This window comes from Bufo bufo, chromosome 1 (genome assembly GCF_905171765.1).
Source record: "Bufo bufo chromosome 1, aBufBuf1.1, whole genome shotgun sequence".
NCBI lineage: Eukaryota > Metazoa > Chordata > Amphibia > Anura > Bufonidae > Bufo > Bufo bufo.
This window is the reverse complement of record NC_053389.1, coordinates 814,869,517-814,941,605: the sequence shown is the minus strand read 5'-3', so window position 1 is coordinate 814,941,605 and position 72,089 is coordinate 814,869,517. Positions and strand designations below refer to the sequence as shown.

Below are 72,089 nucleotides of genomic sequence, written 5' to 3'. Positions count from 1 at the left end.
TTGACTAAAGGAGTAATTCACAGAGCAGAGGTGCCATTATCACCACCTTGTGACAAACCTTTCCTGCCCAGGCCAAGTTGAGTAGCCATCAATCTAGTTTTCTTATGACAGAACCTCATAAACCTGGTCTTTCTGCAGCCATAGTGTCTCCAATACCAGCAGGGGTCTCACACCTTTAGCCTGGGCAGCGAGCTTCAGAAGAAAAAGGACAGATCCTTATCACACAGCTGGTTGGTACAGGAAGGAAGATGACCTGAAAGTCCCCTTCAATCCATAAGCTTCATATTTTTCCCATATTTTCCCAATATTTCATGGGTTATGGAAATGTGAAAGGAACCATCTTTTCAGAGATGGTTTTGGTTCTTCTAACCCACCTTCTAGGAAATCCGCAGGCAAATCAGAGATTCCCGCTCTGAGATATAAAAGGTTCTCAGGCACCCTGTATTATCTCTTAGTCGTATTTGTTATCAGATGATGCGTAAAATTGTACTGATTATCAATATCAACTATATTTCTTGATTGGACTTACAGGATATGGAGAAATGGGCAAAGCAAAGATTCTGCCAGATTTTCTCCCTATGGGGCAAAGGACTGCCCCTGTTCCAATTACACAAGGCTGGACCTGAACGTGTCATAACCACTCCCCGCTTCAGAGTGGGTAAAAACAGTGACACTTAGGTCCTGCGTCTTTCTACCATCTGACGTCGACTAACATCACGACCGCCCGCTGGACACGGGCACACCCCACCATCTTGGATTATTCTACAAAGACTTTGCCTTTTACTGGACTTTACCTCGGTAATTCTGAACTTAGACATTCTATTCCCTTCCACCTCTTACCTATTTCTATCCAAACCAATCTGTCCAACTGGCAGGTATATTTAAATCGGTCAGCTTTAATATATATAAATATATATCTGTGTGTAAAGTTTTAGAATAAAACTAACGATTTCATCGTTCCAGTTTTGCCCTTGTTACTTGATGACCTGATCTATGCTAAGAACTCTGTCCTCAGAAGACATACTACCAAATGGTTTTATTTTTATAAATTGTTAATTTACTAGCTAGGTTGCAAATAACCGTTTTGTTCCTTTAGGATTAGCTAGCCGGGGTCTCTTCGCCCCGATTCAATACGAAGAGTGGTGGCAGCAAATTAAGTTGATTTCCAGCGTGAAATCAGTAATTTTATTTTTACCGATTGTACATACAATCGTGATTGTATCATGTCTGGGCCCAGCAACCAATCTTAAACGTCTTCTGTGCTCACCGTGGATTCGCCTCCAGAAGTCTGTAGTGGAGACCTGTATGGCAACTGTGGCATAGTACGACGGGATTGGCGGGTGGTTGTCACATTATCGATCTCACAACCCCAGGTCGAAATGAAATAAAACAGACGACCAGGCTAGCCAGAACACGTAAGGCTCGATCGACTTCTTTGATGTTGTCTGTTTTAAACATTATCTATATTTCTAATACACTTTTTTAAAACATAGCGCTGGAAAGAAAAGTGTATACAATTGATGACATCGCGACACTCTCTGATGATATCCTACAAAAGCGTCGCAAGCGGGGCAAAGAGTGTAAGGACCAAAACGCATTGCTGCTGTAATATTTTAAACAATGGCTATAAGTCTAATACTTTTTTTTAAATGCAGCGCTGAAAAGAAATGGCCACGACCGGTGTCTCCAAAGCGGTATCAAAGAAATCTAACACAACGGGTAAGGCTCCCTCTACAGACGTTCAAAAACAATGTCTAACTTTTAAACGTGTATAAACAATGGTGTTTAATCAAACCTTGTAATTTAAAGTTTTTCAGATGCCTGGTAGTAGCGCAAGTGTCAACAGAACTGTTTCATTCCCAGAACCACCAGAGTCGGTCACCAACGCCCGCGACAGTTGGCTGACTGAGAATCCCGCAATGCTGATTATCCGCTGTCCTGACGCCCGTAAGTTAATATTACACAGCGCTCTGTTTTAATTAGACCCGCTTGATGTTCTTAATACTTTCAGCAGGCTGCTTGTCTTTAAATTTTTAATAAAAGTCATAATGACATATCTATCAATTTATCTACCTATCTATCCAGCTATCTATCGATCTATGTATCCATACAGCCAAATACCCTAACTATCTAAATTCTATCAATTTATCCATCTATCCTTCCATCTGTTAGATAAATGGGTAGATAGCTATCTATGTCTATACATCCAAATAACACAACTATATAAAAATTCTAGCAATTTATCTATATATTTATAATAGCTGTTTTAATTAGCGAGCTTGAAAATTCTTAATCCTTATATCTTAATGTTGGTCTTTAAATTTCAGCCAAAAGAAGAAAGCAACAAATCCCGAATCGTTAGAGAGACGACGATCGACCACAAAACAGCATCAAGAACAGTTTACACCGATAGCTGGAGTAATAACGCCGCGGCCGGTTCTGCAGAGTGGTGAGCCAACTAGCGTGAGAAATGATATTACAGCTTTATGCGACATAACACCAGTACCCAATACACAAAATGTAATACCTTGTATAAAGCGCATCACATTTGATACGCCAGACACATGCAGCAACGTACAACAGATAAGCGAACCCCAACAGCGATACACGCCTCTTGTCCATTCCTGTTATTGTCGGGGTGGAGAGACGTACGACGCGTTGAGGGATATCACGAAATGTAATGACAAAATGGCACGCGTGGTGTTGCATTTAAAATGTTACGTTAAAGACTCTACGTCTCTAGCGTTTAACAGTCCCAACAAAAATACTGAGGGACAAATACACGCTACGCGTAACAAATGCATACGACTGATTACCCATCTTGACGCTCTTGAAAAAGAGCTGCTATGCAGAGACTGACTAGTGATGACTGGTGGAGGTGGACAACCTTTTAAAAGTGCAAAAACAACTAAGTGCTAGGGTTAGAAAGTTAAAAAAGCGGCTATAAAAAGCAGTTTCAGTTAAACGTTCTAAAATGGCTAGAGAAATAAGGCGTCGCCGGCGTAACAATGGGCCGCCAGCGCGTCCGAACAAAATAGTTAGCAAAAAAAGACAGGAATGTCGTAACAAGACTGGTGCGTCGGCTCGTCTGAATGCCGGGCAAACACATCAGCAACCGCAGACCGCGCAAGCGGTGCAGTCGTCCAAACAGCTCGCACACTAATAGACCTTCAAATACGCAATCAAAGCGTATTCATTCAGGTGACCCACAAAATGACGACAGGCCCTATAACACGGCTATTACAGATGAACACCCTGAACCACAAAATGTTAGATCCGTTTATCTAAAACGTGTATATCAACAGCGTGACTTAGTGAATTTTAATAGTACCATGTACACGCAACACTTCAGATTCGCTAACCCCGAAGCCATTCGCTCATTTGTTTATGCTCTTGATGCAATACACGCTGCTATACAGACATTGTTAGATAGGGTTTTACGGGACGGTGATCCGGGTGATTTCATACAATTGCGTTTAGACTGCGGCGAAACGTTTGATTCGATTTTTTCTAATAGGTATTCTAGAGATGGATTTAGAGCCGAAACATTTTTTAACAATATCGCTAACGCTTTACAGAGTAACGCGGAGTGCATAGCCGGTAATACACTTAAACTAGTTGTCATCATTGTTAGGTGCTGCCGTGGTGGGGCCAGAAGACATTTGGGTGGTGTTGCGTATAGTCGGATTATTGATCGTAAAAAACAACATTTATACGATTTTAATAATTACAATAACGTCTGTCTGGCCGCTAGTGCTTACGCTATTTTGGAGGGTGCTGCTTTGAGCGACGTCGCCTTGTTAGAGAAAGCTCAATAACTGCATAGAGACTTACAAATACCCTAGGTTATTTGACGTTGCTGAATTTGAAAAAAAAATTAAACATCACAATTAAAATTGTGTACCACAATAGGGGACAGTGGCGCTATGATCACACAGCCCGCACAGCTAAAGAAAAGACAGACAGACAGTCTATGTTGCACCATGAAAAGCATTATTATGGCATAAAAAAATCTAAAAGCCTTTAATCGGTTTCGATTATTTTTGTGACGTTTGTTGCACTGTATACAAACAAATACCGACACGGGTGTATGCAGTTTTGTAAAGTGTGCCAGAGCCCGAATTGTGTTGAGCAGTCTAATACACGGTGCCCGATATGTAGGACGTATTGCCGTTCAGCGTCATGTTTTGAAACACATAGAAACCTGTCACTTAGTGATAAAGCTCTTTGTAAGAAAAAAACTGTGGATTTTGTTACAAATGTAGACTGCGGCGATGAGCACAAATGTAACGGTTTAAAATGCACCATCTGCGGCGGGCAGGTTGACAAATTTGACGACCATGTTTGTTACATGCAGCCATACAACCCCAAAAAAAATGACTGACACGTATATCTTTTACGATTTTGAATGCATGCAAGAAACAGGCTTGCATATACCCAATTTCATTTACGCAACCACACTATACGGCCCCAACTCCTGGCATTTTAGCGGAAAATCCTGTATGCTTGACTTTGTGCGATTTTTTGCCGACGGTAAGTTTTCAGGTTACACGTTTATAGCTCACAATGCCGGACGCTACGGCGCTTATTTTGTTTTACAGGATGATTAATGAAAAATATTAAATTGATATTATAAATCAAGGCGGTCAGTTAATGTGCGTTACCCTGAAGGACTTAAAAATTAGGTTCATAGACCCACTGAATTTCATGCCTATGAAGCCCAGCAAGATGCCCGAGGCTATGGGTTTTTCAGGCGCCAAGGGTCACTTCCCGCATTTTTTCAACACGGCAGAAAATCAAAACTACATAAGCGCCCTACCGGCCGCTATGTATTACGGCGTCAAATACATGATGCCTGGTGAGAAAAAAGAATTCAGATTGGTACGAGAAACAAAAATGACACCTTTAATTTTCAGAAAGAGTTAAAAGCTTACTGTAAGCAGGATGTTGAGGTTTTGAGAAGGGCTTGTGAGTGTTACAGGGACACAATTATGGCCATGACGGAACAAAAAGAGTTGCAATACATTAAACGTGAAAAGAAATACAGAACGGTCACTAAATGTATTGATCCACTCCAACTTATCACATTGGCATCCGTGTGCATGGCCATGTATCGGTTTAAATTTCTACCCAAACATACCATAGCGATTGTACCTGCAGATAATTACCACAAGACCCAGAAACGCTTTTCAACACCCGCTATACAGTGGCTCATGTACCTTGAACATGCTGAAGGCATTTCTCTACAACACGCGTTAAAGGGCGGTGAAAAAAAAGTCAGTAAATATTTTTTGGACGGTTATGCTTTTGTTAACGGTAAACACACCGCTTTTGAATTTCAGGGCTGTTTTTAGCACTGGTGTCCTGTGTGCTATAACGAGCAGGACAGCAACGAGCTTACTAAATCGTCCTACGGTCAGCTATACCAATCTTTCCTAGTCAGGAAAAGCCGACTACAGAGACAAGGCTTTACGGTCCGCGTCCTGTGGGAACACGAGTGGCGGGAAATGATTGCAAACGATTCGGGGGTCAAAGACTTTCTGATTAAAATGAAATTCGACTCCTTTGTATCCCCGTGACGCGCTTTACGGCGGGCGCACTAACGCCATTAAACTTTATCACATGGTGCAGGCCGATGAAACAGTGCATTTTTACGATTTCACCAGTCTGTACCCTTTTGTTAATGAAACTAAGACTTACCCTGTAGGACACCCAAAAATCATTTATGATCCTTTTGGCTACATCAAAAAATACTTTGGCATTGCCCGAGTTAAAGTGTACCTGCCCAGAGATTAATTTTTTCTGGTCCTGCCTGTAAAGCTAAATAAAAAACTAATGTTTCCGCTATGTTACACATGCACCTTGAGCTGTCAGAAAGACATTTGCAGCCACACAGATGAGCGGTCCCTAACCGGTACATGGTGCACCATAGAAATAGTTTTAGCTGTTGAAAAAGGTTACAGGATTGCCGAGATCTACGAGATCTGGCATTTTCCGAATACAACAGACGATTTGTTCGCCCCGTACATCAAATTACACCTCAGAGATAAACAGGAGGCTTCCTGTTATCCCAGTTGGTGTAAAACGGATTCTGAAAAAACGGCTTACATAGCGGCATTTAAAAAAAAAAAAAAAAAAAAAAAAAATGATGTCTGCTTGCGATCTGATAACATAGCTGTAAACCCAGCAAAAAGACAAATTTCAAAACTGTTCCTAAACTCTTTGTGGGGTAAGTTTGGCCAGCGTTCTAACTTGTCACGTACCAGCATAGTCACGGACCCTGACGAGCTTTTCAAATGAGCTTTTGTGCCGTACTACGACCTCAGAGGTTAATTTCATCGATGACGATACAGCAGTAGTCAATTGGCGCTATGTAAAAGAGCGCTACTCCCACAACAAAAACAAACATTTTTAGAGCCTGTTTTACAACCGCCTATGCCAGACTTTAATTATACAAGCTCCTAGACAGGCTACAGGAACGTTGCCTTTATCACGACACAGACTCAGTCATATTCGTGAGTAAGGGGTCTAAATGGACGCCACCCTTGGGTGATTTTCTCAGTGAACTAACTAGTGAAATACCCGACGATGCCCACATTACCGAGTTTGTATCCGCTGGCCCAAAGACTTACGGCTACAAACTTAACCTTCAATACGGTTTTCCCGTTAAGGGTATAACACTCAATGTCGCTAACACACGGCTTGTTAATTTTGACAGTTTAAAAGACCTTGTGTTGGACTACTCACACAACAACGACCCTGAGACGCAGAAAGCAATAGGTATCGAGCAAGACGGCATTTACAGAAATAGGAAGCGCTTGACCATAGAGACAAGACCATTACGTAAAACGCTAAAGTGCGTCTACACAAAGACGGCTGACTTTACAACGTTGCCTTTTGGCTATTAAACATGACTGCGCAATTTCAACACTTTTTCGTGTATTCTAGCAGGACCCTCAAATTCTGGAAAGAGTTTTGTTAAAAATGTATTAATGCACAAGAATGCGTTAATGTTGCACAAACCTGATAATGTCATTTGGTTTTACGCATGTTGGCAGAAATTGTATGATGAACTAACCTGTTTGTTTACAAATATCAGGTTTATCGAGGGGGTCCCGCAAAATTTTACAGACGCTGATCTATTTCCAACGGATAATGTAAATTTGGCGGTTGTTGATGATCTTATGGAGGCGGCTTGTGAAAATCGTGAAATACAAAAACGCATTCACCAAATACGTACACCACAGAAATTTGAGCATTATGTATCTCGTTCAAAACGTTTGTCAGGGTAAGAAAAGCCGAACCATAAATTTAAACACTAAATACATGGTCCTTTTTAAGAACCCTCGTGATAAATTACAGGTTATTACGTTGGCTCGGCAGATGTACCCCGGTAAAACACGTTTCTTTTTAGAAGATGCTACACACAAGCCTTACGGCTATTTACTTGTAGATTTAAGATCTGACACGCCTGAGGACCTACGACTCAGAACCGGTCTGTTCCCACCAGATCAGCCTGTGGCTTATGTGTGCAAAAAGAAGCTCTAAAATAAGGTATCACATCTTTACGGTTATTTTTGATAGCGGCGCTGGGGCTGTAAGGATGTCGAACAGGATCCGGTGTAATTGGGATCTTTTAAAAGCATTAGTCAAAACAAATCTGAAGGCCCGAAAATCAATATTACGTAACGCCAGTAATTATTTGATATCGGCTATTGGCGAGATAGCGCTCAATATCATTAAAGGAAAGATCCCTCTTAAAGAGCGGCAAAAAGATATATTGAAAAAAATGGCGTAGGGCTATAAAGAAATTAAGCGATAAAAAGTACTCCATTAAAGGAAAGAAGCGCATTGTGAACCAGAGCAGCGGTTTTATAGGAGCTTTGCAATACCTTTAATCACTAGCCTGATAGCTAATACAGCCGGTGGTTCATAGTGCAGTATGCAGAGAAAATGTTCCTGGTTTCCAAAAATAAAATGGACAGGCTTAAAAAAAAATCTGTAGATGCAGCAGATATACGCCAAACGTCGCTTAGATGATGATTAGAGAAATACTACACGGAAATGACCTTTCAGATGATGAAAAAAATTAAGAGATACACAGCCGTGTTACAGAGGTACTTAATGCTCAGCAAACAGTCCGGTAAAGAAATGTCGGGTATAACGCTGATTACACAGCCGCAAACCGAACAACAACAATTGTCAAATGCAACCTCAATCAGCTCAGATACTAACGAGATACTTGACAGTATTAATACACGTTATAGAAAAAATGCAGAACTATTGTTAAGTAAGCTGTACCGCTCGGGTAATAAGCCATACTGGAACGCTATGGGTGAATTCATTTACAAAGAACAAACTGTACCCAGTTCCAACATTATTGACCTGATTCGAACAGCTACCCAGAGTCATGGGTTGCCTAAGATTAAACCTCGCGGTTGGGACTATTTTATGGAGACTACTGCACAGCTGAACGGTTATCGGTAATACAAGAACAAGAGAACTTTTCGATAATTTGAAAAAGCGGGCGCTGAATGAGCCCTTTGACGAGGCTCGAACCCCTTTTACACCGCAAGTGTTATTAACATCTCCTACTGTGTCGACCCGTGGCTCATTACTACCTAAAAAGAGGCTCCCGCCTTTGTTGCAAGCTGCTTGGTTAACGTTGTAAATTTTCTTACTTTGGCGATTGTATATAAACTTTGTATTAAGCATCTTATGTTTTTATTTGTTTTACATACATTTTTACTTTGCATGTATATAAAATTTCTGTGTGTAACAGCTTATAATGTTTTATTTACTATACATAAACTGTTTTAAATAAATGGTCTTGTGTTTTTTCTTTTTACAATAAATAGCTTGATTATTTAAAATTGTATAAACAGTTAGGAGGCGTTGTTGAGTAGACGCTGTTTAAAACACTGCTAAAATGCCTGCAAATAGCAAAATTTTGCGAAAACAGTACTACACGCCAAAAGCTGTCGGCTCTTATGGGGGCGTCGAATCCTTATTCAGAAAAGTCCGGAAATTTGGAATAAGAAAAGACTTTGTAAAAAACTGGTTGAGCAACCAGGATACTTACACATTGTACAAACCTGTTAAAAACCTTTACAAGAAACGAAAGGTTATGGTGTCTGATACAGATGCTCAATGGCAGGCAGATCTTGTGTCGATGATGGATTTTTCTAAAGAAAATAATGGTGTAAAATACCTGCTGACGGCTGTTGATATATCTAAATATGCCTGGGTGTCGGGCCTTTCAAATAAGTCTGGCGCTACAGTGGCTTCCGCTTTTGAGCAGATATTTAAGTTAAGCGGTCGAACCCCCAGAAAGCTTCAGACTGATCGGGGCCGTGAGTTTATAAAAAAAAACCTATGAGGAGTCTTTGTGAAACCTATAAAATACATTATTTTTTAACTACAAATGCAGTTAAGGCAGCTTTGGTCGAACATTTTAATAGAACACTGAAAACTAAAATGTGGTGCTATCTTAGAGAACAAAACAGGTACATCGACAAGTTACAAGACCTGGTGTCTAGTTATAACTGCACAGAACTATAAGGCGGCGCCCCGTCGATGTGACAAAAGAGAACTCTTTAGCCGTTCGGAAAAATATCTACGGGTATTAAGATACTATTAAAAAAGTTAAACCGGTATTAAATATAGGTGATCACGTCAGAATTGTGCGCTATAAGGGGGTATGAACAAACCTATACGGATGAGATATTTAAAATTCACGCTGTAAACACTAGGGGCCTCAGACCCCTTTATAAGTTGAAAGACCTGTCCGATGAGTTCATTGAAGGCTCGTTCTACCCGGAGGAAGTCCAAAAAGTAACTCGACAAGTTACGATTTTACAGGATAGAAAAAAATACTGAAAAAGAAGAAAGTTCGGGGTAAAACGTTGTGTTTTGTAAAGTGGTTAGGCTACCCTAACTCTTGGGTGCCTGAAAAACAGTTGATGCGTCTGTAAACTATGGAGGACGGATCGTTTATCACGCTTCCCTGCAACGCATCCGCCAAATTTTACCCCGAAAACAGCATCGCCGATTACACCACTAAGTTAGCAAAAGCGGTCCATCTTCGCGGCCCTTACAAAGTGGCTTTAGTGGAGATTCAGTATCCACATACGTGGGAAACCTTTGGCCCCGGAGATGGTGTATTCGACGTCGCTCAGCGCGACGAGCCGATCAGCGAGCTTTGTTAAAATCGGGTTATTACTCCAATATGCACGACCTCATCAAATCCATTAATAGCAAACTTGAATCTATAAAAATACCTCCCGATCAACTGCGTCTAAGATAAGACTATATTGACAGAACAGTTTATGTAATGAATTCACCAGTATACAAGTTCATGCCTTGTGTGAAGTTGGGGAATATTTTGGGGCTGCCGGGGTATTCACAAGCTCCGTCGCTCAAGAATGTAGACACCGAGCACATCACTCCGCTACAAAGGACTCTGCTTACCCGTTTTAGAACATTATGCTGGTGGTTTAAAGGGGCTTGCTCTAGTTTCATCAAAAACAGAAAAAAATTAATCCCGATATTAAAGCCGGTTTTTATACAATGTTTGTTTGTACAGATATCGTCCAACATCAACTTGTTGGCGATAGTTACGTACAACTTTTAAGAACTGTCGAGTTAGGCGGTAAAAATGGTGAGATAGTCACGCAAAAGTATCACCGGCCGGACTATATACCTGTTTGTAAACATCATTTTGACACGGTTACAATATCGATACTCATGGATCAGTCTAAACCTGTTAAATTCAAATACGGCAAGACTATTGTGCGATTACACTTTAGACCGCGCACTGTGACGACGCACTAAAATGTTGTCCCAGAGTGTGTACGGTGACCCGGACGCATAACTACATAACGCAAGCCGGTCATGGTTTGGACGGATTTCACGGTACCGAAATCATGCATGGTTCTGGCCTGTCGTTCCCCTATTTAATAAAGATGTGGCGCTTGTAAAACTGCACGTGAAAACAGCCGCCCATAACATCGCTAAAAGCGTTGTCACTACGGCTTCGACCGCCTTTATGGATCATATAAATAGGTCGACGCAGGGCTAGGAGGGCTCTGGTGTCGTACAAATATGTAAAAAACGCGTGAAAGAAAACTTGAACGTGCTGCCGTTGTCTTACCAACTTTCATGAATAAAGTAGCACAACCTAAGAGACGTCGCCGCCAGAAAACAAGAAGTCGTTCACTGAGCGACATCTTCTAGTCAGACGCTATGGCTTTCGTGCATGATGCCTCCGCCGAGTTCGCCAAATCAGAGTTGGATATCTTTCAAATACCGCCTACACAAATAAGCATTGAAAAAAAATCGCTTTATGTAGAGGTGCAGCCAATCGCCGCAATCACTGACAATGCCCCTTTGGAATTCTACATCACGGGCAGCGGTGATTATTACGACCTTAACACATTGTTACACGTAGTTTGCAAAATAGTTAGTCCTGATAACACACCCATACCAGAAGGATCCCGCGTGGCACTTATTAACTACCCTATAGCGAGTCTTTTTAATCAACTGGATATAGCGCTCAGCGACACGTTGATTTCAAGAAGCGACAACCTTTATACGTATAGAGCGTATATAGAGTCCCTAATAAATAATTCACAAACTTTAGCGTCCCAATTTACAGCCGGTTTATTCTATAAAGACACAGCGGGACATCATGATGACAGGGTTCGACAGACGTAATGAAGGCTTCAGCAAGAGAGCAAAGTATTCCGCCCGATCTAGAAGTGTGGAATTAATGGGCCTCATTTACGCCAATATATTTAATCAACCGAAGTGAATACTGAATGGTTTAGATCTAAAGATAAAATTGACCAGAAACAGACACTTTCTGCCTTATGTCAGCCGAGGCGTCCCATTTTAAAGTCCAAATACAGCGAGCTTCCTTGTTTTTCAAAAGAGTACAAGTATCGCCCGCTGTAAGATTCGGTCAGTCGCGCTCTGTTAACAGCTAACGCAAAGTACTCGATCAATTGGGCGTCGCTTAAAGTGTATAGTGTACCAGCCGGTACGCGCATATCTAACCACGAGAATCTTTTCCTCGGAAACCTACCAAAAACAGTATTACTAGTGTTTGTGGATAACGAATAATTTTCCAGGAGTTACCAAAGAAATCCTTTGTGCTTCAACCACTATAATGTGAATTATGCAGCCTTATATTTGGATGGTCAACAGATCCCGGCAAAACCTTTTCAACCTAACTTCCAAGACGAATCAGCTGTTCGTGAATATATCTCCCTAGTACATATTTCGGGGAAACAAGGCCGACAACGCTTTATCCGTCGATCGGCACGAGTTTTTGAACGGTTACACTTTGTTCGCTTTTGATTTATCACCGATCAAGAGCCCGGCGGTCATTTCTCATTAGTAAAAACTGGCAATCTGCGAGCTGAAATTAGATTTGCTGAACCGATTGCGAACACAATATGATTGTATTTTCAGTTCATGAAAATATTATTGAAATAATCGGCGGTAGGTATTATGATTTTCAATAAACATGAATAATTATGAAATTGCCTGTGTTATTAAAGCTGATATTAACGCCAGGCGCATTCCCGGGGGATAAAATCAGACAGGCCCGCGGCATACATTGTAAATACAGATAATTCGTATCAGCGGGGGAAGCATTGGATTTTAATTATATTATACCCGAATGATATATCTATTTTTTTTTTATAGTTATGGTTTATCACCCGCAAATGAAATATTTCCTGGCGACTTTATGCAGTTTTTATATAAAAATTCTAAAACTATAAAAGGTATCAAAACAGACAAATACAAGATGCCGTTGGTACAGTCTGCAGCCATTACTGTATCTATATCTTACATTGTCTCGCTAAAGGAATATCTTTTGAAAATGTGTTAAAAATTTTCACTAATGATTTTAGAAAAAAATGACCGTATTGTGCAATCATTTGTAACAAAACGCATGAAACGCTTATGTATACGATGCTGTAATTACAATCAAACGTGTCTGTCCCTACGGGACTGTTGCAAATAAGGAAAATGAATATTGCTTTTTAAATGAATTATATTTGTCATAGTTTGATTTTTAATGCGATATTAAATTAATATCAGGCAATATAAATTTTAATATCAAATAGCACGCACTATAAATTTTATATTAAACTATATAAATTTTAATAGCCAGCGATATAAACCCAATATCAAGCGATATAAGCCCAATATCAAGCGATATAAGCCCAATATCAAGCGATATAAGCCCAATATCAAGCGATATAAGCCCAATATCAAGCGATATAAGCCCAATATCAAGCGATATAAACCCAATATCAAGCGATATAAACCAGATATCAAGTGATATAAAAGGGGCGTGTAAAAGGGACGTGGTACCTGTCACTTTGACGAAACATATACCCTCTTACTACTACTGTAGTGTGTTTTTCCACTTTAATTGTGTGACTCCAAATCCAGACCTCCATGGGTTGAAAAATTTGATTTCCATTTTTTTTATTTGTGTGATTTTGTCAGCACATTCAACTATATAAAGAACAAAGTATTTCAGAAGAATATTTAATTAATTCAGATCTAGGATGTGTTATTTTTGTGTTCCCTTAATTTTTTTGAGCAGTGTATATAATTTTAAATCCTGTATTACTTATACTAGCCAATAATCTATGTAAGGCATGTGTTCCATGTTTTGTCTAAAACTCCCTGGGGGGGGGGGGGGAGAATGGATGTTAGTTTGCAACATTTAAATGCACCAATAAACTCAGGGCTAGAGCCGCTCCCATCTTTGTCCCTTCGCCCAAGAAATACCCCTTTTGTCTACCTCATACCTGCTGTAAAATGAGAATGCATCTCGAATAAAATTGAAAAAAAAAAAAAAAAGCTGGTTTTGAGAGCTCCATTTATATAAGCAGGCATTTAACGTGTGTTTGTGCAAGTGTGCGACTTCAGATTCAGGGACTTGAGAAATTGATTTACCAATTACTGCAAGGTGCAAGGTAGGCTGGCCCTGATCTGTCACACTCCAACAAGTTTGCACGGTTGGCAGATGAGGGGGGGGGGTGGATGTCTGTTTGTTCAGGGACAGCACTGCTGCAGCCAGAGACTTCCTCTGCCAGTCAGGGGAATGTCAGCTCCAGTAAGCAGGGGACCAGGAGAGCAGGGCAGGCAGGTGCTGGTAGTGGGAGACTCCATTATTAGGGGTACAGAAACATCGCGGATCGGGTTGACCTATTACTGGGAGGGGCTGCAGAAGATCCAGCAGTCATGGTCCATATCGGAACCAATGACAAAGTTAGAGGTAGGTGGAGAGTTCTTAAATTATTTTAGGGATTTTGGTCAAAAGCTTAGGGCAAGGACCTCAAAAGGTAGTATTTTCCGAAATACTGCCTATACCACGAGCCACACAAGATAGGCAGCGGGAGATCAACAAGTGGCTCAAGAATTGGTGTAGGAAGGAGGGGTTTGGGCTCCCGGAGAACTCGGCCGACTCCAACTGGGCACCTCAATGGGGAAGGGGCAGCTGTGTTGTGGGGGGAAGATAGCTAGAAGGTTGGAGGAGTGTTTAAACTAGGGACTGGGGGTGGGGGAAGGTAATTATGTTATAAGATGGGATGATAGAGACCAGGGGCAAGGTAATTGGACTGGGGAGGAATGGAAGGAGGGACTAGAACAGTTCAGAAGGAAAGGTGTAGGCTAAAAAAAACAAACATACATAAACCTCTTAAATTGTATGTATACTAATGCCAGAAGCCGGACTAATAAAACTGGGCAACTGGAATTAGTGATGTGTGAGGAGGACTATGACAGTGGGAATAACAGACATGGCTGGATGATAGCTATGACTGGGCAGTTAATTTACAAGGTTACAGTCAGTTTATAAAAAAAATAAAAAATATCAAAACTGGAGAGGGGGAGGGGTCTGCCTTTATGTAAAGTCCTGTCTAAAGGCCACATTCCAAGAAGATATAAGTGAGGGACATGAACATGTGGAGTAACTGTGGGTAGAAATACATGGAGGCAAAAAATAAAAATAAATTACTAATAGGAGTTTATTATAAACAACCTACAGTCCACAGAAAATCTACTACTAAAGATAGACGAGGCAGCAAATCATAATGAGGTATTAATTCTGGGGGACGTCAACTACTCAAATATAGACTGGGAAACTGAAACCTGTACATCTCAAAAGGAAATTGGTTCTTGGCAATAACCACAGACAATTACCTTTCCCAACTGGTTCAGAACCCGTCTAGAGGGACGGCCATACTGGACTTAGTATAAACCAATAGACCTGACAGAACAGATGTGCAGGTTGGGGGGACACCTGGGAAATAGTGACCATAAAGTAATAACCTTCCAATAATCCTTCAAACAAGTGTTTCTACAGGGAGGAACAAAAATACCAAACATCAAAAAAGCTAAATTTAGCCAAGAGGCCATAGGCGTAACTAACTGGGACAAAGTCCTCAAAAATAAAAATACCGCCACAAAATGTGATATTTTTAAAAGCATCTTAAAATCTAATTGTGAGTGGTACATACCTTATAGGAATAAACGGTTAGGAACACGAAGAAACCAATGTGGATGAATAGAACTTTTAAGAAAAGCAAAAAAAATAAAAAATAAAACTTTAAAAAAGCATTAAAATCACTAAAAGCATGAGGGTAGTGAGGAAGCACAAAAAAATAAAATAAAAATGAATACGTAAAAAATAAAAATAAAAGCTGCTGAACTAGAGACCGATAGATTCGTTGCCAAAGAGCAAAACTAACCTTAAAATGTTTTTCAATTATATAAATGGTAAAAAGTATAAATCTGAAGGTGTCGGCCATCTACAGAGCAATGAGGGGGGAGTTGCAGAGAGCGAAAAGACAAAATCGCCAGGACCAGATGGCATACACCCCATATCCTAAGAGAATTAAGTAATGTCATAACCAGACACTTATTTCTGATATTTACAGACTCTATACTGACAGTGTTCCACAGGATTGGCGCATAGCAAATGTGGTGCCAATATTCAAAAAGGGTGCAAAAACAGCCTGGAAACTATAGGCCCTTAAGTTTAAGTTTAACATCTGTTGTGGGTAAACTGAAGGTTTTCTAAGAGATGCCATCTTTGATTAACTCAATCAAAATAAGCAAACACCATGTCAGTATGGCTTCATGAGGGATCGGTCATATCAAACTAATTTAATCAGTTTCTATGAGGAGGTAAGTTCTAGACTTGACAGCGGTGAATCACTGGATGTCGTATATCTGGACTTCTTCAAAGCATTTGACACTACCACATAAAAAAGGTTAATATATAAAATGAGAATGCTCAGACTGGGAGAAAACGTCTGTAAGTGGGTAAGTAACTGGCTCAATGATAGAAAACAGAGGATGGTTATTAACGGTACATACTCAGATTGGGTCACTGTCACTAGTGGGGTACCTCAGGGGTCAGTATTGGGCTCTATTCTCTTTAATATATTTATTAATGATCTTGTAGAAGGCTTGCACAGTAAAAGTTTAATTAGGGTTATTCACTTGAGGAAAAAAAACAAACTGAGGCGGAGATCTAATTACTATTTAAAAAGATGACGACAGGACATCATCTGCATCAGGAGGAAAGAAGGAAACAGACCTGGAGAAGTAAAGCCCAGCTCTTCACTGTTTAGGGTGTTTGGAAAGCACTTCCTCCTTTTTCCAGGCTACAGGCACAAGGTGAATTTGCAAGAGATGGTTTCTATATAACAATTATATAAATCATGTATTACTCATACTTGACCACTAGAGGGCAGCCAATAAGCTAAGGCACATGTTCTACGTTATTTGTCTCAAACTCACTGAGGGGGGGGGGGTTAAGAACGGCCTTTAATTTGCAACATTTTACATTGCACCAATAAACTCAGGGTTGAAGTTACAGAACTACTCCCATCTTAGGGAGTCAATTACCTCTGCCTAACCCATTTTGGGTACCTCATACCTGCTACAGTATAAGATGGAATGCATCTTTGAATCCAGAGTGGAAAAAAAAAAAAAAGCAGTAAAGTGTGAAGTTTTGGAGCAGCACCTATACATGCAGACAAAATGCAGGTTTGAGCATTCGCATGTTTGATTTCCAGTGTGTGTTAGTATTAAGTGTTTGACTTCAGATTAAGTGTCTTGAAATTCAGGGACTGTAGGAGAGGGCTACATTGTATCAGGGACAGGTCCTGGATGGGGTCACCCTTGTCAGGGCGAGTGCTCCATATATATGCTCTTTTAGGTCTAGTGTAGCACCCCCCCCCCCCCCCGCCTCACAGGGCAATAACAGGGACAGATTAGTACCTCAACTTCATTACTTTATCCTTTGAGGTACCCCATCAGACCCGCCCTACTCCTTTTGAATATCTATTAAAGGATTGGACCTACTACTGAAACCACCATACTTCATTATCGGGATACGGTAGGACAATTTGGTCTAATATTTTATTACAGTGGTAGGTGCCGCCGCACACCTACGTACCAATGTGTACTTCATTTGGTTTTTACATCAGGGAATCAATATCATATTCTCTTTATCTTAAAGTATCTGTAATACAAGTTACGTTTTAATGGATATCCACATGGGCTGTTACCTTTTGAGAAATTAGGACATTTTTGAACAAGGGACCAATTACCCCCTAAGAAATCAAAAACACAACTGATGGAACAACAAGTACAGAAGTAATTTACCTCATACCACCCTCATTTTGAGATTACTGTCCCAAGTAAAGGAATCATTTGTCCCCACACTCAACTTTGACCATTTTAACTGGGTAAAAGACCAACCTCTTTTTCCAAGAAAATCAGATGGTATAAACATTTTAATAACAGACAAAAAGGGAAAGGTCAAGAATTCGGAGTCCCACAAGATCTTCTACCAGATATCAGACTACTTCATAGCTTGTAAAGAAGAGGACCGGCACTCGCAAATTGACTGAATAAACCACAGCAGCGAAAATTCTATTTGCGAGTGCCGGTCCTCTTCTTTACATTGTTTGCTGGGACGCCGACCTTTTGACACGTGCACCGCAACCATCACAAGGCAGTGCCGACCCTTATCTTCAATACTTCATAGCTTGTCTTCTGAAGACAGATACAAGGGGAGGGCCAATTTACTACCTTGCACAACAGAAGTAAGAAAATAACCCCCCCCCCCAGGGTGACATTTCATGTATTAACTTTCTGCAAATGACAACACAAGATCAAGAACAGTCTTCCAGAGGCTCTACCACACTTCCAGGCACGATTAAGGTGCAAACTCCAGCAGACTCACCCCTTAGAGACTCAGCTTCACAAAAAATTATATTAGATAATGCTCGCTGGCACTCAATATAGGGAGTTAGTTTTATTTTTTGCATCCAAAGTTTATTGATAGCTGCCTGTTCCCTCATCAAAAAACATTGCAATTTACCCAAATATACAGATAAAAAAATCCACCATTAAGAGGGATCATACAGATCTCTTGATACCCCAAACCAGGGAGTCTGATGACTAAGATACATCAAGTTTCTACGTTTGACGGGGTCTCAGGCCCAGCTTGACAAATTGGCAAACATTGGCCAATTCTCCTGATGGACCCAGACATCAAAAAACCACTGACACCCAGAAGAACCTGGTTGACAAGTAATGTCAAATAATGCTATAAATGTAGTGGCTGTAAATACACTCAAAGAAAAAAATTTGCACTGTTGTGCATTTTCATAAGTATACAATTTTATAGCCAAAATTAATGCTCATCTCATTGCCTTTAAGAGAAAATCAACTTGAACCAAAGTTCTGATTATGTGGCTGAGGAAGCCAAGCTAACTTCATGGCAAGTTCAATTTATATAAAAATTGTAAACATGAACGGACATTGTATTTAAAAGTTATTGCTAAGTATATGGATTTATCTCTGGGGAGTACACCAGCTTCCTCAGACATGTCTGTCTGAAGGAACAAGGTTGTTTCATGGATAAGCCATGACGAGATAAGAATTCATATCCTTGAGGCACACCTGCTGTGAGGTTCAATTCATAATTATATTACATTATATATATTTCTGTATGGTATATTTAGTTTAAAACATATTTTAACCAATAATTCATGTTTGTGTAACAATGTATCGAATATATATATATATATATATATATATATATATATATATATATATATATTTATATTATACCATGTATGTATCATTTAGAATATATTCTGTAGGACATAGAGACATTGAAGTTTCTATTAATTGGATTCTGAGAATATTTAACATATATTTCAAAAAGATAGAAGACAGTGACTCCAACAAGTCCAGGATATAGGTAATTAATAGTGTCAGGAAAAGCCCTTCCTCAGGATTGGACCCCATACTGAAATGACCATCCTCCTTTATCGGGATACAGTAGGACAATTTGGTCTAATATTTTGTTACTGAGGTAGGTGCCACCAGGCACATAGGTACCAATGTGTACCTCATTTGGTTTTTACAGCATCAGGAATTAGTTTATATTTTGCATTTTCTTTATCTTCAAGTATCTGTAATAAAAGTTACATTAATGGATTAAGTATCCACATGGGCTGTTACCTTAGGAGAAATTATTTAAAGTTATCCCGGTGACTGTGTACTCGCTTTAACTAGTAGAGTTTGTAGTTTGTTTCATGCAGCACCTTTCCAAGCAGACAAAACACAAGTTTGAGAGCGTTCGCGTGTCTGATTTCAAGTGTGTGACTTTAGGAGGGGACTACACCAAGTTAATTGCTGATCACTGCACTGTATTTCTCTTTTTTTGTGTAATCCCCATTTAGTATGTGTTCTATTATTGACAGCGCAGTCCAGTGCACATCTTCTCCTGTATGCAGTCCTGAAACAGCAGTTTGATGGAGCATATATCTTTCTTCAAAAGGCGAGCAATTACAAAAAAAAAAAAAAAAAAAATATATAAATCACACATGGTGTATCTAACCAGGGGAGTAAACACTGAGAAGCATTGGCAGTTTGGATCAGAGTTTGCTGCTCACTGAGCAGGCACTCTTTGGGGTAAATGTGGGAGAGGGTAGTAGCATGGAGCCTCAGGAAAGTGAGGTAGCTAGCCGGGTAACAGTTAGAAAGCAGGGTAGAGGGAAGAGTGCCAGAGAGGCTAGCCCTGATCTGACAAACCAACAAGTTAGTAAGGTTGGCAGATTAGGGGGATGTCAGTTCAGGGAGAGCACTGTTGCAGCCAGACCCTTCCTCTAACAGTCAGGGGATGTCAGCTCCAGTAAGCAGGGGATCGAGACCATGGCAGGCAAGTGCTGGTAGTAGGAGACTAAGGGGTACAGATAGGGTGAACTGTCAAAGACCAGAAATGTCAAACAGTGTGTTGTCTTCCATGATGTGTCTAACTCAAGCAACAGGATCAGGTTGACCGATTACTGGGAGGGGCTGGAGAAGATCCAGCAGTCATGGTTCATATCGGAACCAATGACAAAGTTATAGGTAGGTGGAGCATCCTTAAAATTATTTTAGGGATTTAGGTCACAAGCTTAGGACAAGGGCGTCAAAAGGTAGTGTTTTCCAAAATACTACCTGTACCACGAGCCACACAAAGGCAGTGGGAGATTAAAATGTGGCTCAAGAACTGGTGTAGGAAGGAGGGGTTTGGGTACCTGGAGAAAACTGGGGAGAATCTCTGTTGGCTACAGTCTCTATCGTAGGGATGGGCTGCACCTCAATGGAGGAAGGGGCAGCCGTGTTGGGGTAGCTCTTGCAACAAAACTTCACCCTCCCTAGATGGTTCCTGTGGTAATATTTTTTATTCTTTTAAAACCATGGACCTCTAACAAGTACACTTTATTAAAAAAAAAAAAAATAATTACCAACCAATCTTCTGCCATCAAAACCCAGACATCTCTACAGGGTTACCAGACTAAGCTGATCTACACACAGGTCTGGTCTCCTGTAATTAGTAGCAGGCAGTTTTTTGCCAAGCCAAATAAATCATTGGAGGTATGATCGTCTCCACACAAGTGACTTGTCAGACGAATCATGAAACAACGTGAACCGTTTTAGGTGCCAGAATATAAGCAAGGGAGAAGACCAACAAATTACCAACGGATATGATGGGGTATAAGTAACTCCATTTTGTCCTGTCAGCAACGTGTATTACATTACATTTGGCCAGTGCACTTCCAATATCTCCCTTCCTCCTTCCCCCCTTTGGAATGTGAGAAACTTCCTGTGCGGTTTCAAGATACCCATACATTCCTTAGTTTGTAAGTTTGAACAGTCTTACCTTATAGGGTCATCTTGGCTCAAATTCATGCTGGCCTATGTGTGTATACCTGATTGGTCAAATGCTGTTACTATGAGTCATCTATTATGTTAATGCAGAGCTCATGTGTGTTCATACTATAGGTCGAAACTAATGCTAACATATGAGTGGATGTCAAGGAAGTTCAACCCCCTCTATTATAACTGTTTGCCAACTGTGAAAAACCAGAATGGATTGGAACTAGACACGTGTCTAAGTGTTTCACCCTGATTCATTCTCCCGGTACAGGATAAGATTTAATTTAAGCTGATCACCGAAATCATGCGTCAGGGACAAATTAGGCAAAGAGTCTATATTGCCTTACAGCTTTGGGGGCTCGTCTCAAGATCGAGAGGGTCATCCTCGGGTCTATGGTAGAAGACAAATTTTTGTCCTCATCAGACCTGGGGGCACTGACCAAAATCTCGACCCAAGTAAGTTGAAGCATCTATTTGTTGATTTTGGTAGATTGCTGTGTCTGGGACATACGCAAAAGCTCAGGGAGCTAAGTTGATTATAAGGAGGCTCAGGGAGTCCATATCATTAAATATAAAGTGCACTATGAAGAAATCCTGTTCAGGGAACAGAAGGTTACAATCTTGGATTAACTCTTATGTATATATAGTATAAGTATTTTAGAAGTGATAAGATTATCTGTCTGTGTGAGATGTTGACCGGGTGGTAAGTGTACGGTCACATCCCACTGTGAAATTATTCTGTTTACATCACTGCCAACATGTAAACTTTGTTGCACAGTCTAGTCCCACAAATTACTTCCTAGTTAACCCATGGGTAGACAATTTGGCAGGATGTGAGAATTGACAGTTAAAATGTGAAACAGAATGTTATGCCCGGCTGGCAACAGGGATGAAAATCTGTAAAGTTAGAGCTTACAGACTGTGTACATCAGAACTCCTGTGATGGTGAAGGGGGGTTCTGGTGAATGAGAAAACAGAGCAGTGTCAGGAAGTTAATTGATGGCAAGCAAAAAGTGCCCCAGTGTCTGCAATCAGAAAGGGCTTGTGTTAAATGTTCAGAAATGAACTGGTTAAGTTTTGTTGCCCTAATTATGTGTGTTTAAATAGGGACGATCCATAGCCCTAGAATTAAAGATTACAGCAGTAAAGAAGATGGTCAGTTAATGGATAAGTGTATTGAAGGAAAAGAGAAGTTGGTTGAAGGATAATAATAGGCTGGTGCATACTGAGTTATGGTTTAAAGTGTCCATGGAAGTAACAGAGAAATTGAAAGTTGGAGAAATGAGTAGCATTTCTTATTACAAGATGGAGGATTTTGAATCCTATAGAGAACAAAGAAGTTGCCATGTGGCATCCCTTCCCCCACCACATCTGCTGTAAATTCCAAAATGTGACTTGTAGTTCTACAAGAACTTTTCCTGTTTTCTCTTTGCAATGTGCTCTCAAAAAGAACCCCTCCCATCTGTATTTTGCTACACCCTTCACATCCCCCCCCTGTGCTCTTACTGAAACCCCCATGAGGAATTCAACTCCCCTCCATATGGGGGTTGGGGGAGGGGGCTGGTAATCTGCAGACTGAAGATACTAATGTATGTTATCTATAGATCTTAGACAGGGCTCCAGCATTGGATTAGATCCAATGATGTTTGCAAATCCACTAGTTAAGAAAGTGCCCACAGTGATTGTGCTATGATGCCAATTGGAAGTGTTCAATCCTATCAATCTAAGGTTGCACCCATTCTAAGTCCTTATTCAGATATGAGTAAAAAGTTTGAGGAATATTTAGGACAGGTGAACGTCCTGTGATGGATTGCTTTACTTCCCCTGCCTAAACATTCCTGAGATAAGAGACGCAAGGCAAAGTAAATGGGGGAAGGGGAATTATATAGAGTAAGTGACAAGGTGTGCAACACTAAACTAAAACCACATAGCATAAGATAATTTGGGTTTTAACAAAATTACTGTATTATTATAACATGTATATTGTCTTCTTATAAGAGTTGATTTATCACAGAATGAAGACCAGAAGATATTGGAAAAAGCAGCACAAACAGTGACAGACCATTAGCAATTCTGGGTGTGGTGTGGATATCTGTTTCCAGGAAAGCTGTGTTTGTCTGTGCTACAGGTTTTGGAATGTAACAAAGAAATGGTGTGACTGGATTGAAAGATGCATGATTCAGTGGAATGTGAATGGGTGTGGCTTTGAATTGTAAGTGGAGTTGAAAATGTACGAAGATTGATGTTTTTAGCAGAGCTGTGTGCAATTCAGTTTTTATGTGTAAGGGCATGGTTATGAGTTGTTTGTGAAAATACGCATTGAGAATTTTATTTTTCTTGGAAGTTTTTGGTTTTTATTGGTACCAACAGCATTGATCAAGCTGTACATTTTTTATTTATTGAAGTCAATGAAAATTTTTTATGGGCCCTTTGTGTGTTCATGTCTGTAATGTCAGATCTGTTTGTTTCAATGTTTGCAGTTACGTGTTACATGTTAAGTGTTGTGCTTAACATCTGATCTGTTCTTATGGGCAGCTGGCACATTACTGACGGACAAAAGGAGGACCACAGAATCAGACTAAAAGGGGTGGACTTAGATGACTAAGAGTGGGAGGAAGGAAGTGTGAGCCTTCTATGTGAATTAATGGGGTTTTGACAAAACCTTTCAAAACTGACTCACTACCACTCGAGACCATGGACATGGAAAACATCACAGATCATGTATTTAGCATTATACTAGATTGCCCAGTCAGCCTGTTAGGGAGAGATTTGTTCATTAAGCTTGACTTGCAGGTATCAGCAAAGAATCAGGGCATAAGAGTACACTCAGATCTCATTCCAATCTCTACACCAGTGCCACTGATTCTTGCAAACATACAGGACCACCCAGAACTTAATAACATTAATCCTGCATTATGGTCTCCAAATGAATATGACACAGGATTCATAGATTGCACACTTTACACAGCTACTGTGAAACCAGGTGTCATCTCAGTGTTCCAGAAACAATACCCGTTCTTAAAAGAGAAACTTGATGGACTAAGGCCAATGATAGAAGAATTCCTACAAAAGGGAATCCTGGCAGAGGTGATTTCACCCTACAGCACGCCCATGAATCCAATGACAAAGGCAGATGGCACTGCCCGCTTTGTACAGGATTTAGGGGCCCATCAACAACATCATTGTGCCTATAGCCCCTGTTGTACCTGATGTCACTATTATCTGCCATTCCAGCAGACGCTGTTTGGTTCAGTGTGATAGATCTGAAAAATGCATTCTTTTCTATCCCAGTTGATAAGATACCCAGACTACTTTTTGCTTTTTCCTTTGAATAGACGTCAACTGACCTGGTGCAGAAATGCCCCAGGGATATGCTGATTCACCTGTAGTGTACAGCATAGTCCTCCAAGCGATGTTAAAACCATGGTAGCCCCCCCCCCCAAGGTTCTGTGCTGCTACAATATAATGTTACTGTGTAGCATGTCAGCGGAGGCCAGCATTCAGGAAGGTTCATCACTGTTAACATGATGTGGTCACATATTAAAGAATTACATATATTAAAGTGTCCGCAATGGTGTAAAATGCAGGTTGAATACTTGGGCTTTGTCCTCACAAAAAGTGAACGGAGAATCAGCGCAGAAAGAGTCCAGTCTATTGCGGGTTTGGTCACCCCGCACACCAAGAAAGAAATGTTATCTTTTCTTGGTATGATAAACTACTTTAGACAATGGATTCCTGATCGCTCCTATTATGACAATGTTTTGAGACAAGCCACTCTGGAAGAAAATCCAGATTTTAATAAATGGTCTTCTGAAAATGTACAATGCATTTGATTATCCGAAATGTTCACTCATGTCAAGTCCAGGGCTGGGCCTCCCTGACTATAATATGCCCTTCCACATGTTTGCATGCCAAAATTGTAAAACCATGGCGGGTGTACTGAGAAGAAAACGGAGGCAAGTTGCGTCCTTGTGTTTTTTTCAAAGTTAATGCCCACCCCTGTTCAAGGGATGCCGGCATGTCTGTTCTGTTGCAGCCTGTGCTATGATGGTAGAGTTGGCAACTCCTTTCACAATGTGACATTACACCATTTTGCACACCACTCATGATGTTGTAGGCCTACTTAAGGACATCCACACATTTAACACAGCAGGCAGCTGAGCTCATTGCACTCACTAGGGCATGTATTCTACATACTGATAGACCTGTCACCATCTATACTGATAGTAGGTACACACATGGGGTAGTGCGGGACCATGGTATGATTTGGCAGAGGAGAGGATTCATGGCAGCAGATGGTAAGGATAATGTCTCACAGGGCAATGCACTGGCAGTTAAGGTGGTGAAATGAGTGGCCAAATGCAACCTCACAGGTGTGTGTAACCATTGGGAGATGCCATGTCCTTGCACCTCCAACCCCTGAGATGTTGCAAATGCTTACTGATCTTCAGTGGTATGCCACTGAACAGGAACAGTAAGACTGGTGTTATCCAGTATTGCAGAAAAATCCTAAGACAAGGATTAGTCTGCGAAGAGGGGAAGCTATGCATTCCCCAACACAGTGCTTCCATCTTAATAGCACATTTCCACACAAACAGCATTGAGATACTCATGGATAGGCCTTTCCCCACACCATGGGCAAGACACCCCCTGGTAGTGCAGGAAGGGGACTTGGACCTGATCAGAGAGGAGTATGTTACTAATCTGATCAAGGTCCTCAGTAAAACTGAAGAAAAAGTTGCTTGTAAGTCTCCTTTCACAGGAACCAACCCATCCATTCCAGGTAGGCGACCAGGTGACGATCAAGATCTTAAAGAAGGGAAAGGAACCAGGAAGCTTCACCTACGGACCACCTACCGAGGCAGTCGCGATCACCAGAACAGCAGTCCTCACTGAACAGTCACCCACGTGTATCCACGCCACAAGGATTAAGTTGGTGAAGAAAAGAGAGGTACTAACGGAGGCAGACAGCCTTGACCTCGAAGAAGATACAGAAGGGGTACTAACGGAGGCAGACAGCCTTGACCCCCAATAAGATGACGCAGTCGGGAAATTCCTCGAGATAGCTGAAATATAGTGCCTTGATAATTGCAGTTTTGTGTCTCCTATTTATTGTCCCATGGCTGTGGAACGGACAGACATACCTGAAAACAGAATGCAGAGGGGAAGACAATCTGTGGAAGACAAAGGAGAACTTATGGCTGTACCTGGCCAAAACGCTGAACTTAACTGACTTTTGTCTCCGAACCACTTTATCTGCATCTAACATTTTGGAGACATGTCTGGTAGCAGTCCCCACCCCAGTAGATGTATGGACGGGGCTTCTACGTTCCCAATGGAATGACACAGATTTGGAGGATCATGATGTTAAATATGGATATGTAAATCCTTATCATGCTTGTTATGACTGTCTTACATATGAGACTCTGCAAAGTAATATGATAGAAATAATAACAGGTCTTGTTACAGCAGCAGAAATATGTTATAACTTTACCTGTGATGAGACACTATTGCCTCCCTGCATACAAGCAAAAATGCAGAATAAGACTAAGCCAAATATTTGTGATAGAGATTTAGGTAGTTGTAAAAAGATAGTATCAGGAAAAAATATGCAATGCAATATTACAAAAACAGTACCATCCCTAGACAAACATGTACCTCTACCAACAGGATGGGTATTGGCCTGTGGGAATACTAGTCACACATACATACCGGCCAATATTACAGAGGGACCCTGTACAATAGCTAGGTTGACATTAGCAATGATACCACTATTCCCAGGAATGCAGACACGACACACGAGAGACACTTCCCTACAGTTACCAGAAAATTGTGATTATAATGTGAATCTCCTCTCTAGAGCAGAATACATGAGTTAAGGGGTATCTTTGATAGGGGTACCAGGGTTGGCCATATATAACCACAGGACAATATCAAAACTTGCCTGTTTTATGGTAAAACAGATAAATGTCACTAGTGCAATTCTGCAAGATATGCTGCTGGATATACAATCATATAAAAAGGCTATCTTGCAGAATAGGGCAACTATTGACTATTTATTGCTCCAACATGGTATAGGATGCTCAGCGTTCGCAGGGATGTGTTTCAATTTATCAGATCACTCCTGTGGAATAAAAGATAAAATAGGCCAACTAGAAGAGATGATAAAACATATAAAACAAGATGTTGACCAAGGTTGGTGGGACTGGCTTTTTGGCTGGATACCTGACTTTGGTCAAATAGGATATGTTTTAGGAGTGGCACTCGCTGTAATAGTGTGTCTCTGCTGTTGTCTACAGTGTGTGCCTCCCTTCTTGTCGTATGTAAAAATGTGGCCGAAAGAGGGGTACACTCAACATTCCTCTATAATCCGGTAGAGGTAGAAGAGGCAAACACAGCCTCAACAAAGCCTGAGGATTATACTCCTGAAGGGTATATGGAATACCTAAAGGCTTACAAGCAAACAAAGGAAGAGCAGAGAAAGAACCATATAGTATAAGGTATATATATATATATATATATATATATATATATATATATAGTTCTAAAAAGAGGGGATTGATGGGGTATAAGTAACTCCATTTTGTCCTGTCAGCAACATGTATTACATTTGGCCAGTGCACTTCCAATATCTCCCTTCCTCCTTCCCCCCTTTGGAATGTGAGAAACTTCCTGTGCGGTTTCAAGATACCCATACATTCCTTAGTTTGTAAGTTTGAACAGTCTTACCTTATAGGGTCATCTTGGCTCAAATTCATGCTGGCCTATGTGTGTATACCTGATTGGTCAAATGCTGTTACTATGAGTCATCTATTATGTTAATGCAGAGCTCATGTGTGTTCATACTATAGGTCGAAACTAATGCTAACATATGAGTGGATGTCAAGGAAGTTCAACCCCCTCTATTATAACTGTTTGCCAACTGTGAAAAACCAGAATGGATTGGAACTAGACACGTGTCTAAGTGTTTCACCCTGATTCATTCTCCCGGTACCGGATAAGATTTAATTCAAGCTGATCGCCAAAATCATGTGTCAGGGACACATTAGGCAAAGAGTCTATATTGCCTTACAGGATATTACATGGAGGGCAGTTTATGGGCCGATTAGCAGGTATAGACATTTATATGAAGTATTTGGTGATTCTTTTCCCCTCTCCACTTTCCTTTATTACTTTATGACAAACAAGGATATCATGTATTTTAATTGTCAACCTTTGTTAGTAGGCCCACCACCCACCGTGATGCCACAAATAAATTTTTCACACATACACTGTGGATCCAGTCATACAAATGGCACTTATACCAGATAACCCTGAAACCAAGGGTATGGCAACATTCCTCATCATAGCCCTGGGCAACAAGTTACATAAATATGAAGTTAGGACCAAGGGTAAAGTCAGGGAGTGGAAGGTATATTGTTAGTACCTCGCACTTTACCCCAGCCATGAGAAGCAATATAGATCACTTTACATATAGTTTGTTTTGGCCAGTTAAAAGAAAAAAAACATTAAGTGAGAAGTTCTAGCTCAAGCCTACTCCATAGTCAAGCAAATAAACTCGAGCAGGACCAGCCCTGTAGGAGCTTCAGATCTGCATCCATAGTGCAGGAACCATCCTTTAACATTCCCCAACAATCCCATCGTGCCTCAGGATGGAGAACACGTCAAGTCCTCACCTTTGGAAGAGTTTTTGCCTGCCCTCATAGTAATCACCTAGTGGCTACCAGCATGTGAAAGATGCTAAGAGTATTAGGAAGGCAAAGTGACAACTCTGAACATTTAGGACTAACAGAAAAAAAAGGCAGGCAAAAAAAAGGTAATAGGTTTGAACTGTTGAAGGGGTTGTTCAGGACAAGGAGCAAATTGCAGGAGACGTGAAAGTATCTTTACTTACCTGAAGAGTCCACCGTCAATCCAGAGCTTCCATCATGTGACCACTGCAGCAGTGACGTTGGATAATAAGCGCTGGAACAGTGGTGGATTTTCCAGGTAAGTGATCCTTCATGGTTTATCATATCCCCTGCTGTTTGCTATATTTTTTCAGTGTCCTGTACAACCCCTTGAACTCCATCATAGAACTGAGGGGCTTTGATTCCCCATTTAAACTGCACATTACATTCTTACTAAAGGTTTGGAGGTCCAAAACAGAACAGTAGATGAGTAATTTATAGTATATAGTGTCCCTGTATATTATGGGCATCAATGGTTCACATCCCCACAGCGATAACTTAGTTAGGCCTCTTGCACACAACCATATGTATTTTGCGGTCCACAAAAAAATATGGATGTCCGTGTGAATACCGGATTTTGTGGAACAGCCCTATCCTTGTCTGTAATGCGGACAATAATTAGATAAGTTCTATCTTTTAGCGGAACGGATATATGGAAACTGAATGCACACAGAATATTCCATTTTTTGTGTTACCATTGAAATGAATGCTTCCACATACGGACCACAAACTGAAACCGCAAAAATGGAACGGAAACCAAATACATTTGTGTGCAAGAGGACTTAGTGGCCAATTTCAGTGTACAATTTTCAGTTCATTATATGTTCCATTCTTCAAGTGTTCAGTGTCCCCTTTAAACAGGAATCTTAAATCCAGTCCTCAAGGAACTCAGAATATTTTGGGAATACCTGGGGCAGTTCATGATCGTGACATTTATCCAGCCACTTGAGCAAGTCTAAAGAAACCCTCAAAGTACAGAAAATGGTTTTGGGTTTGCTTGAGAACAGAGGTTCTAGTGATTTAGTAAAGGTTTCACAAGTACCCTCAAACACCATTGGCATCATTGAGATAACCCATCTTCCTGATGGCCAGTTCACACAAACCAGTTCTTAAATTCCAATTTGACCTCACCATTGACTTGAGACTTATTCATGCAAATCAATACATGGTCAAAATCTTCAAGGTGTCCCAGTCTGTCCAACTGTAAAGCTAGACTGCTAGAAGCAAAGCTTTAAAAAAAAAAAAAATAATAGAAGAGATACTGAGGGAAAGGTAATCTGGTTCATGAGATAGTAATCATCTTATTTGGTAGGATGTTGTCCTCAGTGGGATGGGTCCATGTAGCAGAGAAGATAGACGACCCTGAAATCAGACAAATTCAGTCACAATAGATAAATTACAGATCAGTTCTAACCAAACATCCTACATAAAGGGTTGACCAAAGAGCTTCTGAACTTTGAATGTGGCGGGTCATGAGGGCTTCACAAATCAAGAACCATCAATAAGTCACTTCTCATAACATGTAATCTGGTATTAAAACGGATGCTCACCTTAGGATAGTGATAAGACATACAGCTAAAACAACTAATTGAGGAGCTGTACAGGAGATAAAGAAATGGTCTAAGCTTCCTATAGCAGCAAGAAACAAAGATCTAACTCTGTAGCAGTCTACTGTGATTCAGGGTTGAAACGTCTCCAGTACTTACGGTCACCATTCACTTCATGTGTAAAAACAGGTTCGGAGATCTGCATATCTTCCTCTTAGTGGCAGACCGCAATCCCCAGACTTGGCTTTTAGATTACATGCAGCAGATGGACCGGTCTCCAAGACACTGCATTCACTGCAGGAGATCTCACTGCAAGGAGCAGGACCATAGTGTAAACTTCATCCAAAGGAGGACTAAGGAAACGTTCATTACACTCACATCTAGTAATAGACATCACTTAACACAAACATTAACCCCTTAAAGACCAGGCCAAATTTAGATTTTTCTGTTCACATAGCTATGAGGGCTTATTTTTTGTGGGAGAAGATGCATTTTTAAAAGCCACCATTTAATTTACCAATGTCTTGTATTAGAAAAAAGGAAAAACAATGTGTGGCAACATCGAAAAAAATAAATAAAAATGAATTCTACCAAGGTTTTTGTGGTTTTGAGATCACAGCGTTCACCATGCATGAAAAATGACCTGACTTTCTTATTTTGCGGCTCAATACGAATGCGGCAATACCAAACCCGAACAGTTTTTTTGTTTTACTACTTTAGAAAAATAAAAATTCTTTGCATTGCTATATTCTGACAGCCATAACTTTTTTATATTGTGGTTGACAGAGCTTTATAAGGGCTTGTTCTTTGCGTAAAAAACCTGTAGTTTTCATTGATGACATTTTGTAGTATATACACAACATTTTGATCAGTTATTACATTTTTTGGGGTGGACAAAATGAAAAAAATGGCAAATCACGTTTTTCATTTTTCTGTTACTGCGTTCACCGCACAAGAATTTTTTAAAAATATTTAATAGTTCAGACATTTTTGGATGCAGTGATAAACAAAAAAAACAAGCATATTGGGCATGTATTTTTATATGTAAAATTGGGAAAAGGGCGATTTAAACTTTTGTGTTTAAATATTTTTTAACTACGGTAACTTTTTCTTTAACAATTAGCCCCCTTAGGAGTCTTGTACAGGGAATCTTTTGATCCCGTCTCCTATTCACCATAATAGAGATCTATTACGGTGAATAGGATTTTTACACACTTCATTCAGCGCTATGCCTCTTGCATAGCTTAGTATGGAGAAAGCCACCATCAGCCTTGATCGCAGCACCTTAGGGGTTAAATGGCAGGGGCAGCACGATCGCCGCTTCCTGTCAGTGCGGCCAAATGCTGGCTGTAGCATACAGCCGGCAGATCGCGCGTATGGAGCGGGCTCACTGCAGAGGCCCGCGCCATACATCCCCTGGCACACAATAACGTACCTGTATGTCAAATATGTGAAGGAGTTAAATAGTCACATCTCTCCACCTGACCTAGGCGTCACTCTTCTGGTGTCTTGGGACGTGCCATAACAATACAAGAGGGAGATCTTGACTATAAGTTTGTGGCGAGATGCATGAAGAACATACCTCTAATCATGGGTCTAGTGTGGATATCCATAGAAGACCTGCAGCCATCCAGGAGAGACACAAGGGTGGCTTTGTCTGAATAGACACCGAGGACGACTTTGATAAGTTCACCCAATACATCAAGATCAATAAAGCTTGTAGTTTACCTATAAAGTGGAGACCAAAAGGATCAAGTTCTTAGAACAGGAGATTTATAGGCCTGAAAACAAGTCAATGCATGTTAATAGCTATATGGAATAAAGCTGCTGTCACCACAAACCATGGACAGCATAACATACTGCAAATGTAACTGGGCGACAACAGTTTCTACCACGGCCTATAGAGCCATCAACCGTAATCACCAGGGTAAAGCCTACAAATGAGTAGGTCTGTAGGGTGCCCAGGGTGCCCAGAAGGAGGCGCACTTCACAAAGCTAATGATTTATGTAGACACGCTCACCTTAGTGCGGCTTCTCATGTCTCATTAACACAATTTAGGTCAGATGAAGACAAGCAAGTTCAATGCGTACAAGAGCGATTCCCCATTCTGACCTCTGCTCCTCTGACCGGATTGTGCTGCTTTACAGTCATTTATAATGCTGTGTGATCCTGCAAAACCTCAAATCTACTGGATTGTTCTGACAGTGCCCCCAGCATAATTCAGTAGTAATAGGTCTGGCAAAGACATTGTAATTCCAGGCAAACCCGTCAGAGGAGCGGAGACAAGAAATCCCCCCGCCACAAGTAGCTGTATATTCATTGTAGCTGCAATTCAGGAGATTTAACCCTCTCCTCACATACAGCTAATGTAACAGTAAGATCTTCAGGAAGATAGTGTAAGGGTTAAATCCTGACTGCTGCAGGAAACAAGTGATAAGGAGACATCAGAGCAGTCAGATGAGGAGAAAGGTGAAGAGATGTGACCTGTATTGCCAAATAGCAGAGGGGATTTCTCTGACCATCACAAAGCAGATCATTCCATAATACACAAACGAAAAACTTATCCATATAACTTACCACAATGACTGCAGAGTAATGTTGGCCGTATACCTAGATAGAATGACCTAGCGCTCTGACCACACCAATCACTGAAAAACTACATTTACACTTTTTTTACTGCATGGTCAAAATTGTAGGTACAGTAAGTACTGTATGTCTATATATATGTGGGGGGGGGGGGGGCTAGATGTGTTTAGGGCAACACTGAACATAGCCCTGAAAACGAGAGGACCATTAGTTATTACAGAAGTCAGACGGGTAGCAGATACTCTGAATAGTGATAGCTACCTGTTCTCATGCAGTACAGGATACAGTCCTGTAGGTGGCAGCAGAGGGATAAGAAGCCGCCACGTGTGTCACGTCTCCAGATCCCCAGCCCGAGATGATCGCTCCAAGGACCACATCCTGAAAACAGAAACCCATTAGATACACCAGATAACATAATGAGGGTCATAGTCCAATCACCCGCACATTGCTTAGTCTACTATGAAAGGACCACACAGGCCGATTGTATCACCACAATAGAGGAATATTCAGAAGGAAACTGTCAGCATGGCCAATATTAGAGATGGTGGCACAACGAGGGAATGTTTTACCACTACAATTTTTCATTACCTAAAACAAGACATCAATCAGGCTGAGAAGCTTTAGGGTACGTTCACACTAGCGTTGTTCAGATCTGGCAGTTCCGGCAACGTGAATATGTTTATTTACGGATCCTGAACAGACCCGGCATTAAACTTTTTTCAAAGATCAAAAGCAAAAACAGCTCCCCCTATGTCCCGACGCATGTGCAGACTGGAAAACCGGATCCGGCAACTTGGCAATTTCCGGAACCCTTGGTACCAGATCCGGCATTAATACTGCGGTATTTTGTCTGGTCAAATACCGTACAAGGGACGGAACGGAAGACATCCTGACGCATACAGAACGGATCGCTTTCCATTCAGCATTAGGACAAAACTGATGCGTCTTTTTCCCGGTATTGAGACCCTTTACTGGATTTCAATACCGGAAAAGAATAACGCTGGTGTGAAAGTACCGCAAGTCAGGTGTGCGGAGCCGGTGGTCACCAGATCTTCTGCACATAGGACAACACTTCCTGTTCTCTGGAATCTCAGGGTGAGCCGGACAGAAGACCGAGTGCCACCAGTCAGAAGCCATTTCCCATCTTCATACATGGGGGAAAGAAGAAAGGTGCCGTCTACCAATAATACAACTAATAGCACAGAAGCAAGGAGTGTTGTACTGGGGCCTTGACAGAAGCAGCGTCATCATGGGGCCACAGCACAGGAGCCCTTCTCACATGATGTCTAGGAATGAACCAAGAGAAAGCTCGTCTCCATCTCCGTAGCTCATCCAGGGTTTCCCCTCACCTAGCTGACGGCCGCGCTACCATGTGTGCCTACAGACAAACCCATCTACAAGAAGTGAGGCCAGGAAAGGGTTACTGTCTCTAGATGTAAATAACATTCCACCCACTGACAGCAAGCAGAGACTTTGAAGAGGTTAGGAGTTAGAAAAAAAAAAAAAAAGTACCTTAGAAAGCAGCAGAATGACTTGTTATACCGTGTTTAACCCTTCCTGCACCTGGAATAGCGGTGGGTGTGAGCTTTAACATACAGCCAATATATTAACCCCAACCGCTACTGCTGTCAGCTCTCTAGCGCCCCCATGAGTGGGCAAAGGCTGGTCATCATGGCAGCTGAGGACCTAACCTCGATGATTATACTCTTACTGAACACGTACCGCTTCGCCATTAGCGGTATTACATGAAAGCACAGCAGGTTCAGGGGGTTTATAACCAGAAGTAGCGCCCGATTTATACGGCTAGGCCGCAACATACGGAGGAAGACCCCGAAACAGGAGGACTGCGGCTAATAAAGGTATCTACACCCCAAAAGGGTGGGAAACAACATCATGTGAAGGAGTCCTTAACTGCCCCAACCACAGCCCATCTCTAAAGGGTTAAACCTTACTTAGGGTATGTTCACATCTGCAGCGTGCCCAAACACCCCCAGATCCCATCACAGTCAGTCCAGCAGGCTGCTCTCTGCCAGTTCCGCTGCCACCTCTGTGCCCGGACCGGCACGTGACGCGCCAAACCCTGTTCAAGAAAAATGGAAATGGGAAAAACCGGCGAGTAACGGGGTCCTGAGACCAAGAGCTGGAGGTGCGTCCCCCCAGACACAGGACGTTCCGAGGAGGGAAGGGTTAAACATACCCAACAGAGGTCACCACAACACCAGGTCTACCAACCCCGCATGACCCAAATGCACCCCCCAGCCGCCCACCACAGAGGCTCCCCGGCCCTATGCCCTCCATCACTGGGCCGCAATCCACAAGATACAGAGCGGAGGCACGGAGGGGAAGGCCACAGAAATCCACACCACAAAAGAAACACACAACGTGTCCTATTTGTTTGCAGTGCAGACCGTTTCTTGCAGATCGCGGACCCATTCAAGTGAACAGGTCTGAATCCGCAGACAGGGCGCACACGAACGGTGCCCAGGCAATCTGCAGTATGGAGCCCACGTGTGTATGAGCCCTGACTGCAGAGAACACAGGGGTGAGGGGGATGGGAAGAGCTGCACCAAATAACTGAAGTGTGAACTCAGCCTAATAGATGTGGACAAGAAGCAGTATAACCCCCAACATCACAAACACCTGCTGCATATATGGAAGCCTGAGAACCTCAGCTGCATCCTCCACCTCACCTGGAGCAGAAGAGCTCAACTCCACAAGAGAAAAACTGCAGATGATGCTGCTGGATATAGAGCAGGAGCCGCCCATCATCGCACAGGCGCCGCCCATCATCGCACAGGCGCCGCCCATCATCGCACAGGTGCCGCCCATCATCGCACAGGTGCACAGACGATCATTACATCCCACAAAGGACAGGCACACCTTTTTTTAACCTGTTCCTGGTATTGGCTACAAAAACTGCATCAACCTTAGGCCTCAAGCACATGGCCGTTGTTTTGGTCCACATCCGAGCCGCAGTTCAATGGGGCCGCAAAAGATGCGGACAGCGCTCCGTGTGCTGTCTCCATCCGTTGCTCCGTTCCGTGGCCCCGCAAAAAAAAAAATCATGTCCTATTCTTGTCCGCGCCTTGCAGACAAGAATAGGCAGTTATATTAAAGGCTGTCCGTGCTGTTCCGCAAATTGCGGAACGCGCATGGACGCCACCCGTGATTTGCGGACCGTCAGTCGTGTGCATGTAGCCTTACGGTGTGAACCTGGCCTGATTAGGGTCTTGTTAATCCCAGGTGGGGCTCAGGTGTTTACATTAAAGGGGTATTCACAGTGGTTGGGGATAGGGGATAAGTATTAGATCGGTGGGGGTTCTACGGCTGGGACCCCCACTTATCACGAGAACGGGGCCCCGTACCCCCTGAAAAGAACAGAGCGGCTGCTCCCCTCAGTTCTGTGGCGTTCCGGAGATAGTGGAGCGCTGTACTCGGCTATTTCCGAAATATCCATAGAAATGAGTGGAGCGGCCGCACACATGCCCGACCGGCCTCTCTGTTCTTTTCAGGGGGCAGCAGGGGGTATGGAGCCCCCGTTCTAGTGGTCGGCAGGGGTCCCAGCAGTAGGACCTCCACTGATCTAATAGTTATTCCCTAACCCACGGGTGTCAAACACAAGGCCCGCGGGCCGAATCCGGGCCACCAGACCTCGTCATGTGGCCCGCGCAGCCGCCGCCGGCCGCCAGCCTTCACCTTTTATTCTCCCCCCCTAAGTGAGCCGCAGCCGCCGGGCACAGGGAGATGAGCGCTTCCATTGCGCTCATCTCCATTGTAAGGCTACTTTCATACTAGCGTTCGGGTGTCCGCTCGTGCGCTCCGTTTGAAGGGGCTCACGAGCGGCCCCGAACGCATCCGTCTGGCCCTAATGCATTCTCAGTGGAGGCGGATCCACTGAGAATGCATCCGCCTGCCAGCGTTCAGCCTCCGCTCCGCTCAGTGAGCGGACACCTGAACGCTGCTTGCAGCGTTCGGGTGTCCGCCTGGCTGTGCGGAGGCGAGCGGATCCGTCCAGACTTATAATGGAAGTCAATGGGGACGGATCCGCTTGAAGATGACACCATATGGCTCAATCTTCAAGCGGATCCGTTCCCCATTGACTTTCAATGTAAAGTCTGAACGAATCCACTCAGGCTACTTTCTGACTTAGAAAATTTTCTAAGTAATAATGCAGACGGATCCGTTCTGAACGGATGCAAACGTCTGCATTATAGGAGCGGATCCGTCTGATGAAACATCAGACGGACCCGCTCCGAACGCTAGTGTGAAAGTAGCCTAACCTGCCTGTGTCAGCGGAGGTGCAGGGGAGGGAGAGGCGTGTCCCTTCCCCTTCCTCTGATAGGCTGCAGGCACTAGGCCGGCAGCCTATCAGAGGCCGGCGCAGGCGGAGCGATGACGTCATCGCACCGCCTGAGCCTTACAGCGCGGGACACAGGAAGAGTCTGCATCGCATCGCTGACACTGAGGTAAGTATAAGTGTTTTTTTTTTTGTTTGTTTTTTTAAATAGTGTTACTGGCACATTAGGGGGGCTTATTACAATGGGGGGGACTTAATACTGGCACATGATGGGGGGGACTTAAAACTGGCACATGATGATGGGGGGACTTAATACTGGCACATGATGATGGGGGGACTTAATACTGGCACATGATGGGGGGGACTTAATACTGGCACATGATGATGGGGGGACTTAATACTGGCACATGATGATGGGGGGGACTTAATACTGGCACATGATGGGGGGGGACTTAATACTGGCACATGATGATGGGGGGACTTAATACTGGCACATGATGATGGGGGGGACTTAATACTGGCACATGATGATGGGGGGGAATTAATACTGGCACATGATGGGGGGGACTTAATACTGGCACATGATGGGGGGGACTTAATACTGGCACATGATGATGGGGGGACTTAATACTGGCACATGATGGGGGGGCTTAATACTGGCACGATGGGGGGCTTAATACTGGCACATGATGGGGGGGCTTAATACTGGCACATGATGGGGGGGCTTAATACTGGCACATGATGGGGGACTTAATACTGGCACGTAATGGGGGGGATTATTACTGGCACGTGATGGGGGGCTTATTACTGGCACGTGATGGGGGCTTATTACTGGCACGTGATGGGGGCTCTTGTTACTGGCACATGATGGGGGGCTTATTACTGGCACGTGATGGGGGCTCTTGTTACTGGCACGTGATGGGGGCTTATTACTGGCACATTAATAATTGAATGCAGTGACAATAATTTATGATAATAAAGAGTGGACACATAGTCCTACAGATACAACCGGACCTTTGAGGGTGACCAAACTGCTGATGCGGTCCCCGATGAATTTGAGTTTGACACCCCTGCCCTAACCTATGGATAGGGGGGTAACTTCCACCAAGCAGGAAACCCCTGTAAGCTCCATCACCTCGGCAGGGTCAGGACTCGGAAAGGCTCCTCCGGGTACATGTGCTCGGACGGCTCCTCCTGGTACATGTGCTCGGACGGCTCCTCCTGGTACATGTGCGCCGATTACAGGATTTGGAGGTGAAGTATTTACAGTTTTTTATGCTGCAAAAATCTCTGATGTGAAAGCATCCGAATGTCGCCAAGTAATCCTGTCCTAGTGCTGGACTCCACTGCAATGTATGATCTACAGACCCCTACTGAAATACTCTGTGCTGCTGGAGAAGCTGCTCCTTCTACTATGTAACTTTCAACCTGAGATCTCCCATCAGGAGGTCACTGTTATGGGGGCACTGTGGAGGATACACACGACACGTACACAAACACACACATATATATATATATATATATATATATATATACACACACACATACACATACATATATACACACACACAGTATATACACACACACGGTATATACACACACATACGGTATATACACACACACATATACACACCTATATACATATACAAACACACATATATATCTATCAGCTCCATTTCTTCCCTTTTTTGGTTTGGATTTGGTGCGGATTTTCATCCTTTCATTGAAAACGGGGGAATCCACAGAAGAAATACACAGGTCTCTCGCTGCTGATTTCAAAATCCGTACGGCCGGTCAATTTTCACACCTAAGAAAAAAATAATCTGTGTACATGAGGTTTATCCCGTACACTTTGCTGGTACCTTCTTATGCTGCAGTTTTCTGGACGAAAATCCACGCGGAAAAAATGCACGTAATCTGCATCTGCACCGCAAAATACATATCGTCGTGTGCATGAGACCTTATGGAGAGTGTCTGTGATTTTTGGAAACCGTCAGTAATGCTGTCCTGTGTGAGGCTGTCACACGGGGTGTCTCCTGTGTACCCCATGCAGGGAGGTGACCCCATAACCTCCAGGGACATGAACCCCCGTTGCACTGTATTCCTGCAATGTGAACAAGTCCCGGTTCATTAGGGTCTCAGCAGAACGTTGCAGGTTGTGGAATTGTGGTAAAGACATTTGTTGTGGTGATTGCTGCAGTACAGCATTATTATACGGCACTGTGTGAATAAGCCCGGACATACCGCACCTCGGAGATCACCAAGGGATGTGGTCGTTCAGGTTCTGACATCACTCATGGGGAGAAGCTGGTGCACACCGCGCAGGGCGTCATCTGTCCCAGAAATATACTGCGCAGGAACCACTGCACGGTACTTACCTGTCACTCAGTGCCTGGTGTCAGATCGGGACACCCCTAATCAACAGGGCTGACGGGGTTAACCCCTAGACCATCAGTGAGAGTAACTGTATTGCAGTATCAGTGTGTTATCTATATATTGGGCTAGTATGGCGGTATTTATTCAGGCCGTATGATGGTATTATCTGGGTACTGTCTTGCAGTATGATGCTGTTATGTAGTCACTGTATGTTGGTATTATATGAGTACTGTATGGCGGTATTTATTCAGGCAGTATGCTATTATTTGAACACTATGGGGGTCATTTATTAAACAATTACATCTATATTAGCCATATTTTTGGTGCAGGTCCTTTGCGCCACAATCTGCGACTTTTCCCCGCTCACACCAGGTCTAAAAGAAATGGTGTGTGGAAGGGGTAGGGCCGGCAGGTCCGTCTCATTTACCATTTTTTACGCCTGGGAAGCGGTCTTACATATAGACTGGCGTGGGATGCGCCAAAGTTTTGTAGAGTCCGGTGCCTATCTGGGGTCCTGCTGCCAGCAAGGGTGCACCACCAATGAGGTGAGGAGATTGCCTCAGGCAGCACCAGGTGGGGGCAGCGGAAGGCGGATTATCTGCAGTATAGTATTGGGAAGCACAGTGGGCACAGTATGTGGCGCTATATTAGGCTACTTTCATACTTGCATTTAGGTGCGGATCCGTCTGGTATCTGCACAGACGGATCCGCACCTATAATGCAAACGCTTAGATCCGTTCAGAACGGATCCGTTTGCATTACCATTTTTTTTGTTCATGATAATGCAAATGGATCCGTTTTGACTTTACATTGAAAGTCAACGGGGGACGGATCCGTTTGAAAATTGAGCCATATTGTGTCAACTTCAAACGGATCCGTCCCCATTGACTTACATTGTAAGTCTGGACGGATCCGTTTGCCTCCGCACGGCCAGGCGGACACCCGAACGCTGCAAGCTGCGTTCGGATGTCCGCCTCCTGAGCGGAGCGGAGGACAAACGGTGCCAGACTGATGCATTCTGAGCGGATCCGCATCCACTCAGAATGCATTAGGGCTGGACGGATCCGTTCGGGGCCGCTTGTGAGAGCCTTCAAACGGAACTCACAAGCGGAGCCCCGAACGCAAGTGTGAAAGTAGCCTTACCCGGTATGTTTTGTAGCGCTCTATGTAATGTTATCCCAGTATGTCTTTAACAGTAGGGCTCGAGGGAAGGGGTTAGGTTAAGAAATTGACATGGGGTGGGGGTTGGGGTGCAGTTTCAGTTTTTGCCTCAGGCAGCAGAAAGGCTAGATGCACCCCTGGGTGCCAGGCCGCTCCTCCACATACTTACAAATGTCCTCTACTGGAGATGTTCAGCTCCACCACTGAGGCCTGATCTGTCTGCCAGAATACCGGATCTGCGATCTTTTGAGTACTCTGTGGCCCTTCTGCAGGAGACCACTGCTAAATTCCTGAAAGTTTGTTCAGCGTGGGACACTCCTCAATACAGATGAGCGAATCGAAGCTGATGAAGTGGAATTCGATCCAAATTAAAGGGTTTATTCCATTCGCACCGAATCCAAACTTCCTTGCGCTTCGTGGTAACGAATCGCATGACGGGGGTATTGGTTATATTTTGCTCGCCCCTCTCACACTTACCTGCTCTCTCTTATTCTGTCAACCCCATCAAACCAATACACCCAACAATCCCATAGAAGACTCAGACACTTGTTGGAATGTATTGGCCACAGCAGCCGTTTATTAATATAAATATAAACATAAAATAACCGTGAAATTCTTAACAATGACTTCTCCTAACGGGGGATGTCCTTGAAGCCCCAAAACCCCTAGCTGCCGAACCAGGGTGAGCCATTTTGCCTCTAGCCATTACCCCCAGCTCGGAAGCACCACAGAATGCCCCCCCTCAATCCACCACAACAGCTCGGCCACCATGGGAGTCCAGCCCCAACCGTGGGGCCCTCCCAATGTCCTAAAGTTCCACCGTCACCAACTCCAAGGAACCCCCACAACGCACAGATTTGACCCCCTCAACTCTGCGCGTTCCTACACATCCTCAGGGCCACCTCAATTCCCTCCTGTAGCGCCAAGCACCACATATCCACCCCATACCGCGTTCAGATGCACCCCATCTGCCCTCCAGAAAGCCCCGACCCTGCTTTCCAACTCCCTATGCCTGACCACCACCACCCCATTCCTCGCCATGAAGCGTCCTACCGCCCGATTAACTTTTTCCCGGGCCTTATTCACCACCTCCACCAACCTCGCCTCTCTCCAAACTCACCTCGGGACTATGTCTGACCACACAGTCACCAAACCGGGGAACAATGACCACAACCGTAACATGTCCCACTTTGATGTCTCTCACCAGCTCCCTGATAGGCCTTGCCACCAAATCGTTTCCCCCGCGGGGATTACAAACACATCAGGCGCCCTATTCATCCTTACAAAACGATGCACTTCTGGCAGCACCCCCCTCCAAATCATGCCCCTACGCCCTATCTATCTTACCAATACCGAGGCCCTGTCAAAACCTAGCTGCTGACCGTCCGGCCGAACTACTGCCCGGGCTGCTCCCCAAAAAACATATGAATGCCCCAAAATTCATACCAGGCCGGGTGCTGCACCTGAAACGAGAAAACATCATGCAAGAACAACACTGCGATCATTAAACAACATATTATCCCCACACGCGCCCCCCCTTTTCCGCCTACACACGATTCAGACGAACATATGACCTAAATGCGCAGATTCCCATCGTCAGATAGGTTTTATGACCTCATCTCCCATGCCCAACCTTGCAGCTTCAGTCGCCGCCCCAATCCTAAACGAGTGGCTGGAGTAACCCTCCCGCTCCAATCCAACCGTTGCAAACATTTGAAAAACACTGCCGAAAACTGAAAACGGGACAAAAAGGATCCGTCTGCGTGTGTTAACAGTGAACCTAGCCCTACCTCCACCCTTGCCCCATACTCCCAAAGACAGCCGACCGGACACATGTCACATTCCGCAACTGAAAACAAAACCACTCTACAACCTGTACCTTCGACATCGGTCTTTGATCGACGGATAACGAACTCCGCCCTATCCGGAAACAAATCCACATCATCTCTCATCAGCCCACCCGGTCTACGCACCGACGGACAAACCAGCTCGCCCTAACTAAGAGCCCCAAAAAACGCCAGTGAAAAAGCCAATCAAAATAAACTGACTTTCCCCTCTGAATTACACACTCCCCTCAACTGGCCCCCCCAATTCCAACAATAATGCGAACAATACCGGCCTCCTGGTATCCTCCCCGGTCCTCGATCTATGCCAACCTTTTAACGCCTGAGCAACCAGAAAGGACTTGGTAAAATTGTACAACCGTCTCATTTTAAAACCGAAAGTCAGCCCAGCCATATAACCATTTATCTTACTCACCGACGAGCACTCTTCCTTACAGTGACCCAAAAACATCAACAATGCCAACTCCAAATCCTCCGCCTTCACCCCCAGATCAACACACCAAGCCTCCCAATGAAGTCATGCTCTCAAATACATAGCCAACGTACCGGGCGCCAATGATGCTTGAATGAGCCCAGTCACGGTTGCTCCAACAGATCCCACAGGCAAGCCGGACAAGATAGGCCAATAGCTTCCGCCTCCGGGGCCAACTAACGAAAACGATCCCACTGTGAACGAGAGAGGGCGTCAGCAATACAGTTCTCCACCCCCGGGACATGCACCGCCACCACCCATGCATTGAGCGACAAGCACTCCAACACCAAGCGCTGAAGAAGCCGTACCACTAAAGGTGAAGACGCCGACAAACCATTTATAGCCTGCACCACCCCCATGTTATCACAGTGAAAACGAATCTTCATATTCCAAAAACGGTCTCCCCACAACAACACCGCTACCACAATTGGGAAGAGCTCCAGTAACGTCAAATTCCTAACCCAGCCACGCTCAACCCACGTCACCGGCCACTGCCAAGCACACCATTGACCGCCACAGAGTGCCCCAAAACCAGAACCACCCGCAGTGTCTGTAAACAGTTCAAAATCAAATGAATCAACAACCTCTCCCATATATAACGAGCGACCGTTATACCTCTCCAGAAACTAGCTCCACACCGTCAAGTTCGCCCACAATTCCTTCCCCAGCCGAACGTAGTGACGAGGAGAAACCACCCCCGCGGTCGCCCTAGCCAACCGTGTGCAAAAATCCCTTCCCATGGGCATGTTTCCCAAGCAGTGATTGAAGCTCACGTAGTTGTAACTTCTTCTTCTTCCATTGAGCGTTCGCCAGATCCCCTTTTAAATCCTCCAATTTATCCACCGGCAATCTACACTCCATTTTTTCAGAAACAATCGCAACCCTAAGAAACTCCATACCGTTACCGGACCCACAGTTTTTTCCGCTGCAAACGGAACCCCAAACCAATCAAAAAGCGAACATAACGTTTCAAACAACAGGGTGCAAACCCGCGAACACGGGGGGCCTATACACAAAAAATCATCCAGGAAGTGAATCAGAGATGCACAACCTGACGAGTACACCATGGCCCATTCCAGAAACGAACTGAACTTTTTGAAATAGGCACACGACAAAGAACACCCCATGGGCAAGCACCGATACACAAAGAAACCCCCTTTCCAAAAACAGCCCAACAATGGTGACAATCCCGATGCACCGGCAGTAACCTAAACGCCGCTTCAATATCAGTTTTTGCTAGAAGCGCGCCAGACCCAAAACGCTTCACCCAAGCAATCGAATGACGTATATACCACCGAACAAAGTACGGGGTCAATATCGTCATTGACAGAAGAACCCTTCGGAAAAAACAGGTGAAAATTATTTTTCCTCCTTCTTGGGGACTACTCCCAGCGGCGACACTCGCAAATCCACAAAAGGCGGCTCATGAAACAGGCCCGACATTCGTCCCAACAACACTTCCTTGTTTAGTTTATCTGTCACCACCTCCGGATGCTCCCTGGCCGACCGCAAATTCTTTTTTTAATAACACTGCACGAACGGAATCCTAAAACCGTGAGCAAACCCCATCCCAAGCAAAGCCGCCGCATCCCTGTCCGGGTACCTAGCGAGAAAAGGCTCCATCCTTCCCAGTCTGACCGGCGTCACCCCCTTTGCTATTAGCATCCCCTTTCTGTTTCCCGCCTCTAAAGCATCTCGCCGCTCTGTGGTTCCCCCCACAACCTGAACATTCGTGTTTAAATTTGCATTTAACACCGAATCGACAACTTCCCTCATTAAAGGCAAAGCACAAGCCTTTTTCTGATGCCATTGCCATGCAGGAAGACCACCCCGCTCCCCCTTTCCCCCCCGAAAGGGCTGCCCCGATCGAACAGGCACCGTCACCTTCAGCCACAAGGCAATGTCCTTGTGGTCCCACCTCATTTCCGGACGCACTGCTTTCCGTTGCCGGAATTGTTCATCGTAACGCAACCAGGCAACACCCCTGTTAACCCTATATGCTTTTCCTATAGCGTCCAGATAACAAAACAGCGCTGAACAATTCTCCGGCACCTTCTCTCCAATCACACTCGCCCAAATCGCAAACGCCTGCAACCAATTGGCAAACGTCCACGGTATTAACCTAAAACAGCGTTTTTTCCTCCTCTTCTTTTTTACCCTCGTCCTTTTTCCCCCTATCCAAATTAAACCTCTGAAGGAGGAGCAGAGAAAATATCTCTACATACTCCCCCTTCCAAATCAACTCTCGAACCTATGCCTTCAAATGAGCCCCCAAAGGCCCCTCGAAAAAAAAAAAATACACCTCCCCTTTTGCCTTATCGTCCACCCGCACACCATCCTCCTCTACCTCAGCCCCCGCTTGCGTCTGCACTGACACCCCAACGCCCGGTAACGCCCGCCAAAGCTCCCCCCCTGACCCGAAACCTCCAGACGAACCCTGCACCCCCCACGCCTGCAAAGGGGTTCCCCCCCGCCACTACCCAGCTAGCCACCAAACCTGCCAATCCCCCCAACAACTGCCCTAAACCCCTGCTTAAATCCAAATGAGGCCCACTGCCACCCCCTTGCCCTGCACTACCTGAGCTAATGGTCCCCAAGAAATCTCACCTGGCTGCCTGGGTGTTGTGTCCCCATCAGCCGCGATTCCTGATTCCAGATGACCGATCCCTTGGAGAAGACCTTCGGATCCTGCAGCTACGCCATCTTCATACCGTCCCCTGGAACCGCTGGGACCAGGGACGCAGCCGTCGCACCTCTCTACGACCGGATCCTGAGGGGCAGAGCTCCCATCTTCACTCTGCCTCCTGGCAGAGCTGGGACCAGATGTAAGGCAGCTCCCTCCAGGACAAGCAGGATCCACCATGCTGCATCTTCTCCCTGTCCCCTCGCAGGACTCAGACCAGGGACACTAGGGTTAACTCCAGAGGCGCTGGGGGTGGAGCTCCTTCTCACACTCTGAGCAGAGGGCCTGCTGCTCACATCCTCCTCCAGCACAGCAGCCCCGTACTGCAGCCTGTTCCTCCCTCACCGGACGGCTACCCCCCCTACCAGGAGTTAGGGAGGCCCCCCCGCCGCACCTGGTCCAGAACCTCCGCTGCTGCCGCTGGATGAAGGAGATGGCCGGGCCCGGCCACCCCTGGGGCTCCACCTACTGTAATGATCGACGTCACGCACAGAGAGGATAAAAGGGAAAGCCCTGCCCAAGAGAGAGGGAAAGGTGGTGACCCCTAACTCCCCTTGCGGCTGGCACCTGACTGCCCTGACGTCCCTAGACGGGTTCCTCAGCCGTGCGGCGATAACTTGCCTAAACCCTGGCTTTCCCTAAAATGAGCCCTAGATAGTGAATGGGCCGGTGGGATCGCTAGTCCTCACCACTATCACTAAGAGGGAAACACCAGGGAGAGGACAGACAAAACAGACAAACACATACACCCAGGTGGGCGATCACAATAGACCACAAAGGTCCAACAGGGATCCGGAGGGTAGCGTTCTGGACCAACTACTAGAGAACGCAACAACACAGCTCCAGAAGGTCAGAATAGATGTCCAGGCAGGAAGTTCTATCTCTGGCAACCAGAGAAGTGTGAGAGAGGAATATAAGGAGGTTGGGAGTGCTGGACAAGGAACAGCTGAGGAGAAAGAGCTACGGATCCCTGAGTGAGCCAAAAGGGTTTGCAAAGCAAACCCAGAAAGCTACCATAAGGAAAACAGCCCTATCTTAAATAGAGCGTGCAGCCAACCGCTGCGACTTCCTGACCCCGGGTATAACGGAGTCAGGCGTGGTTCTCGATACCCTCGTGACACCTACAGAGTGGATTCCTTCCACGTCGGGGCCTGGAAGAAGCTGACGCTGGAGGCACCCAACATGAAGGGTCCTGTGAAGGGCTCCGGACACGGTGCTGAGCCCGAGGGGGGATGGCGTGGGGCTATAGTGAGCCGGCGGCCATATTACAGGTGGCTGAGACAGGACATGAGCCTCAGCCTCCCCCCTCAGCAGCATCCGAACCTGCTCCTGGGCCCATGCCGACCCATGAACCTCCGCTGATGCCCAAAACTCCCGGATCGCTGCTTCCAGCTGCTCCATCGTCGGGACACCAAGACAGGTATGGCCAGCTAGCTTCTTTAGATAACCAAAATGGATACAGTCTTCTTTCTCCCTGCTCTATTTAACCCCTTCGCTCCTCCTCTCTTCCTTAAATCAACCAATCCGGATCCGCCTGCCCCACCCACCACCTAACCAACTCTCCTGCTATGCTAATACTAGCATCCCCCGGGGCTCCCTAAACAAAACCCCCCGTCATGTGGGCCTCCACCCCCTTCCCCCTCCCCAGTCCGGCCATTTATTTTTTTCCTAAACTGGCTGCTGCACGTGTTAGGACATGGAGAAAGGAACTCTGGGAAGGCGGGATCATCCATAATGCCATGCATGCAGCCAATCGGCAGCCAGCCAGCCCTGTGATGTCACAGCCCTATAAACAGCCTCAGCCATCTTGGATTCTACCTTTTTTTTGTGTACTTAGTGCAGTAAGAGAAGTCAGCAGGCGCTAGGGACAGTGCTAGGAAATACTTCATTTTGCTGAAAAAACGATTTACAAGTTCAGGGAAAGATTAGTCAATGTGTAGGGAAAGGATAAGGAGGAATCATTCCACAGCATTTATGTAGAACAGGGTTCAGTAGGGGAGGTTACAGCCTGGGTAATAGGAACAATCCTATTACACCTTGCTGCACTGACTGGGAATCCAAATTGCCATTATACAGCTCTAATTCCAGCAAACCGTTCTTGTTATTGGGGTGCAAGTGATGTTTGATACAGCCATTAACAGGGTTTATTACAAGGAAATATTTCTACGTCTTATTTGCCCTCATGTGGTGCTGTTATATGTTCTAAAGCATTTTTTGGCTTATATTAGTGGGAAAAACGGTCTTATTAGCGGTTGTGTGGTGAAGTGCGAAAATTACAGCCTTTTTTGGGGTGTTTTAATTTCCTTTTTATTTATTTATCTGATCTAACGGTATGTCAGGCAGAGAAGTGCCAGGCCCTGGACAGGGGAGTGGCAGAGGCCTAAATGTTTCTGGTGCAGGCAAAGATCGCAGCAGAGTAAGGGGCCGTAGCAGCAGGAGTCGCAGCGAGAGGCCTGAGCTCCCAGTGTCAGCCAGCGGTCGTGTCTTGACCAGCAACCCAGCATGATGATGATGATGATGATGTAGATGATCGCACTTGGGAGCCGGGTGATGAAGGGCTTCGTCAGGAGAAGAGGGTGGCAGCTTGTCACGGAGGCAGCAGTGGAGCCAGCAAGTCGCTAGCCTTGCCGGGCGGCAGCATTGGGAGGTTGGTAGCCAAATGTGCCCGGAGTAGACCACACACTTCACAGGAGCCTACCTGCCCGGGAAGTAGCGTTGCACTGGTTTGCAGAGGTAGCAGTCAGTCCGTGCGGAGTGTTTGGGGTAAAATAACCTACTTTGTGTGTGACAGTTTTTTGTTAAGCCGCCGGAGGAGGTGAACATGGCCATATGTAGAAACTGTGGGCAGAAGCGTGGCTAGGGTGTCGATGTTAGCACCACGGCCCTGCGTCAACATATGCAGCATCACCATAAAGTGGCCTGGGAGAACCGTGACTCCAGCCTGCCCAGCAACCACTGCATAAGGCTCCACCACCTCAGCTGAAGGGAGCTGTCTGTCCTTCCCCATCTGCTGGTCCTGCTCCTCCTCCTACTCTGTCATTCCGTCAGCAATCGATCACCGAAGCGATTGCCAAGAGACAACAGTATGCGTGCACTCATCCAACGGTGCAGAAGCTGAACGTGCTCCTGTCCAAGTTGCTGGTGCAAAATGTATTTGCTAAGAATCTCACATTTGCTAAATAAGCGTAGTAATAGCACCAGAATGTTTTCTATAATTATTGCTTTATTTGTGTTTGCAGAGTTCTGTTGCATTCTTTTCTTCTATATGTTTCTAGCCATGGCAGCATGCATCTGCGCATTGGGATGTGCTGACTGATCGCCTTTTTTTTGCAGTTGTACTGGAGTAGTGGCTGACTCCAGTTGGTCTTGCGCCCCTGACCAGCCTGTCTGCCCTATAGGCAGATTTTAATTAGAGTAAGTATAAAGCTGAGGCCTGCTCTCATTGTATTTTTTGGGTGCCATTTGGCACCAGGAGAGGTATAGAGTGGGCTCAGCATGCATGTTGGTACCTGCATCCCTGGATTTAATAGAGGCCGTTATGGCACCAAAAATTGTAAAAAACAGAGTGGACCCAGCATGCATGTGGAACCTGCGCTCCCTGAATTTTATGGTGGCTATTATGGCACATAACAGGTAGTATTTAGTGTTAGGTTCCAGTCTTATAGAGATCTCCTTGATGTTTGGCAGACGGGCCCAAATAATTTTGTACAAAATGTATTTGGCAAGAATTTCAAATTTGTAAAATAAGCATAGTATTAGCACCAGAATGTTTTCTATAATTAAGGCATTATTGCACTTTATTTGTGTTTGCAGAGTGCTGTTGCATTGTCTTTTTTTCCCTTATGTTTCTAGCACTGGCAGCGTGCACCTGCGGATTGGGATGTGCTGACTGACCCCCCCCATTTTTTGCTCACGCCGTTGGTCCTGCAACAATATGCACCTCTGCCTCCTCATCCTCCACAGTGTCCTCAGCCTCCACTGCAGGGACAATTCACAGTGCCCCTCCAGCATACCACATGTGCAGGGCACGGCGGTGTCACACTGTTCTGCACCTCATTTGCCTGGGCAAACGGAGTCACACAGGGGAGGAACTGGTCCGTGTCCTTCCTCAAGAAATCTAATCCTGGTTTTCTCTGTGACAACTCAAAATCGGAAACATGGTGACCGACAATGAGAAGAACATGGTGTTGGCGCTGTGTCAAGGAGGGCTGAGCCATGCGCCCTGTATGGCACATGTGTTCAATCTGGTTGTCAAGCGATTCCTGAAGTCTTCCCCCATCTGCAAGACATCCTAAAGTTTGCGTAGTGACTAGCGTTGATCGCGAATATCGGCACTTTGAGAATCCGCGAAGACGTAGAATATAGTACTAGTGTAGTGAGTGCCGAATTGTCACCATTAGTCAGAGGGATAACTTCTGGCTCTCCACCTTGTTGGACCCTCACTACCGGTCAAGAATATGGGCCTTTTTTACACCCGCTGAGAGGGAGGACAAGCTGAACTACTACCGAGACATTTTATGTAGTCATTTGGCCGCTGCCTATCTGCGCCATTGTCCTTCCGCTCGCAGGTCTGACCAGGGGGCCCTCTGCGCTCACGTTCCACTGCCATGGCTTCTGGGAAGGCGTGGGGTGGCAGGAGCAGTACCAGCTCCATCAGCAGCAGCCTGAGTCTAGAGTTGCTGATGAGCAGCTTTCTTCACCCGCCTAGAGAAATTACTCACCAGCAGCTAGACATAAAGCAGAACCTGAACCAGCAGGTGGCGGCATACTTTGAGTGCACCCTGCCAGCTCTCATTAAAGATCCGCTGGACTACTGGGCAGCCAAACTGGATTTGTGGTCACAACTGGCCGAGTTTGCCCTGGAAAAGCTGTCCTGCCCAGCCAGTAGTCTGGCATCCGAGCGGGTGTTTAATGCAGCGGGGGTCATAGTTACCCCAAGAAGAACTCACCTGTCCACCTAAAATGTGGAGAGACTGACCTTTATCAAGATGTATCAGGCGTGGATCAGCCAGAAATTCCACCCACCAATGCCTGATGCATCAGACTAGATCATCAATGGTGCCACACCAAAACTAACAAAAGAGACCGGTTTCTTCTGGCTGCCTGCCTCAGCTACTGTTCTGATGCTGTGGTCTTCTGATGCCGCTGCCAACTCCACACTATGTCACCTTGCCACTCTGTGGTCTCCTCATGCTGCTGCCACCTCCACACTATGTCATTATGCCACTCTGTGGCCTCCTGATGCTGCCACCATCTCCACACTGTCATTGTGCCACTCTGTGGCCTCCTGTGCTGTGAAGTGTGCAGTGATTCTAAGAGCTATGCCTGTCATTCTTTACCACAGCAGACTCCCTATGCGAACCGAACATTTTCGAAAAATTCGGTGAACTAGCCAACTAGAATTTTTTAGAAATTCCCTCATCTCTACTCCTCAACATCAGAGAACAGTATGATTGTAGAGATACTTCTCTTGTTTCCTTTTTTGTCTCTTTGATCCTTTTTTGGATTAAGTTCTTTGTTTCATTTGTATTAACACTATATTAATTATCTTTTACTGTATCATAAATAATAAAACTTAATAAAAATTTTAATTGGGGAAAAATGTACAACTACAAAAACAAAAACAATTATGGCACTTGGAAGGAAAAGAAAATGGAAAAAAAATAAAATAAATTAGGTTGTGTCCCAAAAGGATTACTTATACATTGTAGTAAAAAAAAAGTCTTTAGAAAAGGGGCAATGGGACAAAGTTTGCAGCAGAATGTATGCTTTTTATGATGGAGGTGCTGGCAATAAGCCTATAACACTTATGAACTGCAGAAACTTGTTTGTTTGTTTGTTTAAAGGTTGGCTGCTCATGTACTGAAAAATCAGGTTCCTGCAGAATTTCATTTGCTTTTCAACATGAAACACACAGTTCTGAGTGACAGTCCCTCCCTATGCTTTTTCTAATAAAACCCTGACTTTTCTACCTATTGATTAAATTTAATTGAAAGGAGTTTGTCACATCATTGTCACTAACAGCATTGCCCCAGAGAAGATTGCAAACACATTCTTAACAGATCAGTACGTACTGTGCTCCTTTTTTCCACGTTCAGGAAACGCACTTCTTTTCTGCTGAAAAACGGCTCCCAAGTGGCAGGCGGGGCAAGGTTTTCTTTGGTCTATTGGAAGAGCAGTGATGCAACAAGACTATGGCCCGAAGCATGCGAGTAACTAAACCATGGCTGAGAAAGAGGATTTGTGTTTTGGAATGACCAAGTCTGAGCTCTAATTGTAACCCTAAAAAAGATGCTGTGACATTACCTGAAAAGAGCTTTGCATACAAAGCATCCCAGATATAATGAAGAACTGAAATACATTTGCAGGGAGGAACGGTCAGAAATTTCTCAATGTTTCAGTAGTCTTATTTGCAGAAAATGTTTGGCAGAGGGGATTGTATTTAGTTACTCATAGATCCCCTTTAGCAGCTAAGGTTTTTTGCAGCTGTAAAGGTCATATTGTAACATCCTGAAGTATGTCACTAAACTTCTGTTCCCCTGCTTCATAATGTTAGGTTTATGCATAATGTCATCTGGTATAAGTTTGCATCATTTTCCCCATAATGTGCATTTTCCAGGCCTGTTGCATTGTATTTATGCTGTAATATCCATGTACACCAGCAGGTGGCAGCAATATGTAGACAGAATAAAGCCAGTTAGTATACCTAGACTGGAATATACCATTCCAGGCTAGCCTCCCTTATCTGAGGAGGAGTGGAATGTTCCCACATCCTACTTCAGAGGGAGGACAGAAAGTTCTAGGCAGTGTACCAGCCACCCCCTGTTGGGGTAGGCTGTGTGAATAGGAGCTCCCAGAAACAGGGATCCCAACCAAGGATTTAGGCCTCCTTAAGGCCCAGATCAACATTCCCAGCCTGAGTTCCTTACCTCAGCTGGATGACAAAGAAAGCAGCAACTTCAGAACTACTAGATCTCCAGGAAGAAACCACCATTCCCTGCGAGCAGTCCTGTAAGTACAGATTCCAAATACAAGGAGAAGATAAGTACCTCCATAGCTAGTCAGGCCCAAACCAAGCAGAACCCAAGACAGAGCAGAAGACAGATACCTGCCAGATTCTTAAAGGCATATGTACTAGATGCAGAATATATATATATATATATATATATATATATAATTCCTGACACATATTGCCAATACCTGCTGGGACCCAAGGCTAATGCTGCATAAGTGTATGGATCTAGAGCTGCATAAGATAACATCAAGTAAAGACAAGTTGGACCCTCTTTGCTGTGTGGAATTCTATCATTCCTCCATTACTCCTATTTACAACACTCAATTTTTTGCATGTGAGCCAGGATACAGGAGTCCAGACGTACTAAGGTAGGAGACACCGTTGACACAATACAGAGACAATATCCCCCTCTGGCATTCCTCACCTAGTACGTGTGCTCATACCATCTTAAAGGGCCCTTCTACAGTACCTGCGCAAGCTGCAACTGGCGTCACGAACTTAATTACACCTAAATCTGACCCACTGCACAGCAGCCCCAACTGACCCAGTGTCCTGCTCATTGCAATATCAAGAATTACCTGGAAAACAAGCATAATCCACCAATCGGAATCAGCCAAATGGTATATTTGCACATTCTAGATCTAGCATTTGAATATACAGCAAACTCAGGGGGAGAGGAACTACCAGGAAGACAACAAGGTATTTATGAATATTGGTATATTGCTTATAAACTTCATATCCAAAAGAAAAAAAAAAAACACACCTAAACGAGAGACATTCTTCACCAAGGTCAAGAGCTACAGATAATGGATTATATTGCTTTATAGTATATATGAACTTTATCTGAATATACTTTTGTTGGTTGTAGTGCGCTCGGTAGACTGTGTTAAACCACAAGAAGGCTATACTCTTCAGCAGTATCCCAGTAGCTTGTCACATATAATAAGGTGGTGGTCTGCTCAGCGTAACCAGAGATTTTATATAAATATTCACCATTGAATCATGGGTTGGTTTGTCATGTTCTCGCCTCATCATCCCAGAAGTTCAGCCACTAGTGATGAGCGGCAGGTTCCATATTCGAATTTGCGATATTTAGCAAATATTCGCTAGAATATTTATTTCATATTCGTGAATATTCATATTCGAGAATATTTTCGCGATTGCGATTAATCTAAAATGTAAACATCGCGTAATGCGAAGTTAATTAAAAAATAATATATGGCAGTAAATATAGTACTATATATTCATTTTAAGAATATTCGTTATATTCTAAAACAAGAATATATAGCAATATAGCGAATATTCGAGAAAATACAAACAGAGCAATTTAGCCAAGCTAATATAGTGCCATATTTTTTTTTAATAGTGTCAATTTTTTCCAAATCTGAAGTCCAGAAGAGAAAAAAAAAATAAGGCTATGAAAGCAGTTTAAAAGCAAATCTAGAAATTTGAGAAATTTTCAAAAACCCAATTTTTAGGGACCAGTTCAGGTCTGAAGTCACTTTGTGAGGCTTACATAATAGAAACCACCCAAAAATGACCCCATTCTAGAAACTACACCCCTCAAGGTATTCAAAACTGGTTTTACAAACTTTGTTATCCCTTTAGGTGTTGCACAAGAGTTATTGGCAAATGGGGATGAAATTTCAGAATTTAAATTTTTGGGCAAATTTTCCATTTTAATCCATTTTTTCCAGTAACCAAAGGTTAACAGTCAAACAAAATGCTATATTTATTTCCCCGATTCTGTAGTTTGCAGAAACACCCAATATGTGGCCATAAACTACTGTACGGGCACACGGCAGGTTGTAGAGGGAAAGGTGTGCCGTATGGTTTTTGGAAGGCCGATTTTGCTGGACTGGTTTATTTACACCATGTCCCATTTGTAGCCCCCCTGATGCACCCCTAGAGTAGAAACTCCATAAAAATGACACCATCTAAGAAACTACACCCCTAAATGTATTCAACACTGTTTTTATAAACTTTGTTAACCCTTTAGGTGTTGCACAAGAGTAATTGGCAAATAAAAATGACATTTCAGAATTTCTATTTTTTGCCAAATTTTTAGTTTTAACCCATTTTTCCCACTAACAAAGCAAGGGTTATCAACCAAACAAGACTGTCTTTATTGCCCTGAGTGCAGTTTTCAGAAACACCCCATATGTGGTCGTACACTACTGTACGGCCACCCAGCGGGGCGTAGAGGGAAATGAGTGCCGAGTAGTTTTTGGAGGGCTGATTTTTATGGACCGGTTTATTTACACAGTGTTCTGTTACAACCCCCCTGGAGTAGAAACTCCCTAAAAGTGACCCCATTTTGGAAACTAGGGGATAAGGTGGCAGTTTTGTTGGGACTATTTTTAGGATACATATGATTTTTGGTTGCTCTATACTTCATTTTTGTGAGGTAAGGTTACCAAAAATTTTAATTCTGAAATTTCATCTCCATTTGCCAGTAACTGTTGAGGAACACCTAAAGGGTTAATAAAGTTTGTAAAATCAGTTTTAAATACCTTGAGGGGTGTAGTTTTTTAGATGGGGTCACTTTTAGGGAGTTTCTACTCTAGGGGTGGATCAGGGGGGCTTCAAAAGGGACATGGTGTCAATAAAAAAGGCCATCAAAATCGTCCTTCCAGAAACCATGTCAGTCCTTTCCTCTTGCGCCCTGCCATTTAGTGATACAGCAGTTTACGACCACAAATGTGGTGTTTCTGTAAACTGCAGTATCAGGGTAATAAATATTAAGTTTTGTTTGATGGTTAACCCTTGCTTTGTTACCGGAAAAAACAGATTGAAATGGAAAAGTGCCAAAAATAGCTGTTTTGGCACAGTGTATAATCTGGGGGGTTAGGTCATGGGGTATTTTTATAGAAGAGATTCTTACGGACGCGGCGATAACTAATAAGTCTACTTTTTTACAATTATTTAGGTTTTAGACTATATTATCCTTTTTGATCCAAATTCTTTTTTTGTATCTCTAAAGTCTAAGAGTCATTTTTTTTGTTTGTTTTTTAGCCGATTGTATTAGGTAGGGGCTCCGTTTTTGTGGGATGAGGGGACGGTTTTAATGGCACTATTTTGAGGGCTATATGACTTTTTGATCGCTTGCTATTAAATTTTTTGTTATCTAAGGTGACAAAAAAAAATCATTTTTATACTTTTTTTTTTAAATTATTTTAGTTTTACTAACTTTTTGAACAAATTTTTTTTTGTGTCTCAAGTCCGAGAACCATAGTTTTTATCGATTGTCAGAGGCTAAATGGAATTAAAATTGCGGAAGGGGATTTTTAAGTTAGTACTCCATGGAAGTGTATTAAACAAAACATGCAATGCAACAGCTCACTGCAAACCAAATAAAGTACAAAATTGCATCATAATTGCAAATGCTATACTAAGAAGTTAGAGATGCTTGGCAAATCGTTTTGTACAAAATTATTTGAGCCCGTCTGCCGCACGTCAAGGCGATCTCTAGTTAGACGGGTTCCTAACACTAAATTTTACCTGTTGTGTGCCATGACGGCTATCATATAATTCAGGAAGTGCAGGTTCCACATGCATGCTGGATCCGCCGGAATTTCTGTCATTTTTGGTGCCAAAATGGCCTCCATTATATCCACCGAAAGCAGTTACCAGCATGCATGCCGGGCCCACTCCACACCACCCCTGGCGCCAAAAGGTCACCAAGGACTGCAATGAGAGTCCACACACTATCTCTCTCCTGGTGCCAGATGGCTTCAGTGAGTGAGGGGGAGCAGGCCAAGCTATATACTAACACTAATTAAAATCAGCCAATGGCCCTGCGCTTTGGGATGTGCTGACTGACCCCCTTTTTCTTTGCAGCTTGTGCTGGAGGTGTGGCTGCCTCCTTAGTCGTGCACTCCTGACCAGCTCGTCTGCCCCATTGGCTGATTTTAATTAGTGTTAGTATATAGCTTGGCCTGCTCCCCCTCACTTGTAAAATCAGTTTTAAATACCTTGAGGGGTGTAGTGCCATCTGGCACCAGGAAAGAGATAGTGTGTGGACTCTAATTGCAGTCCTTGGTGACCTTTTGGCGCCAGGGGTGGTGTGGAGTGGGCCCGGCATGCATGCTGGTAACTGCTTTCGGTGGATATAATGGAGGCCATTTTGGCACCAAAAATGACAGAAATTCTGGCGGATCCAGCATGCATGTGGAACCTGCACTTCCTGAATTATATGATAGCCGTCATGGCACATAACAGGTAAAATTTAGTGTTAGGAACCAGTCTAACTAGAGATCGCCTTGACGTGCGGCAGACGGGCTCAAATAATTTTGTACGAAACGATTTGCCAAGCATCTCTAACTTATTAGTATAGCATTTGCAATTATGATGCAATTTTCTACTTTATTTGGTTTGCAGTGAGCTGTTGCATTGCATGTTTTGTTTAACAGTCTTGTTCTCAGCCATAGCAACGTGCCCCTGCGCTTTGGGATGTGCTGACTGACCCCCTTTTTCTTTCCATGGAAGTGTGGTACTAAAACTGTCAATGCAGAGGCCCGGATGATCGGGGCACGTGTCACATTGAGTAGTGGTGTCCTTCCGTATCCCCCTCCTGTGACACACTCTGCACTTTTTTTGGGTCCGTCCCTTCTTTCCAGTATGGGGGACCACACCTGGGAAGTGTTGGCCAGGGACGATCCGGGCGCCTACAGTTCCCAAGGTACTCCGGCCTGCTATTTCCCAGTCCGAAAAGATCAGGGCCTTGAGGACTGCCTCATAGAACTGGAGGAATTTCCCTGTGTTGCCAGCGCACTGGAACAGTACAAAAGAGTTGTACATGGCAACCTGCACCAAGTAGACCGCAACTTTATTGTACCATGTCCGCGTTTTGCGCATGGCGTTATATGGCTTGAGGACTTGATCAGAGAGATCAACTCCTCCCATATACCGATTGTAGTTGATGCAATCAGGCTTGAGAACCGTTCTGTTACCGTGAATTGTGGACAGTACAAGGACATCCCTCTTATCCTTATATCTGACCAGCAGCAGATTTCCACTGGTAAGGGCACGGGTCTCACCCCTGAGGATAGGTACCTGGAGGGGGTGGGCAGGGAGGCCACGTTGATTTTTCTCGCGCGGTCCCACAAGCGGACGTGGATCTGGCGGCGAGGGACCTGAACATGGGGATACTAGTATAAAAGTTATCCACGTAAAAGGTGGTAACCCTTATCTAGCAGTGGGTGCATAAGGTCCCACACAAGTTTCCCGCTAACACCCAGAGTGGGGGGACATTCTGGGGGGTTGAATACGGGAATCTCGCCCCTCGTACACACGAAACTTGTACCCTGAGGTACTCTCACAAAGTTTGTACAGCTTCACGCCATACCTCGCCCGCTTTGAGGGAACATACAAGAGTCTCCCCTTGAACGCAATGAGAGACCTCATCAACTGTGCCCTCCCTTCCAGGTATGTAGGCCTCCAAAAATTTGGCCCCGAAGTGATCAATGACCGGCCTAATTTTGTACATGCGGTCCATAGGCAGGATCACCTCGGGGAGGGGGGGGGGGGACATGCTGCATTATCTGCATAATGAATTTCCGGATGGCCTCAAACCAGGAGCGTGTCATGTCCATACTGTAGAGTGGGGTCTGGTAGAGGACGTTCCCACTACAGTACAGCCTGGCACTAGTTTTTTTGACTAGGCCCATGTGCAGCACGAGGCCCCAAAATATCCTCATCTCGGCTGCTCTGACCAGGGTCCAGCCACCGTGCCTAGCCAAAAAGGAGCCCGGGTTTTGAGCGACGAACTGTTGGGCGTACAGGTTCATCTGCTCCACCATTAGATTTACCAGTTGGTCACTGAAAAAATGACTAAAAAAGTAATATTCAGTGAAGTCCACTGTGTAAATCTGGATTCCTGGTTGTCCAACAAAATCAGGAATCACGGGCTCAAATCGCTCTGGGGTACACCAGCCAAGTTCACCTGCAGGGGGCTCAGGTGGACTGACCTGGTGGGCCAGAAAACTAGTACAAGCCCCAGAGTGGCTCGTACTAGGGTGGACCACAGGGTCCCTAGCATGGGGGTCCCCTCGATCCGCCTGGCAGCGTCTCTGCCGCCGTGGGGGCTCATCATCGCTTGATGAGGACGACGCGGATGACAAAAGGAACGTGGGGTCATCCTCGTCCTCACTGGGGCTCTCTGACTCGGAGGGAAAGAGGGCGTATGCCTCCTCGGCCGATAACGTCCGGCAAGCCATAAGGGAGTGTGTGTCTGCTTGTGTGTGTGCATGTAAATCTTTATTAGGTGTGCGTGTGTGTGGAGGCACGGGTGTTCCCGGACTTTTCCCTAAACCTAACAGGAAAAAAAAAATGTGAAAAAAAAAAAATATAATATTCTAACTCGCTGATCAGCCGTCCAAAGCTGATCAGCGGTGGGGTGGGCAATGCACTAAGGCCCCTTTCACACGGGCGAGTATTCCGCGCGTGCGATGCGTGAGGTGAATGAATTGCACCCGCACTGAATACCGACCCATTAATTTCTATGGGGCTGTTCACATGAGCGGTGATTTTCACTCATCACTTGTGCATTGCGTGAAAATCGCAGCATGCTCTATATTCTGCGTTTTTCACGCAACGCAGGCCCCATAGAAGTGAATGGGGCTGCGTGAAAATCGCAAGCATCCGCAAGCAAGTGTGGATGCAGTGCGATTTTCATGCACGGTTGCTAGGAGACGATCGGGATGGAGACCCGATCATTATTATTTTCCCTTATAACATGGTTATAAGGGAAAATAATAGCATTCTGAATACAGAATGCATAGTAAAACAGCGCTGGAGGGGTTAAAAAAAAATATAATAATAATAATTTAACTCCCCTTAGTCCACTTGATCGCGGCCCGGCATCTCCTTCTGTCTCCTTTGCTGAACAGGACCTGTGGTGAGCATTAATTACAGGTAAAGGACCTTTGGTGACGTCACTCCGGTCATCACATGATCCATCACCATGGTAAAAGATCATGTGATGGATCATGTGATGACCGGAGTGACGTCGCCAAAGGTCATTTACCTGTAATTAATGCTCACTACAGGTCCTGTTCAGCAAAGGAGACAGAAGGAGATGCCAGGCTACGCGATCAAGTGGACTAAGGTGAGTTAAATTTATTTTTTATTATTTTCTTAACCCCTCCAGCGCCGTTTTACTATAAATTCTGTATTCAGAATGCTATTATTTTCCCTTATGACTATGTTAAAAGGGGAAATACAATCTACGTTCGGGTTTGGGTACCAAACATGCGTGATTTTTCTCACGCGAGTGCAAAACGCATTACAAACACATTACAAACACATTTTCCTGCAACGCCCGTGTGAACCCAGCCTAACAGTGGCCGGACGCTAAAGAGTGCCAGCCACTGTCAGCGTACGAAAAAAAAAAAAAGAAGGGTTGCGCCCCCAGCTGTGCTGTGGACCCCAGACACCCTAAGAGGATGATGCAACAGTAAAAACTTTAACTTTCCCTAAAGTCTCCCTGCCTGAACTAAACCTTTTCCTACCCTGTCCCTAACCTACCTTTTAGTGCCAGATGGCACTGTGGAGGATCGATAGAGGGGGTGCTGGACTCAGATCAGGGGGTGCACTGTGAAGATCAGGGGGTGCACTGTGAAGATCAGGCAGCAGGCTCCTCTCTGCGAAGTCCAACGGCCGAAAGGAGGAGAGGAGAGAACGGGGGAATTAACCCCCGCCCATGCAGCAAATCAGAAAAGATCCTGTTCCGGGTTATCGGGTCACCAGAGACCCGAATAACCCTGAAACGCAGCAAACCGCAGGTTTTCTGCGATTGCTGATGCGGGGTCACAGGACCCCCCTAGGCATTGTGCCAGAGTGCCTGCCCGTGCTGCTGCCTGTCCTGCTGAGTTAGGCCGAGCTATGTGTAGGCCTTATATTGGACCCTTACCATCTACCTGCTGCTGATGCTGAAGTCTGTCCTGACCCTGATGACTTATGTGTGGGCCTTATACTCCACCGTTACAGATACTTGCTGTTGTAGGTTTTAACACTGCTAAGTTATGTGTGGGCTGTATACTACAGTGTTACCATGTACCTACTGCAGTCTGTTCTGATCCAGATGAGTTTGACCCTGGAATAAAGGGGCCTTACAACTAACCTATAAAATTACACCATAACATTATAAAAAAACTAAAGCACGCGTTATCAAACTGAAAAAAGGTATTTATTGCCTACATAATAATAAAACACGCCTCTAGGGCAACTTTTTGAGCTGCGATAATAGCTCGTCCATTATTATTTTTTTTATCTGAGAAGGTGCTTTTGCTCCATGTCACGCACCTTCTTATTTAGGCGATGCAGCAGCTTTTTCATTTCAATCATGTCAATCTTGTATTCTTTTTTTGTTTGTTCAATGTGCTTTATGCACTTGTTCACTACTGAAAAAAAATATGTATTTCAATTACAGTTACTTACAAGACAATTAGTGCATTGTGTGTAGTATGTATTTAAACACTGCCGATTTACATCTAAATACAATAACTATAGATCTTTACGTTAATTATATTAAGGTTTGCTTAGCGATAGTTCGGATAGAGTATAATGTTATTTATTTGGTTAGTTAATAGTTTTTCGGTAGTTTACAGAGTATGTCGCATTTATTTTAGTTTTCTATTACACTATTTTCTGTTGTCCTGTCATTTTTGCCACTTTTAACCACTTCAAGGCCGGCCATTAAGATTAGGCCTCAGCGGGATGTGACTTGACGCAAAGGTACAGTCTATTACGGACCACCAGACACCCTGCCCCCAGGCATAAATGTTTGTGAACCGGGGTGCAAATGCTGCTCAGCTAAACAGGCAGCCATGTTAACTAAGGGCTGCTATTTTTCAGCTTCATTACACATGTGCATTGCAGCTCCGAAGATGCCGGGTGGTGGGGGGAAATCGTGGGATGCTTGTGAATATGTTATGTATACCGAATTATAGTAATGTGTGCACAAATCTATCCTCCTCGTGGGGGGTGTAGACCACCTCTTTCTCCTCCTCTTCTGGAGCTGGTGGGGCGGAATCTGGTGGCTGGGAAGTTCCGGCCTCCTCCGCCTCGACTTCCTCCGTAGTGCTCATATCAAGGACGGGGGGGGGAAGCCTCAACATTATCCGAGGGACCGTCGTCTTCTCCCGCCGCCTGCTCCTCACACTTCTCCTCCTCCATGGAAACCTCTAAATGTTTGTTTTGTTTTTTCTTGTGGTGGCGGACAGAGGGAACGGTTTGACCTGTAATAATAACACAATGTTAAGAATTTAGACAGACTCAGAAATCATAACAAAAAAGGTACAGATCAAAAAATTCCTATATGGAGGAATCTGCATGGGATTATAAAATTATACCAATGGTGGATTTGCCAATTTTTTGGGTAAATAACATGCCAAAACCAGTGTTCTAGATGGGTAGAACTAGTCTAAGTTACAAGGTAGGATGAGGAAACAGGGGATTTGTTAGGAAGGTGTCCTATAGAGCAGTGTTTCCCAACCAGTGTGCCTCCAGCTGTTGCAAAACTACAACTCCCAGCATGCCCGCACAGCCTTTGGCTGTGCGGGCATGCTGGGAGTTGTAGTTTTGCAACAGCTGGAGGCACACTTGTTGGGAAACACTGCTATAGAGTTTTGTGACTGGATTATTGATGTTTAGGGAAACCAAACTGTTTGGAAATTAGATGGGTATATAATTTATTGTGGCTGTCAGCGTTATACTGTCCGCCATGCTGCATTTTGAAGATCTGCAAAATATTGTTCTGCCATGCATGCAATATGTAATAAAATACAGTGCTGTAATGCAATATTACTTACAGTGAGAAGACCTCCTTTTTGAAAGCATTTTCGCACCATTTTCTATCGACGATTTTATTTCAGGCAGACTGCCAAACTTCACTAGTAGCAAAAATAAATAAAATCGGGAATCCGAATATAATTGATTCCACTCTGCTTCTTGCTATTTAGCGAATGTTCGAAAAAACTAATGTAGAATACACAATTTAGCTAATCTAGTGCTATAATCTTCTTTGTCTAATAGTCGTAACTTTTTTCCTCTTCTGAACTTCAGATTTTAAAAAAATTAAGACAAAAATTATAGCACTATATTAGCTTGTTTGTATTTAGCGAATATTCGCTATAATGCTATGTATTCTTGTTTTAGAATATGACGAATATTCTAAAAAACTAATATATAGCAATATATTCGTTATTTAGAATATTCGTCTTTTTTTTCCCAATCTGTACAGTTGTTCGCATACTTCTGCCCGACAAGCGTCCCCGTCACCATGGGAACGCCTGTGGGTTAGAATATACCATCGGATCTGAGTTTTCACAATCGCAGGGGCGCTTGTCGGGCAGAAGTATGCGAACAACTGTACAGATTGGGGAAAAAACGATATTGCTATATATAACTTTTTTAGAATATTGGTAAAAAAAATTTCCATATGAAAAGATGATTCCTTCCTGCTTAAGTTGCTTGTGGGCCAATGACTCATTTGCCCACAAGCAAGAATCAGTGAGGAATCATGTTTTCAGATGTTAAAAAATTACGAATATTTGATACAGAGAATATATAGCACTATATTTGAAATATTCGCAAATTCTCAAAGTGGCGATATTCGCTAAAAAATTAGTTATCCGCTCGTGTGAAAGAACCCTTAGGCCCCTTGCGCACAAACTTATTTGTTCCGTTAATTGGGGACCGCAATTTGCAGTCTCCAATGCACAGGCAATGTTCGTGTGGCGGCCGGGACGGATCCAGACCCATTCAACTTGATTGGGTCCGTGATCTGTACGTTCCGCAAAAACATAGAACAAGTTCTATTTCTTTGCGGAACGGAAGCATGGAACGGAACACAACAGAAGCACTCTGTAGTGCTTCCGCGGGGTTCCATTCCACACAGCATCTCCAGATTTGCAGACCCATTAAAGTTTATGGGTCTGCATCAGTGATGCAGAATGTTCACTGCTGGTACCCATGTATTGCAGAACCGTCGTATGTGACCACGGAATGAATACGTTTGTGCGCAAGAGGCCTTATTCAGCCTGTATAAAGGGACCTTAGAGGACCTTTCACCACAAAACACAGTACAATCTGAAAATACCATGTTTTGTAGGAAACGATTCAGTAAAACCTGTAATTTACACATTTATATCTCGGCTTTTTCTACCTCCTATGTATACCAATTGGTACAGGAGGAAGGTGTTCAGTGATTGATACCATTGTGTGTACAAGTGTACATAGAGAAACAGCAGTCAGTCACTGGTAACCCCTCCTTCCTGTACCGATAGGTGTTCACAGGGCTCCAGGTATAAATACAGAAATTACAAGTTTTACTGAATCTTTTCCCACAAACTGATATATATCTGCTCAGCTCCTCCTGCTCTATAACATGCTGCTTTCAGACTGCACCGCATGTTGTGGTGACTGGACTCCTCAGTGTTGGATGGCGACTACTTCTCAATTAAAGAGAACCTAAGACCTAGCTGAAAACCCCTGGTAAAACTGCACTTTCATAGAAGCTTCTAGTAGAAAAGATATACAATTGACAAAAGCAAGAAAAGTCTAGATAGTTTATTAAAAGTACATATAGCAAATTTTAAAATAAATTTTATTGCTAAAAAACAAAAAGTACAGCGTATAATCACATGTAGAGATACAGCTTCATTATTACATGGAACAAAAGTAATGAAAAGAACTAAAGACAGTCACAATCAACAATCCAGAACAATACAATACAAACAGTAGGTTTATTGACATTGAGCATATACACCAAGACATATACCTGTTAAATACTTTCTTTAAGATGTCACCCATTGCTCATAACACAGTCCATGGTAATAACAAGTTTCAGCACTCCAGGACATTAAAGGGGTTATCCAAGAGGAAGAGGGGTGATGTGGAGATGGACGTGGAGCAAATCGGGAAGGAAAACCAGAGGCAGAATCCAGGTAAGGCTACTTTCACACAACATAAAATAAAACATACAATGCAACAGCTCTCTGCAAACTAAATAAAGTACAAAAATGCATTATAATTGCTAATGCTATACTTATAAATTAGAGATGCTTGGCAAATACATTTTGTACAAAATTATTTGAGCCCGTCTGCCACACGTCAAGGCGATCTCTGTAAGACGGGAACCTAACACTAAATTCTACCTGTTATGTGCCATGACGGCGACCATGAAGTTCAGGGGGTGTAGGTTCCACATGCATGCTGTACCCATTTAAATTTTTATCATCTTTGGTGCCAAAATGGCCTCCATTATATCCAGGGAATGCAGGTACCAACATAATTTTGTACAAAATGTATTTGCTTGCATTTGCCAAGCATCTCAAATTTATAAGCATAGCATTAGCAATTATAATGCATTTTCGTACTTTGGTTTGCAGAGAGCTGTTGCATTGTAGGTTTTGTTCTATGTTGTGTTTTCACCCATAGCAACGTGCACCTGCGCATTGGGATGTGCTGACTGACCCTCTTTTTTTCTTTGCAGTTTGTACTTTCACACTAGCGTTTTTGCTGGATCCGGCAGGGTTCTTCAAAAACGCTTCCGTTACTGATAATACATCCGTCTGCATCAGTTATGAACGGATTCGGTTGTATTATCTTTAACATACCCAAGACTGATCCGTCATGAACTCCATTGAAAGTCAATAGGGGACGAATCTGTTTTCTATTGTGTCAGAGAAGACGGATCCGTCCCCATTGACTTGCATTGTGGGTCATGACAGATCTGTCTTGCTCCGCATCCCAGGACGGAAATAAAACCTCAGCATGCTGCGGTTTGCTCTCCGGTATAAGAACGTTATGCATTTTGGAGCATTCTGTTCTGTTCAGTTACATTTTGTCTCCATTGACAATGAATAGGGACAAAACTGAAGCGTTTTTTTCCCCGGCATTTAGACCCTATGACGGATCTCAAAACCGGAAAATAGAAACGCTAGTGCGAAAGTAGCCCAAGTATGGTCAGCACTGTGGAATGGACATTGTGGAGGGTGGAATGTCTTTGATAACCCCTTTAATAGGTTACTGTACTTATATTTTTGTAGATTTCAGTTGTTACCTCTATTAGATGACACGAGAACACTTGGGAAGATTTACTAAGATCTAGACAATGTAAACCATGTAACGTGAGGCCGGACAGTATAAAGATACACCAGATTCACCAATTGATGGTGGTGCCTGGTGTCAGACCCCCACTGATCCGATAGTGATGACTAATCTGGGGATAGGTCCATATCTAGAACCCAGACAAACCGCCAATAAATATGGGTGAAGGCATGCTACAGTCAGGTCCCAGTAGGCTGACGTAAGAACCTCACAGGAACAGTACCTGAAATTTCCCAATTGTTCTACATTTTAGTTTGCTGTTCACTCATTTAGGAATATCAAATTTAAAACTTCTGTCATTAAACAGAACTCCCATAACATGAACCGCTAGCTGCAAAACTCCTCAAATCCTCACAAATCTGAGAACAAAGCAGCGGTAAAAGAAACCCTTTTCAACATATCTAAGGCACTGCCATCAATTACCAAGACCTGTCTCTGGGACACTTGGGCAATAAGGTCCCCTTCCTAAAGGATAGACCATCTATTCTTGTATTTGCCACTTTTACAAAGCTTAGCATCTGCTCAAGCTGAGGACGTGGCAGACATAGCAGCCGAAGCGGAGGCTGAACAAGACATGGAAATGTAGAATAGGAGAGTGAAAACAAGTCAGTCTTTGAAGACATCAGCGAATACCAAGATGATTGAGGAGAAGATAAACATAATAAAGAAGACACTGAAAGACTTTGAAGAATCTGAGGAATAACAGAAGAAACTGAGGGTGAAGAAGACTGATCAAACAGAGGTCAGCGTTTGTGCCCAGAGAGGAGGATTCAGGATATTACAAGTTGCATTAATTGAATGAACCAATGCCAAAGGGCTTTGCCTACTACTTATAACACTTTGGGGGTACCTTTATTTTACTAACTTATATAGAGCTGACATATTCCACAGCACTTTACAGATATCATTCACTTGCTGTCTCCAATGGGGCTCACAATCTAAGTTCTCTATCAGTATGTGTAATGTCCCAGAATGCCATTACCACTTCTGTGGCCCGCTACTCTCTCCTCTGGTCTAATGAAATGTCATCCTATGTATTTATTTCAGGTCCAAACACTGTGCATTTCTAATGTTGGTAGCTGTTATGTTAAAGTGTAATTTACCTGGTTCACTGGAAGGTGGCAGCAAGCATGGCAGAACTACATTTATAGAGAGTGGAACCCTTCTTTCCATTCTAACACCCCCCCCCCTCCTCGGTGGTGTGGTGGGCGTGTCCCACTTGCTGAAGGGAGGGTGGAGTTCTAGTTAGAGTGAAGTTAGTTTTACCCCATGCCAAGGGAGGGTGTGCAGCAGATGCCTAAGCCAGCCAGAGCACCTTGAGCTCTGCTGGATGTGGAGGTCACAGCTTGGAGCCTCTGAAGCCAGGAGGAAAACTTCCCTGGATTAAGCTAGATTCAGACCTCAAATACAAGTTGCGGCATACAGCAAAAGCAATGTTATACAGAAAGCTTGTCAGTACAGCAGAGCCAGAGAGTAACCGATTTAGTATAGAGGAGTTTGCCTGCCAGAGTTAATGCTAAAGCCTGCTGGGAACCAAGACAAAGCCTGAAATTGTTGGAGAAACATTTACCAAAAGTAAAGCTGTTATTGAACTTCATCACAAGGTCTGGACTCTATCATTTATTAATCCCGCTACTACTACTCCCCCTTTTTTCTGCTTTCGGAAGGCAACACCTGGGGTCCAGCGTATCCAGGTAGGAGCATCATAAAACGTGCACAAGTACACTTAAAGGGACATTGTGGGCACCCTATACCACTTGGCCATTCCTACACCTGGGTACCACCAACACTATGTATTTAAGGGACTCTTTCCCATTGTTGCTTTGTAGCAACTGCTGTCACAAAAACATTTATTTTAAGGGACCCCTTGCCGTACGCTGCCTGACGACTATGTCTTTGGAATGTGGGAAGAAATCTGAGAACTCGGAGGAAACTATCAAGGGGAGAACATACAAACTCCATGCAGATAATGATGGTTTGATTCAAACCTAGGACCCAAGCGCTACAAAACACCACTGCTGCCCACAATAATAAACAGATTAAAAGGGGTTGTCTCACTTCAGCAAATTGCATTCATCGTGTAGAGAAAGTTACTACAAGGCACTAATGTATTGTGATTTTCAATATTGTCTCCTTTTTTGACCCGATTTATTTCTCCATCACATTAAATACCAAAAGGAGCCATGTATATCATGGCTCTAAATGCCATTTGCTGAAGGGATAACCTTAAAACATGCTCAACCTGTGGCCCTCCAGCTGTTGCAAAACTACAATTCCCATCATGCCCTGCTGTAGGCTGATAGCTGTAGGCTGTCCTGGCATGCTGGGAGTTGTAGTTTTACAACAGCTGGAGGGCCACAGGTTGGGCATCCCTGCTCTAAGATATACTGAGGTTGCTTCTCAAGTCTGAATTCAGAAAAAACGAATTAGAAGGGTTAGCCGTTTCACCCAGCAACATGACCTGAAGCTTGCAAACCAGATCATCTTCAACTATATAAAACTGTGTGTGGAGGTTCATGGCATATCAAATAAGAGCAACCAGTCTTTCTATATAGAAGAGAAAGTTCTGAGCTCTGCACCTGTATATACATCACCCAAAACATTCAAAATATGCTGTGTAAGAATTCCTAGAAAGTGGTGTGGGAGGTGGAATAAGAGGACATTATCTCCTGTCTCTGACCCGGAGACTAAAGGATTTCAAAAGTTTGCTTAAAGGATATGCACAAGTATATTGAAGCCAACACATCAGGTAAAGATCAGCAATTAAAGTTGCTGAATAGTTAGAAGAAATGGAGAAGAAAGTATGTGCACCATCTACAGATGGGGAAGCACAACAGCCTGCTGTAGCCTCATCTACCCCACCCCCATATGACAAAACATTTAGATGTGGTGACCTGAAGGCAGCTAAGCAAATATCGAGTTAAAGTGATTCTGTAAAACAGATGAGGGGGGGGGGGGAGAGACACTGCTGAAGAATATAAGAAACCTCTGGTAATTGTAAAAGACTCCAAGACTAAAGACCAGGGAGAAGAAAAAGCATCTGTGAAGAATACCTTGCAACGGTATCTAAAAAGCACTGCCATCAATTACCAGGAAACCATGTCTCTAGGTTTCTTGGGCAATAAGGTCAATAATATTCAGCAAGCCAATTGTGGCCACATATGTGCAACTCTGACCACTTATGTTCATATCTCCAGTACTTCTGACATTGCTTTTTGTGTTTTCCAGAATTGACTGACACAAGAGACCATCTACTGTATTTGTGTCATTATTGTGATATTGTCTCAATACTCAGCAGCTGCTTAAGAGGATGACAATGCAGAAACCACCCCAGTGAAGGCTGAACAAGGCATGAAAAAATGTTCCTCTTGGAGTCTGAAGAGGTTGGACACAAGTCAGTCTCTGAAGACCTCAGGGAAGGACAGGATGATTGAGAATAAAGAATAGAAGAACAGGGAAGACTGTACGATTAGAGAATAGAACCAAGAATAGAGTGAGGAAGAACATATAGAAGAAAGTGTTTAGAAAAAAGCGTGTACATAACCAGAGATGAGGGGATGCAAGACATTACAAGCTGCATTCATTGAATGAACCAATGCTGTAGGGCTTTGACTCCTACTTACAACACCTTTGGGGAACTTATTTTGCTCACTTATATAACTGACATATTCCGCACTCTACAGACAATCACTCACTGTCCCCAGTGGAGCTCACAATCTAAGGTCCCTATCAGTATGTCTTTGGAGTGTGGAAAGAAACCAATGTACCTGTAGGAAACCCAGGCAAACAAAGTGAGAACATACAAACTCCATGCAGATGTCCATAGTCAGATTCGACCCTAGGACCCCAGTTCTGCAGAGCACCACTGATAACCACTGCAAAAGGAATTAAAAACGTCAGCTGCTACACCGAGTGATATGAAGATCTACAAGGAAGAGAGCTCTTTATCAGAAAAAAAAAAAGGAGGGGGAAGGGTCAGACTGATGAGTTAGGAGATAATTTATGGGTTAATGTTGCTGGCTTTGTTTCTAAAAAAAGAAAAGTGATGTAATGGGAAGAAAAGGTGGGGACTTGCAGGGAAAGGATCAAGTTTCCAAATACTGTTTTTCGAACCAATACCTGCCTTCAGTATCATGTAACAGCCTATAGTGTAATATTGTACAAATGGATCATGCAGATTTACCTTTGAAGGGTACATTGATCCAATATGTAGATGACTTTTGTACAACAATACCATGGAACAGGGATCAGCAACCTTCGGCACTCCAGCTGCTGTGAAACCAACTACCAGAATTCACACTTAGCTGTTCTGTACGAGTTATAAGAAGTGAAAGAAGGATTCTAGGAGTTGTAGTTTCAGAACAGCTGGAGTGCCGGAGGTTGCTGTTCCCCGCTATGGAAGATTCTAAGGATAGTACAATTTATTGCTAGTCTATATAAAAAGTTTACAAAAGTTGTCGTCAGATGGTGTGGTACAGAGGCGGCTCTTCCATTAGGCCACTTAGGCCACCGCCTAAGGCCTCGCGCTGGTGGGGGCCTCGCTCTGGCTCCCACCAGCACCTGACACCGCCGCAATTTAATTGTCTGCTTCTCCGGACCTAGTTCTAGTTAAGTAAAGACATTAACTTAAGACGAGCCGCCGCGGCAAGGCCGCTCAAGCCCCTCTGCTCTCTGCCTCTATAAGAGAGCAGAGGCTGCTGGGGCTCAGAGCGTGCCGCCGCACAGGCACGTCTCTAAATGCAACGGCAGACCCGCCCTGCCCTCAGAGTGCTGCACAGGCAGGGAGAGAAGGAGCGCCAGCCGCCAGGTTCCTGCTCACCTCACCAGCTGTGTCTGTTGTCCGGTGACCCGACCTGACCATTCTGGCTGCCGCCAGCACCGCCCTGAAGACAGTGTCAGTGGTGGTGGACTGTCACTGTGGAGTGTGGACTGGTGTCACTGAACCGAAGAAGAATCCTCCAAGGTGTTCAGGTGTGTGTTCTTGTCCTGCTGGCTGCTGTACCCCCCCCCCCTCCGAGTCCCCCCTCTGAGAGAAATTACTTAATGGGGGCAGTGTGGCGGACAAATTACTTAATGGGGGCAGTGTGGCGGGGAAATTACTTAATGGGGGCAAATTACATGGTGTGGGGAAGATTACATAATGGGGGCATTCTAGAAGGGAATTACTATTGGTGGAGCACCATGAGGAGCACTATTACTTTGGGGGCACTATTATTTCTTCAGGATAGTATTTGGGGGTATTGGGGGGCACAGCGAGCAGCAGGATAACACTGTGGCGACTCCAGGTTGGGGGATGATGATAGAAAAGTGAGGACACTAAGATGTCTGTGTGTCACACTCTGCAGAGACGAGGCGGCTGAGAGAAGTGTCCGGACTGAATGGAGAAGACGATGACAGAGAAGATCTACATCCGAGGAGATGTCACCTGGAGGCCCTGGATGTGACAGGTAAGTGCTTCTGTATAGCAAGTACAGCAAAATGCGGTGTGTGGGGGGAGGGTCGATTTAGAGAACTGGGCCAGGGTTAATGCAAAGTGTTAATATGTACTGTGAATATAAGCCCTGTACTGTGTTGTCACTGTGCATATTAACCCTTTACTGTGATGTCACTGCATATTAAAGGGATACTTCGGGATAGGAAAATAAATCCACTATCCAAAGGATAGGAGATAAGTGTCTGATCGGGGGGGTCTGGCCGTTGGTCAACACTCCCCCTCCATGTATCTATGGGAGAGCCGCAGATTCAGCACTTGTGTATCTCCGAGTCTTTCATAGAGATGCATGGAGGGGGAGTGTTGACCACACCACCGCTCCGTGCAGCTTATTTCTTGAGGACTGAGACGGGGCACCGTACGGGAGATCACAGGCATGACAACGATCTTCGTGGGGGCCTCATGTTTAGGTTTCGCCTAAGGCCTCACAAAGTCTAGAGCCGCCTCTGGTGTGGTACATAGAGGCCTACTTCAGTCTCTATTCTATATATGATTTTAGGAAAATGTCGTGAGAT

The 72,089-nt window shown here is 44.0% G+C and overlaps 1 long non-coding RNA gene across 1 annotated transcript; it reads right to left on the bottom strand.

The window, feature by feature from the left end:
* Positions 1 to 36,724: 36,724 nt before the first annotated feature.
* Positions 36,725 to 58,925, bottom strand: LOC120986607. Its single transcript, XR_005775706.1, has 3 exons — positions 58,915 to 58,925; positions 44,726 to 44,733; positions 36,725 to 36,826 (listed from the first exon to the last, which is right to left on the bottom strand). It is a non-coding gene; the product is annotated as an uncharacterized LOC120986607 (long non-coding RNA).
* Positions 58,926 to 72,089: the final 13,164 nt, after the last annotated feature.